At 46.2% G+C, this 72,089-nt stretch overlaps 1 long non-coding RNA gene across 1 annotated transcript; it reads right to left on the bottom strand.

The window, feature by feature from the left end:
• Positions 1-50,401: 50,401 nt before the first annotated feature.
• On the bottom strand, positions 50,402-65,080 carry LOC115472706. Its single transcript, XR_003942540.1, has 3 exons — positions 65,068-65,080; positions 64,299-64,307; positions 50,402-50,492 (listed from the first exon to the last, which is right to left on the bottom strand). It is a non-coding gene; the product is annotated as an uncharacterized LOC115472706 (long non-coding RNA).
• Positions 65,081-72,089: the final 7,009 nt, after the last annotated feature.

Below are 72,089 nucleotides of genomic sequence, written 5' to 3'. Positions count from 1 at the left end.
AATATTCAAGCACCTTTCTGACCTCGTCCCTTGTTTTTATTTTATTTATTGCATTTGTATCCCACATTTTCCCACCTATTTGCAGGCTCAATGTGGCTTACAGAGTTTTGTTATGACATAGTCATTCCAGGTTATCAGATACAATTGGCAATGTACAAGGTTTAAGTAAGGGCAGAAAGAAGGAGGATAAGTACATAAGTAATGCCATACTGGGAAAAGACCAAGGGTCCATCGAGCCCAGCATCCTGTCCACGACAGCGGCCAATCCAGGCCAAGGGCACCTGGCAAGCTTCCCAAACGTACAAACATTCTATACATGTTATTCCTGGAATTTTGGAGTTTTCCAAGTCCGTTTAGTAGCGGTTTATGGACTTGTCGTTTAGGAAACCGTCCAACCCCTTTTTAAACTCTGCTAAGCTAACCGCCTTCACCACTTTCTCCGGCAACGAATTCCAGAGTTTAATTACATGTTGCGTGAAGAAAAATTTTCTCCGATTTGTTTTAAATTTACTACACTGTAGTTTCATCGCATGCCCCCTAGTCCTAGTATTTTTGGAAAGCGTGAACAGACGCTTCACATCCACCTGTTCCACTCCACTCATTATTTTATATACCTCTAGGATGTTATGCAGGATAGTATAGAAGTTGGACTATAATACTGGCTGGGTTGGTGAGGTAGTTTTGTAAGGCTATGGGTTAGGCCTTGTTGAAGAGATGTGTCTTCAGAGATTTGCGAAAGTTGGTTATTTCGTCAATAGTTTCCAGGGCTGTAGGTAGTGCATTCCACAACTGCGTGCTCATGTAAGAGAAGGTGGTGGCGTGTATCAGCTTGTATTTCAGTGCAGATTGCGAAATTTGCGGGCTGATCTTATGGCGTTTCTGGGAGGCAGGTCCACAAGGTTTAGCATGTACATTGGGGTGTCTGCGTGAATGATTTTGTGTACAATCGTGCAGATCTTGAACGCAATGCGTTCCTTGAGTGGGAGCCAGTGAAGTTTCTCTCTTATCTTACTCTTGTTACTCATCTTATCTATATATTCAATCTTTACTTACACCCTACGTTGTCTATTAAAATGTTTTATTTAGTATTGTGTTGACATTGTAATGTAGTATACTATGCTTTACGTTGTATTGTTTGAATTTTTTACTGCTATAAATGTCTGTACTTTATGTTTGACTTATTCTTACTGTAAACCGCCTTGAGTGAATTTCTTCAAAAAGGTGGTAAATAAATCCTAATAAATAAATAAATAAATAAATAAAGGGACAGATCCTGTAAGTGGTGTCTAAAATATAGAGGCGTCCAAAAAAGGTGCTTAGCGCTATTTTATAAACCGTGCGTAAAGTTAGGCGCGGTTTATAGAATAGTGTATAGGGCCGGGAAACGTGCCTACATTTAGGCGCTGCCATTTACACAGAAAAAAACACAAAAATAGGGGGCGACCGCTGATGTTGGAACTCGGGGATATTTATTAACAAATAAAAAAAAACATAAAATAAACACCCCAGTTCTGCATTTCGGCGCTGGAAGCACCTGCTTCAAGAGTCTAAAATTTCAAGGGTGAATCAATGCACCAACCTGAATGGGTGTCAGGATACAGCAAAGTATGCAATAATCAGCATCTAAGAGAAAGAAATTGCGCTATCAGCTGACACAAAAAGCGTCAAACCAAGAGGCAAACAATATGACAAAAGTCAAAAAAGGTGATCTGCTGAAACGCACTTCGCAAAAGCCATTGAACACATGGTGTAAATAGCCACACTTAAATGTAGACAAGTTCCCTTGAATTCTTTAACCACATGCGTGAGAAACGCCCAAACTCCTCCCGTGGCCACGCACTCTTTCCAGCCACACACATTAGAATTCACGCGTGTTTCTTCTTAGAATACGTCTAACTTCTAATTATTGCCAATTAGTGCTGACAATTGTCTGTTACTGGTCAACTATCATCGCTACTGAATTAAGATGTGCGTCCAATTTAACGTTGCGCATCTCACTGCGCCTTCTATAGAATCTGGGGGATAGCGGCAGCTTTGATTTTGCTAAACTACACATTGTAAAGAGAACGCCATCACAGTACAGACACACGTCTCTGTGTATGAGCGAAGCAGATTACAGAGTCGAGTAACATAACTGTTTTCTGTGATTTTTTTGATGTGCTGTGAGACGCTACAGATGTTAAGTACAATTGCCTCTTGAGTCACTGGTAGAGACACAGGTTCAAATGAGCAGGTAGCTGGCACTTAAGCCTGGCTTGGAGTAGGTACAAATGCTGTACAACTGTTTTAAAATGACCTCCTGAATAACTCGAATCATTATCAGTGTAAGTGGACCAATTTAATGTAATCAATCCCCATAGAGAGGAAACATCTGGCAAAGGAGAAAAACAGCAAGAGAGGGAGAGAGAGACAGAGAACGAGAAAGAGGAATCCGAGGGAGGTAAAAAAGTTGAGATTGTGCTGTACCTGGTCGCAGGTGTGCAGAGCCGCCAGTAGCATTGCTGCTCCTGTGGAAGCTCGGTAGATATCCCGACTCGTAGAGTATAAAACTGATGAAAAAAGAATCCTGAAATCCAAAAGCAAAACTGTTTACTCTGCTGAACCCTCTGAAAGAGAACATAAGACATACTGGGCCAAACCAAAGATCCATCAAGCCCAACTGAAGCAATTAAAGTAGAGAGATTCCATATGCCCTTGTTTGGCAGCTTAACTCCCAGCAGTAGTACTGTGAGACAACCACTAGGGGTCAAATGGTGCTATTTTGAACCCAGTGGACCAGGAATAATGGGGATCACTTCTGCCTTGGCTGGTAGACTCTAGGGAAACCCAGGGAGATCTTCATGGGTGAGGGGTCTAGGGGTACCTTCAGGGGGGTCTTAGTCTTGTGAGGTCTTCCAGTAGGGTGTCTTCAGTGGGCGTAAGGGTGTCTGGTCTGGTGGGAGGAGAGGGGTCCACATAGCAGTTCTTTAACCACCAGCCCATTATTTCTTGCAGTGTTCAATTAAGTTGTGGAATTTCACATTTCATCTTTATTTGATACCCTGTGTAAAACACGTGCGGATTGTGAAAAATTTCAGGAAGTTCTTAGGAAACTGGAAGACTGGACATCCAAATAGCAGATGAGATTTAACGTGGATAAGCACGAAGTGATGCACATTGGGAAAAATAATCCAAATCATAGTTATTTCATGCTGGGTTCCAGCCTAGGAGTCAGCACCCAAGAAAAAGATGTAGGTATCACTGTGAACAATACACCTCCATCCAACAAACGCAGGGTCAAATCTCTTCATCGGCATAAAAAACCCTTTCATACAAAACACTGTTAAAACTCCACAGAGTATTCAGTTTCAATGGATCTACCCAAAAACGTGGCAAACATAAGAAAAAAGCAAGCACTTAGCTTTGATCTTAACTGAAGATTCAAAAGTGTATCTAAAGTCAGTCACACCCACTGTGGTCAGTTTCGCTATAATCAGCTGTCTCGAGGCATGAACCAACCAACCAGTTCAGTAGAGCACAAACCGTTTTCATGCCACTGGTCTTTGGCTGATGTAAAGGTTAAATGCCTAACGTAACTTATGGGATTCTGTAAGTTGCCCGGGGAAACATTTTATTCATTTATTTGTTGCTTTTGTACCCCACATTTTCCCACCTATTTGCAGGCTCAGTGTGGCTTACATAGTACCGGTGGCATTCGCCAAGACCGCTTGAGAAGCAAGTACAATGTGATGTTGTGGTCAAGTAAGGTTTGTGCGTTTCAGGCACGATTGGGGTCGAAGAGAGGAGGGGTTAGGTAATGTCCATAATGAGCTTTGGTTTTGCTGTGTTGCAGAGTTCAGGCATTTATGTTGGGTCAGTAGGGTATGCCTATGCTCTGCCCATACTCCTCCCATGGGAATACCTCCTTGCATTTGTGCACACACAGGCAGATGATCAAAAGCAAATGCCGGTGCTAGAGGCTGTTAGCGCCATACTAGCGCCGGAGTTTGTTACCGCCCCATGATCAGACCCCTCGAGCACATGAAACAATGCGATCGAGGGCTCTTAGCGCAAGTAGCCTGCAAATGCATGCTAATCAGCGCTTAACGTATTCATCCCCAATGATCAGCGTCCAGCGTGCCAAAGATTGGGTTGCTGGCCGTGACAAACCCTACGCCAGCTCCGAGCTGGCGTTAGGGTTTGCAGATCATTGGGGAGGAATGGTGAGCCCTGTCCAGCAGGCCCCCATTCCCCCCTACAGCAAACCTGCCAGCGAGGGCATTTGAGGACATCCAAAATTTGGACGTTTCTATGACGGGGCAGTTGAGGACATCCAAATTTTGGACATTCCGGCAATGGGCAGTTAAGGACGTCCAAAATTGGATTTTTCTATGAGAAAGACGTCTTTCTCCTACCTCCGACATCCCTTTGAAATTTGGCCGTCCCTGCAACAGGGCAGTTGAGGACGTCTATCTTTCAATTTAAAGATGGGCGTCCTTCTCCTTTCATTGGTCTCCAGCCCAGACCTGTCAAACAAGTGCGGGAGGATTGTGCTGAACGCACGGTCAGGCACAATTCTCCCGCACGTCTACCCCATAATCAGAGATAATTGCACTGCTTAAATTTGCATGCATTATCTCTGATCATAGGTCTAATAGCGCCCCGCACTGTTCCAGCGCTATTTTAGAGCGCTGTTTGGAACAGCGCAGGGCTTTTGATCATCTGCCTGACAGATTTAGCATAGCGCCGCTTCTGTTTACACGTGAAAGTGCCCAGTTACCCCTTGAGTCACTCTTCAACGGAATTAATCAATGGCATTTCCCTGATTCCCCCTCCCCATAGAGCACATAGCTAAGTTATTACTCGATATGTTCTCTACTACACTGTGAACTGTTCCCCCCTCCCCCCCACAATTTACTAAGCCGTCCTAGCGACTGCTGTGTGCTAATGCCGACACAGCCCATTCACGTTGAGGGAGCTTTGTTACAATAACTCTCAACTTCTGCTGATTGTAAACTCTGTGTTACAATGTAACTGTTAGTTGGTAGATTTGCCTGTAAACATGATGGTTGATTGCAGTTCTCTCTAACTGTTACATAGCAAACTCCTTGGTTTAGTACAGTGATGGGCAACCTTTTGAGCTTGGTGTGTCAAAATTCACCAAAAAAACGAGCATAACTCGGGTGGTGTGTCACTTTGAGAAAAATCACTGCTACTAGGACCGCCCCCGGGCCCCCCCCTACCCGAGATTGCTGCCCACCCGAGGTCGCTGGGCCCCCCCTCCACCCGCTACTGGGCCCAGAACTAACCTTAAAGCCTCCTTTCACGTCGCAGCAAGCAGCAGCAGGGCAGACCTCTCCTCCTTCCTTCTGTGCTCCGCCCTCGCGGACGTTACGTCAGGCGAGGGCGGGACACGGAAGGAAAGAGTGGCCTGCCCTGCTGCTGCTTGCTGCGACGTGAAAGGAGGCTATAAGGTTAGTTTCCGGGAGCGAGGAGGGAGGGCAGACCACACTGTGGTGGTGCCGCATGTCATCGAAAATGGCTACGCGTGTCAGTGCTGACACTCGTGTCATAGGTTCGCCATCAGGGGTTTAGTAGGTTCCCTGTTACCCTGTTAACATGATGATTGCAGCTCTCTATAATAAGTCCTTGGTTACGCTGTTAACCCGTTGACTATTATTACAACGTAAACCACGCATAACGGATCCTGTTACACTGTAAGCCACGTAGAAGCAAACTTTTGATTTGGATAATGAGGGATATAAGACTAAATAAACGGAAATGGATGACAGCATTCTATAAAGTTAAACGTACTTAGGTGACCTGTCATAGAATTAGGGGTATATACTCAATGAGTCAATTTCCAAAAGCCATTCATCTAGGTTACCGGCTGCTTAAAATGTACCCGTGGCAGCCAGTCTTTGTCGCTCCCTAGAAGCTGCTATTCTAGACAACTGCCTAGTCTGCCTCATGGTTAAGCTAGCCTGGGGGGGGGGATATAGCAGGGGGGGGGGGGGAACAGAAGGCAGCTTCACCTGTTCCTAAGGTAGCGCATGAAATCTGGATGCAACATCTTGAATTGCTCCGTTCTCGGATTCTCACCAAAGAAATCAGTCGGGCTGGAGGAGGAAAAAGAAGCAGGATCGTAAGTCACATTGCACAACCAGAGCTGAAAACAATTTAATAAACTACTACTACTATTTAGCATTTCTATAGCGCTACAAGGCATACGCAGCGCTGCACAAACATAGAAGAAAGACAGTCCCTGCTCAAAGAGCTATGTAATAAAAGTGAGCCAAGTATAGGACAATCAAGCCATTGTGACATCACTGATGAGGTTGGCTCTTATTGGTGGACTGAGGCATTATGACATCACACTATTAGCTCTGGTTACAAGAGACTACTACTACTACTATTTAGCATTTCTATAGCGCTACAAGGCGTACGCAGCGCTGCACAAACATAGAAGAAAGACAGTCCCTGCTCAAAGAGCTATGTAATAAAAGTGAGCCAAGTATAGGACAATCAAGCCATTGTGACATCACTGATGAGGTTGGCTCTTATTGGTGGACTGAGGCATTATGACATCACACTATTAGCTCTGGTTACAAGAGACTACTACTACTACTATTTAGCATTTCTATAGCGCTACAAGGCGTACGCAGCGCTGCACAAACATAGAAGAAAGACAGTCCCTGCTCAAAGAGCTATGTAATAAAAGTGAGCCAAGTATAGGACAATCAAGCCATTGTGACATCACTGATGAGGTTGGCTCTTATTGGTGGACTGAGGCATTATGACATCACACTATTAGCTCTGGTTACAAGAGACTACTACTACTACTATTTAGCATTTCTATAGCGCTACAAGGCGTACGCAGCGCTGCACAAACATAGAAGAAAGACAGTCCCTGCTCAAAGAGCTTACAATCTAATAGACAAAAAATAAAGTAAGCAAAACAAATCAATTAATGTGAACGGGAAGGAAGAGAGGAGGGTAGGTGGAGGCGAGTGGTTACAAGTGGTTACGAGTCAAAAGCAATGTTAAAGAGGTGGGCTTTCAGTCTAGATTTAAAGGTTGCCAAGGATGGGGCAAGACGTAGGGGCTCAGGAAGTTTATTCCAGGTGTAGGGTGCAGCGAGACAGAAGGCGCGAAGCCTGGAGTTGGCAGTAGTGGAGAAGGGAACAGATAAGAAGGATTTATCCATGGAGCGGAGTGCACGGGAAGGGGTGTAGGGAAGGACGAGTGTGGAGAGATACTGGGGAGCAGCAGAGTGAATACATTTATAGGTTAGTAGAAGAAGTTTGAACAGGATGCGAAAACGGATAGGGAGCCAGTGAAGGGTCTTGAGGAGAGGGGTAGTATGAGTAAAGCGACCCTGGCGGAAGATGAGATGGGCAGCAGAGTTTTGAACCGACTGGAGAGGGGAGAGGTGACTAAGTGGGAGGCCAGCAAGAAGCAGATTGCAGTAGTCTAAACGAGAGGTGACAAGGGTGTGGATGAGGGTTTTGGTAGAGTGCTCGGAAAGAAAGGGGTGGATTTTACGGATGTTGTAAAGAAAGAAACGACAGGTCTTGGCAATCAGAGCCATATCAATAAGAACTGAAACAGACTCTTAAATTCCCTGGAAAAATAATAAGACTGCAGCCTCTTTCCAGAAATTCCCTTAATTGGCCCTGAGTATTTATTTTTTAATTTTTGTTACATTTGTACCCCGCGTTTTTCCATTCATGGCAGGCTCAATGCGGCTTACATGGGGCAATGGAGGGTTAAGTGACTTGCCCAGAGTCACAAGGAGCTGCCTGTGCCTGAAGTGGGAATCCAACTCAGTTCCTCAGTTCCCCAGGACCAAAGTCCACCACCCTAACCACTAGGCCACTCCTCCACTGTTGCTACTATTTGAGATTCTACATGGAATGTTGCTATTCCACTAGAAGTCGGCCCTTGCAGATCATCAATGTGGACGTGCAGGGCCGTGCAAGCTTCTGCTTCTGTGAGTCTGACGTCACACTCACAGAAACAGAAGCCTGCGCAGCCTTCTACATGGAATGTTGCTAGTGGAATAGCAACATTCTATGTAGAATCTCCAACAGTAGCAACATTCCATGTAGAATCTCCAATAGTATCTATTTTATTTTTGTTACATTTGTACCCTGCGCTTTCCCACTCATGGCAGGCTCAATGCGGCTTACATGGGGCAATGGAGGGTTAAGTGACTTGCCCAGAGTCACAAGGAGCTGCCTGTACCTGAAGTGGGAATCGAACTCAGTTCCTCAGTTCCCCAGGACCAAAGTCCACCACCCTAACCACTAGGCCACTCCTCCACTCATTACCCGGGCCTGGCCTCCCAGGGGGGCCCGGTGCCTAGGTTTTCCTCTTTCCTGCTCCTGTGTGTCGGAACCCAGGTGATTGCATTAATGTGGTAACCCGGGTCCTGCATACAGGAGCAGCGAGAGTGACAGACTGAGGGAGGAGAAGAGAAGATGCAGGAAGGTAAGGCGGTGGGGGGCGGCGGCTGCCTGAGGGGGGGGAGAGGGGGCAGCAGCGGCCAGAGGGGCAGGGCGGCGGTCCTGTCCCAGGTCCGGCTCTGTCTCTCGGCGGCCCTGTATCCATCCAGCCTGCCTGAGCAGTATCTGGATAGTGCTGTGTAGTGCATGGAGAGAGCAGCAGGTATCCAGAGAACAGTGATATTCACTCTCTATATAAAAGAACAGCAAAAAAAAAAATGTCCTAACTTTACCTGAAAAGCAGGCTGAATATTGCCGTTGTTCAGACATTGACTGTGGAGCCCGCTTTACCTGGACAATCAGAACTGCTCGCTGTCTGCATAGCAGTGATGAATATCCATGTTTTATTTTACTGCCGCAGCTGGTGTTTAAAAAAACCCCGATGAGCGTAGTAGCTGAAGATTGAGTCGTGTATTTTTACACATTGCCCATAGGTATAACCACAGCATTTGGTCCGGTATTGAGCTTTACAATAAGCAACACGTTATAATTAAGGCTTCTGAAGTGTTTAAAAATTGTAAATGTAACTATTTATTTGCCAGCTGACATCTTTAATGTGTAGAACCCATGTTTCAGATCCACAGAAAAGTGGCTTTAAAATGTAAAAAAAAAAAAAAAAAAAATCGGCATTTATCAGTATTTTCATGCAGATTGTTCTGTTCTTCTTCCGGTGGAATCAAACATGTACATGAAAAAGACAGATACAAATCAAGGGGCCGGTGGTTGGGAGGCAGGGATAGTGCTGGGCAGATTTATACGGTCTGTGCCAGAGCCGGTGGTGAGAGGCGGGACTGGTGGTTGGGAGGCAGGGATAGTGCTGGGCAGATTTATACGGTCTATGCCAGAGCCAGTGGTGGGAGGCGGGGCTGGTGGTTGGGAGGCGGGGATAGTGTTGGGCAGACTTATACGGTCTGTGCCAGAGCCAGTGGTGGGAGGCGGGGCTGGTGGTTGGGAGGCAGGGATAGTGCTGGGCAGACTTATACGGTCTGTGCCAGAGCCGGTGGTGGGAGGCGGGGCTGGTGGTTGGGAGGCGGGGATAGTGCTGGGCAGACTTATACGGTCTGTGCCAGAGCCGGTGGTGGGAGGCGGGGCTGGTGGTTGGGAGGCGGGGATAGTGCTGGGCAGATTTATACGGTCTGTACCAGAGCTGGTGGTGGGAGGCGGGGCTGATGGTTGGGAGGCGGGGCTAGTGCTGGGCAGACTTATACAGTCTGTGCCCGGAAAAGGACAGGTACAAATCAAGGTATGGTATACACATATGAGTTTATCTTGTTGGGCAGACTGGATGGACCGTGCAGTTCTTTTTCTGCCATCATCTACTATGTTACTATGTATTTGCGTCACTCTGGAGGAGACGGTGCAGAAAGGCACCAAAACTAAAAGTGGGGGAAGGGTAAGAGAGGACTGAGGAAATGGTGGTTTTCCAGCGCTTACCCAATAAACCAGACGGCTGGATCAAGGGACAGCACTAGATGTGGAGAACTTAGACAGGGTTCACCATAGACAACTTATGAATGTATTGATTTAAGTAAAGTTCAAAAAAGTCATAAAAGACAAATAATCACAAACAATAGATTCAAGAAAGGAACTGAAATTACATTAATACAACAATTTTAAATACATAATAAAAACACCTTATTTACCAGTAAACAATCAAAACTTAACAACATGGGAACAAGTAAGTTTTAAGGACCTTCCTAAAACACAACAAACTATTACATTGTGTCAAGTCCAATTGTAATAAATAAACAAACAAACTGAGCACCTTTGGTATCGGCTGTAAAATGAGTGACTGGGGCAGGGAGGGGGCCAGAGCCCGAGGTTGGGGGCACATTTTGAGTGCCGCCCCCCCCCCCCACCGCCATTACTCACCTCGCCTCCCCCCACCTTCTCGTCTCACCCCCCCCTTGCCGCCTCCCAAACAAATACCTTTGCTGGCAGGAGTCCCCAACCCCGCCAGCCGAAACCTTCTTCAGCGCCGGTCTCCAGCGCAGCCGCGTTCGCTGTCCTGCTCCTCTTTCTTCTTGTTCCTCCTGTGCACGCTGATGCAAGAAGAAAGATGAGCAGGGCAGCGAACGTGGCTGCGCTAGAGACCGGCGCTGAAGAAGACTTCGGCTGGCAGGGTTGGGGAACCCCGCCAGCCTAACCAGGGGTCCAGCCGAAATTTGCGGGGGCCCAGGCCCCCGTGGCCTCCCATAGCTACGCCCCTGGACTGGGGTAGAGACAGAACAGAGTACTTCCGTCCTGCCACATCCAAACAGCCTCTTTGGACGCGGCAGGAAGGACGGAAGGACTCTGCTCTGTGGCGCTGCCGCGCCCAGGAACAAAAGAGCAATGCTAGCGCTGGGCCCTGGAGAATTTTGCTGCGCACAGTGACAGGAGCAGGAAAAGTAAGTGGGGCGGGCCCAGAGGGGGTGTTTGCCCCGAGGCTGGCTTTGTCTCTCGGAAGCCCTGCTGGTCAACGACACTTAAACAGCAATAAGTTACCACATAAAGAAAGGACTGACTTTTATGGGATCTTATTTATGCCTTTAACCTTGCCAGTTTCATGTTAAATATTATCAATAGAAATCAAAGAAAATAAAACATGGAAAAGAAAATAAGATGATACCTTTTTTATTGGACATAACTTAATACATTTCTTGATTAGCTTTCGAAGGTTGCCCTTCTTCCTCAGATCGGAAATAAGCAAATGTGCTAGCTGACAGTGTATATAAGTGAAAACATTCAAGCATTACTATGACAGTAAAATAGATACTATTGGAGGTTCTACATGGAATGTTGCTACTATTGGAGGTTCTACATGGAATGTTGCTACTATTGCAGATTCTACATGGAATGTTGCTATTCCACTAGCAACATTCCATGTAGAAGGCTGCGCAGGCTTCTGTTTCTGTGAGTCTGACGTCCTGCACGTACGTGCAGGACGTCAGACTCACAGAAGCAGAAGCCTGCGCGGCCACATTGGTGATCTACAAGGGCCGACTTCTACATGGAATGTTGCTAGTGGAATAGCAAACGAGTTCACAATATCAATGTCTCTGGTAACATTCAACTGCTAATAAACACAAACCAGGACTCAAAAGCCACCTACTGCGAGTAAGTGTAGTAACAAACAGTTGTTTCACCCGTATGTGATCAATAATTTTTATGTGTAGAGTACCCTCAGATATAAACCACCGTGACTGCAGTCAATAATGCTGCTACAACGTGGCATAGCACTTCTTTCATTGGGTAACTCCTACTGTATTTTTTTGGGTAAAGAGCAACCTCTGCTCATATTTTTTTGCATCCCAATCACCACAGTGCTATAAAATCACTTATTCATTTGTTTAAAAGATTACATATACTAGGTGAAAAAAACTGTACACTTATCTCGTGAGTTCTTGCCTCTCTGGCAGAAGAACTGTGTTGCCTTGCTGAAACAATTAGCAATTGCCTTCCCCTGGATCCGCCCGACTCCGCGGGGTTTCAAAACAATTTCCTCAGGGACAAAGGGTTAAGGCCAGGGGCGTATCTGCGTGGGGCCTCAGGGGCCTGGGCCCCCGCAGATTTCGCCCTGGCCCCCCTACCGCTGCCAACCCTCCCCCTCCGTTGCTCGCCTACCTTCGCTGGCGGGGGACCCCAACCCCCGCCAGCCGAGGTCCGCGTCCTCCTGCCGCTGCCGGCTGCCTTTGGTCCTTTCATTTTTCCATTGAAGCTGGCGCCGCCGCCGCCGAAAAAGTTTCTTTTGAATCTGACGTCGCTGCACGTTGCACGTTGTACGTGCAGGACGTCAGACTCAGAAACAATTTCTGAGTCTGACGTCCTGCACGTACAACGTGCAGCGACGTCAGATTCAAAAGAAACTTTTTCGGCGGCGGCGGCGCCAGCTTCAATGGAAAAATGAAAGGACCAAAGGCAGCCGGCAGCGGCAGGAGGACGCGGACCTCGGCTGGCGGGGGTTGGGGTCCCCTGCCAGCGAAGGTAGGCGAGCAACGGAGGGGGAGGGTTGGCAGCGGTAGGGGGGGCCAGGGCGAAATCTGCGGGGGCCCAGGCCCCTGAGGCCCCACGCAGATACGCCCCTGGCCTTAACCCTTTGTCCCTGAGGAAATTGTTTTGAAACCCCGCGGAGTCGGGCGGATCCAGGGGAAGGCAATTGCTAATTGTTTCAGCAAGGCAACACAGTTCTTCTGCCAGAGAGGCAAGAACTCACGAGATAAGTGTACAGTTTTTTTCACCTAGTATATGTAATCTTTTAAACAAATGAATAAGTGATTTTATAGCACTGTGGTGATTGGGATGCAAAAAAATATGAGCAGAGGTTGCTCTTTACCCAAAAAAATACAGTAGGAGTTACCCAATGAAAGAAGTGCTATGCCACGTTGTAGCAGCATTATTGACTGCAGTCACGGTGGTTTATATCTGAGGGTACTCTACACATAAAAATTATTGATCACATACGGGTGAAACAACTGTTTGTTACTACACTTACTCGCAGTAGGTGGCTTTTGAGTCCTGGTTTGTGTTTATTAGCTAGTGGAATAGCAACATTCCATGTAGAATCTAAAGAAATCAAACATGGAAAAGAAAATAAGATGATACCTTTTTTATTGGACATAACTTAATACATTTCTTGATTAGCTTTCGAAGGTTGCCCTTCTTCGTCAGATCGGAAATAAGCAAATGTGCTAGCTGACAGTGTATATAAGTGAAAACATTCAAGCATTACTATGACAGTAAAATAGATACCATTGGAAATTGTACATGGAATGTTGCTACTATTGGAGATTCTACACGGAATGTTGCTATTCCACTAGCAACATTCCATGTAGAAGGCTGCGCAGGCTTCTGTTTCTGTGAGTCTGACGTCCTGCACGTACGTGCAGGACGTCAGACTCACAGAAGCAGAAGCCTGCGCAGCCACGTTGGTGATCTACAAGGGCCGACTTCTACATGGAATGTTACTAGTGGAATAGCAACATTCCATGTAGAATCTATAGAAATCAAACAAAATAAAACATGGAAAAGAAAATAAGATGATACCTTTTTTATTGGACATAACTTAATACATTTCTTGATTAGCTTTCGAAGGTTGCCCTTCTTCCTCAGATCGGAAATTTTGTTTGATTTCTATTGATAACCTTAAGAGTGGACTAACACGGCTACCACACTCCTCTACTTAAAATGTTAAATATTGGAACTTAACTGGCCAATGTTGACTCTACCCTCAGGACACCCCCAAAATAGCCAGTTCGCAGTTCGGCGCTAACTGGTTATTTTCAGCAGTGAACAGTTAAGAGCCACTGAACATTAACGCTTAGATTTACCCAGCCAGGAGCCATTCGATTCTTGATATACCGCCTTTCTGTGGTGCAGCCACAGTGGTTTACATATTACGTACAGGTGCCTTCTTTGCCCCTAGTGGGCTCACAATCTATGAGGGGTAGGTATGCTGTATGGTCTTTCTCCGAGCACAAGCAGGCTTATAATTCTCACAAGTGGGTGATGCCGACCCGCGAGAAGAATATAAAGCCTGCTGTCCTCGGAGAACACCTGCTACAGGTAAGTACCTGCGCTTTACCTGCCATTGTTTTCTTTGTTTCAACGTATAATTCTGCACCAGGTACAAAGGAAAGCATCCTAGAGTGGGTAATAGGATCAAACTAGCAAGGAAACAGAGCCCCTACTACCCACCCAGAACTCACCGAGCCGACTTATCCCTGCCTCGGTCAACCAGCGCACGAGTGAGTGCAGCTCTCACCAGCAGGTAGTCTCGGTCATGGTCTGGCAGGAAGATGTATCGTGTTTCCTGCAGAAGATGACAAAACTCTGTAAGAATTGCTTCTATGGGGTCTGAAGCTCAGTGTCTAGAAGGGGAGACAGCAAGGAGGAGTAGCCTAGTGGTTAGGGTGGTGGACTTTGGTCCTGAGGAACTGAGTTCGATTCCCACTTCAGGCACAGGCAGCTCCTTGTGACTCTGGGCAAGTCACTTAACCCTCCATTGCCCCATGTAAGACGCATTGAGCCTGCCATGAGTGGGAAAGTGCAGGGTACAAATGTAACAAAAATAAAATAGATACTATTGGAGATTCTACATGGAATGTTGCTACTATTGGAGATTCTACATGGACGTCAGACTCACAGAAGCCTGCGCGGCCACACTGGTGATCTGCAAGGGCCGACTTCTAGTGGAATAGCAACATTCCATGTAGAATCTCAAATAGTAGCAACAGTGGAGGAGTGGCCTAGTGGTTAGGGTGGTGGACTTTGGTCCTGAGGAACTGAGTTCGATTCCCACTTCAGGCACAGGCAGCTCCTTGTGACTCTGGGCAAGTCACTTAACCCTCCATTGCCCCAGGTACAAATAAGTACCTAAGCCGCATTGAGCCTGCCATGAGTGGGAAAGCGCGGGGTACAAAAAAAATTATCTATTTATTTTCAGCACTTGATCCCTGAGGAGACTATGCAGGTTACAGTTTCTGTTACAGGTACTTTGCACTGTCTCTAATGGGCTCACGATCTAAGTTATATATTGTACCTGGGGCAATGGAGGGCTAAGTGACTTGACCAGGGTCACACAGAGCTGCAGAGGGACTTGAACCTGGTTCCCCAGGATCTCAACCCACTGCTGACTGTCAGGCAGCAGCGGAAATTGAGCCCGGTTCCCCAGGTCCGCCCTAACCATTAAGCCACTCCTCCATTTGAACACACAGAAATAAAGGTTCCCATATAAAACCCAAGCAAAAGGGAATATCAGGTCGTTATATCTTGCAGGAGATTCCTCCATTCTTCAAATTTGAACAGAGCGGGAATGTTGCTACCATTTGGGTTTCTGCCATGCCAGGTACTTGTGACCTGGATTGGCCACTGTTGGAAACAGGACACTGGGCTAGATGGACCATTGGCCTGACCCAGTATGGCTGTTCTTATGTTCAGACTTATTATTTGTTTATTGATAAAACATTTGATAAGGAGAAATAAGTCCCTCCTTCCAGCACACAGTGGAAGAGTATGAAATTGTCAGTAACGGGGGGGGGGGGGGGGGGGGGGGGGGGGGGGGAGAAGGGTTGGAAGTGTAAGATTCAGGTGGTAAAATTAGGTAATATGCAGCGTCTCAACAGAGAAAAGATTTTATTCCCCTCTGTGCTCAAGAATTCTGCTCCTTGACTGGGATACATGATTGTCTACACACACCCTGCTACTTCATGGAACACAGAGGTCCAGAGCCTCTTCCCGACCCAGTGAGCAGGTACAAGACACTTTACCTGGGACTGGGGAGGTCTCCTGAATCCATTGTTCCTATAGGCATATAAAGAATTCCTCATAGTGTTAGTGGAAAAAGTGTAGAAGGAGGTGCGATTCCCAACATCTTCTTCAAATCCTTCCAGAATGGCCCCATTGGCCCTGCGAGAGAGAACAATCTTTGAAAGCAACATTGTGGAAGGCTGTCAAGTAAGGTTCGACTCTTTGCGGATGATCGGACATCTGCAGTAGGGCAGACACCCTGGAAAGTGTAGACAACAAGAGGAGGAATCTAGCAAACCTTGAAGATTCAACTAGAAATTGGCAGCTAAGATTTCAGGCAAAAAGGCAGATTCATGTTTTTGAGCAGCAAAAACCCAAGAGAGTGGTACAGTATAGCAAGTGAAGTACTTCTGTGCATGAAAGAGGAGTAGGACTTGAGTATGATCATATCTGATGACATTGAGGTGTTCAAACGGGTCGAAAAAAATGCCAACAGCAAAAGTCAGAAGGATGCTTGATGACATAGGGAGAGGAATGGCCAGTAGGAAAAAGGAGGTGATGGCGCCTCTGTATAAGACTCTGGTGAGACCTCATTTAGAATATTGTGTATAATTCTGGAGACTAGTGGTTAGGGTGGTGGACTTTGGTCCTGGGGAACTGAGGAACTGAGTTGGATTCCCACTTCAGGCACAGGCAGCTCCTTGTGACTCTGGGCAAGTCACTTAACCCTCCATTGCCCCATGTAAGCCGCATTGAGCCTGCCATGAGTGGGAAAGCGCAGGGTACAAATGTAACAAAAATAAAATAGATACTATTGGAGATTCTACATGGAATGTTGCTACTATTGGAGATTCTACATGGAATGTTGCTATTCCACTAGCAACATTCCATGTAGAAGGCTGCGCAGGCTTCTGTTTCTGTGAGTCTGACGTCCTGCACGTACGTGCAGGACGTCAGACTCACAGAAGCAGAAGCCTGCGCGGCCACATTGGTGATCTGCAAGGGCCAACTTCTACATGGAATGTTGCTAGTGGAATAGCAACATTCCATGTAGAATCTGAAATAGTAGCAACAGTGGAGGAGTAGCCTAGTGGTTAGGGTGGTGGACTTTGGTCCTGGGGAACTGAGAAACTGAGTTTGATTCCCACTTCAGGCACAGGCAGCTCCTTGTGACTCTGGGCAAGTCACTTAACCCTCCATTGCCCCATGTAAGCCGCATTGAGCCTGCCATGAGTGGGAAAGCGCAGGGTACAAATGTAACAAAAATAAATAAAAAAAGATATAAACAAGATGGAGTCGGCCCAGAGGGTGGCTACTAAAATGGGCAGTGGTCTTTGTCAAAGTGTATGGGGACAGACTTAAAGATCTCAATATGTAGACTTTGGAAGAAAGGCAGGAGGTATGATAGAGACATTTAAATACCTACACAGCAGAAATGCACAGGGGGCGAGTCTCTTTCAACTGAAAGGAAGCTCTAGAATGAGGGGGGCATAGGATGAAGGTGAAAGGGGACAGACTCAGGAGTAACCTGAGGAAATACTTCTTCATGGAAAGAGTGGTGGAGATGAGGACAATATCCGAATTGTGTGTATGCGAGCACACTAATTATATTTACAGACAGATAACCCTCACAATAGGGATAGAAACATGATTTTGTGTAGAGGTAAGATTGACCTTCCCCAACTATGGTCAGCAGTAGGTGATGGACTGTCTAAACCAGTGGCATCCTCTTCAGATATTTTATTCGAAATGATTCCTTTCAGATCACTTTAGACAGAGCGCCCAACCCTCTCCCCTTAGATGGCTTCCACAATCAAGATCAATTATAGCCTCTTGGTATACGATAGAAGCTTAGGCAGAAAAAGAAGGAATGCAGAAAATTGCAGACAGCCTGGATTCTTGCACCAACTGGAGAACTTAAACAACAGTGGAGACAGCAGATTTATCAGTATAAAATAGAAATTCAACCTCAAAAAAGCTCTATTATTCTAGGAAGAAAACTGAGTTGTTAACTCATCAAACAAACTCTTTTATATAGTCAATAACTTATCTCCAACATCAACTAGACAAGTCTAAAATCTAGGAATCAATCAGAATGATATTGCATTATATCTTCAAGATCTAGAAAATAAGGAGATTCACAACATAGAGCCCATTATAAACCATAAAGCTGTATGTCTCTGTTGATCACCCTCCCCTCACCTATCCACACCCACCCTGTTAGAATATCAATGATATGCTTTGATGTCCCCATGCATACCTCCTACCCACCCCATCCTCCCACCCTGTCAGACTGTCTTGAATGTTTTCACTTATATACACTGTCAGCTAGCACATTTGCTTATTTCCGATCTGACGAAGAAGGGCAACCTTCGAAAGCTAATCAAGAAATGTATTAAGTTATGTCCAATAAAAAAGGTATCATCTTATTTTCTTTTCCATGTTTTATTTTGTTTGATTTCTATTGACAACATAGAGCACAAATGCGTCTAAGCAATATATTAGTTTTTAAGAGGAAAGGCCTCAAGAAACCCCCAGCTTAAGTATTAACTACGGGGGGGGGGGGGGGGGGGGGGGGCTGGACTTCTTCATCATTGGCCAAAACCTCTTGGGCTCTGTTGAACCTAATCTGGCAAACTTCTGGGATCTCAAGCACCAAACTGTTAATAACAAAACACTTCTGCTCAGGCCGCCTTGCTCCTTTGTGCCTGCCCCGGGGTGTTAGCAGCACATCCCCTCCAGGTCTCTCTCAGCCAATCACAGCGCGTTTAGCTGTCACTGGTGTTAGGTTTGCTGGACTCACTAATACAAAGATTGCAAGTAGTGGAGCATGAGGCTGCCCAATTGATCTTGAGGGTGAAGATATACCGATCAGGCTACTTTGGATGTAGTTAAGTTACATTGGCTTCCTGTAAAAGTTAGAATACATTTTAATTGTTTTAAAGATTCTGTATGGCCTATTCCTGTTTTATCTCTGCGATTCAGTTTCATTCTATTCTGTTCTAAGACCGCTATGCTCTGCACAAGAAATTAGATTAACAATCCCTTCAAATTCAGTCTGCCAAAAATCTACAGCTAGAAAGAAATTATTGTAGGCAGTGGTCTGGACTGTGGAACAAACCTACTGCATCACCGAAGAGAGATGGAAAGTTATCACACATTTCGGAGATAAATTAATGTTAAGATATTTTTAATCAATCACAGTACATGGACTGTTATAAGTGATCTATTTATAAATCAGTAATATAAGATTAGATTCAGTAAATGGCACTCAGAAAATCAAACTCAGCGCTCGACAATCAAGTTCAGCACTCATTAAAGAATAGCATTATATAAGTATATAAGTATCACTATACTGGGACAGACTGAAGGTCCATCAAGCCCAGCATCCTGTTTCCAACAGTGGCAAGATCCCAAAACAGTACAATACATTTTATGTTGCTTATCCTAGAAATTTTATTTATTAGGATTTATTAGCAGTGGATTTCCCCACGTCTATTTTAATAATGGTCTATGAACTTTTCCTTTAGGAAGCTGCCCAAACCTTTTTTTTAAACCCTGCTAAGCTAACAGCCTTTAACACACTCTCTGGCAATGAATTCCCGAGTTTAATTACACACTGAGTGAAGAAAAACTTTCTCCAATTCATTTTAAATTTACTACTTTGTAGCTTCATCGCATGCTCCCTAGTCCTAGTATTTTTGGAAAGCGTAAACAAGTGATTCACGTCTACCCGTTCCACTCCACTCATTATTTTATAGACCTCTATCATATTTCCCCTCAGCCATCTTTTCTCCAAGCTGAAGAGCCCTAGCCGCTTTAGCCTTTCCTCATAGGGAAGTCGTCCCCTCCCCTTTAACATTTTCGTCACCCTTCTCTGTACCTTTTCTAATTCCACTCTACCTTTTTTGAGATGCGGTGACCAGAACTGAACACAATATTCAAGAGAATGGCCCAAATTTCTTCTTATTCTTTTTTAATCCACCTTGATCTCTTCTTGGGTTAAATGGAATAGAAGTGATCATATTAAATTAGAAGCTAAAGATCATCCTTCTCCTTACTCCATTTGCTACTTAGTGTTTGACCTTCATCCTGTCACTTAACCTCTCTGTACTCAAACTTAGGGCCTGATTTACTAACACGCATTAACGCAATTTAATGAGCATTAAATGACACAAACACCATTATTCAACATAGAATCCATTTACTAACTCTGTGCTTACTTAAATTAATGCAGGTAAAGTGCATGAACTCACATTAGTAAATGAGTCCCTGAATCTATAAACTAGGACACACACTGCGAAAGATCTTGAAAAGCACTGTGTATTGTGTTGGTAATTATTAATACACAACTATATCCTAATGTTTTCAGTGCAGATTAAAATGTGTATGTTTGTTCACTTACCTGAAGACATAGTCGTGCTGGTCTATTTCAGCTCCTACCTTGGAGCCATTGAGAATCCCCCCATTCCCCACCACGGCACAGCGGATACAGGAGGAGTCCGCTGGGCGCCTCTGCTGCCAGTCGTCAAACAAGTAGCCATTGGCCGAGGAGTTCAGGAGATTCAAAGTTTCATTCAAGACTGAAAACCCAAGTAAGACACAGAGAGAGGATGAGCTGCCAGGCACAGGCTGCCAGGAGACACAGAGACAGTGCAACACTGGCAAAAGACAGAGAGTCAGAGCCAGGCATTACCAGCACTGCCAGGAGACACAGAGACACTGCAGCACTGCCAAAAGACAGAGACCCAGAGCCAGACACAGAGAGAGGATGAGCTGCCAGACACAGGCTGCCAGGAGACACATAACCAGGCATTACCAGCACTGCCAGGAGACACAGAGACACTGCAACACTGGCAAAATCAGAGAGCCAGAGCCAGGCATTACCAGCACTGCCAGGAGACACAGAGACACTGCAAAACTGCCAAAAGACTGCGAGCCAGAGCCCAGCATTACCAGCACTGCCAGGAGACAGAGAGCTAGAGCCAGGCATTACCAGCACTGCCAGGAGACACAGAAGCACTGCAACACTGGCAAAAGACAGAGAGCCAGTGCCAGGCATTACCAGCACTGCCAGGAGACACAGAGACACTGCAACACTGGCAAAAGACAGAGAGCCAGAGCCAGACACAGGCTGCCAGGAGACACAGAGACACTGCAACACTGCCAAAAGACTGCGAGCCAGAACCCGGCATTACCAGCACTGCCAGGAGACAGAGAGCTAGAGCCAGGCATTACCAGCACTGCAAGGAGACACAGAGACACTGCAGCACTGGCAAAAGACAGAGAGCCAGAGCCAGGCATTACCAGCACTGCCAGGAGACACAGAGACACTGCAGCACTGCCAAAAGACAGAGACCCAGAGCCAGACACAGAGAGAGGATGAGCTGCCAGACACAGGCTGCCAGGAGACACATAACTAGGCATTACCAGCACTGCCAGGAGACACAGAGACACTGCAACACTGGCAAAAGACAGAGAGCCAGAGCCAGGCATTACCAGCACTGCCAGGAGACACAGAGACACTGCAACACTGCCAAAAGACTGCGAGCCAGAGCCCGGCATTACCAGCACTGCCAGGAGACAGAGAGCTAGAGCCAGGCATTACCAGCACTGCCAGGAGACACAGAAGCACTGCAACACTGGCAAAAGACAGAGAGCCAGTGCCAGGCATTAGCAGCACTGCCAGGAGACACAGAGAAACTGCAACACTGGCAAAAGACAGAGAGCCAGAGCCAGGCATTACCAGCACTGCCAGGAGACACAGAGACACTGCAGCACTGCCAAAAGACAGAGACCCAGAGCCAGACACAGAGAGAGGATGAGCTGCCAGACACAGGCTGCCAGGAGACACATACCCAGGCATTACCAGCACTGCCAGGAGACACAGAAGCACTGCAACACTGGCAAAAGACAGAGAGCCAGTGCCAGGCATTAGCAGCACTGCCAGGAGACACAGAGAAACTGCAACACTGGCAAAAGACAGAGAGTCAGAGCCAGGCATTACCAGCACTGCCAGGAGACACAGAGACACTGCAGCACTGCCAAAAGACAGAGACCCAGAGCCAGACACAGAGAGAGGATGAGCTGCCAGACGCAGGCTGCCAGGAGACACAGAGACAGTGCAACACTGGCAAAAGACAGAGAGTCAGAGCCAGGCATTACCAGCACTGCCAGGAGACACAGAGACACTGCAGCACTGCCAAAAGACAGAGACCCAGAGCCAGATACAGAGAGAGGATGAGCTGCCAGACGCAGGCTGCCAGGAGACACAGAGCCAGGCATTACCAGCACTGCCAGGAGACACAGAAGCACTGCAACACTGCCAAAAGACAGAGAGCCAGAGCCAGGCATTACCAGCACTGCCAGGAGACACGGAAGCACTGCAGCACTGTCAAAAGACAGAGAGCCAGAGCCAGGCATTACCAGCACTGCCAGGAGTCAGAGAGCCAGAGCCAGGCATTACCAGCACTGCAAGGAGACACAGAGACACCGCAGCACTGCCAAAAGACAGAGAGCCAGAGCCAGGCATTACCAGCACTGCCAGGAGACACGGAAGCACTGCAACACTGGCAAAAGACAGAGAGCCAGAGCCAGACATTACCAGTACTGCCAGGAGACACAGAGACACTGCAACACTGGCAAAAGGCAGAGAGCCAGAGCCAGGCATTACCAGCACTGCCAGGAGACACAGAGACACTGCAACACTGGCAAAAGACAGAGAGCCAGAGCCAGGCATTACCAGCACTGCCAGGAGACAGAGAGCCAGAGCCAGGCATTACCAGCACTGCGAGGAGACACAGAGACACTGCAGCACTGCCAAAAGACAGAGAGCCAGAGCCAGGCATTACCAGCACTGCCAGGAGACACGGAAGCACTGCAGCACTGTCAAAAGACAGAGAGCCAGAGCCAGGCATTACCAGCACTGCCAGGAGACACAGAAGCACTGCAACACTGCCAAAAGACAGAGAGCCAGAGCCAGGCATTACCAGCACTGCAAGGAGACACAGAGACACTGCAACACTGCCAAAAGACAGAGAGCCAGAGCCAGGCATTACCAACACTGCCAGGAAACAGAGAGCCAGAGCCAGGCATTACCAGCACTGCAAGGAGACACAGAGACACTGCAGCACTGCCAAAAGACAGAGAGCCAGAGCCAGGCATTACCAGCACTGCCAGGAGACACAGAAGCACTGCAACACTGCCAAAAGACAGAGAGCCAGAGCTAGGTTTTGCCAGCAATGCCAGGAGACATAAGAACATAACCTCGTTAATGGCATTTATAGTAAATGCACACTGTTGTTTCTCAGCTAATGTTTCAGCTGTTCACCACCTTGGGTGAATCTATTTATAAAGGTGGTTAATAAATCCAAATAAATAAATAAATAAATAAATAAATAAATAAATAGAGAGAGAGATAAGTGTTAACATACTTGGACTGACTGATGGTCCATCAAGCCCAGTATCCTGTTTTCAACGGTGGCCATTCCAGGCCACAAGTACCTGGCAAGATCCCAAAAGAATAAAACAGATTTTATGCTGCTTATCCTAGAAATAAGCAGTAGGTTTTCCCAGGTCAACCTTAATAATGGCTTATGGATTTTTCTTTTAGGAAATTAGTCAAACCTTTTTTAAACCCTGCTAAGCTAACTGCTTTTACCACATTCTCTGGCAACGAATTCCACAGATTAATTACAGATTGAGTGAAGAAATATTTTCTCCAGTTTGCTTTAAATTTACTACTTTGTAGCTTCATTGTGCGCCCCCTAGTCCTAGTATTTTTGGAAAGAGTAAACAAGCAATTCACACCTACCCGTTCCACTACATTCAGTATTTTATAGACCTCTATCACATCGCCCCTCAACCGTCTCTTCTGAAAGCAGAAGAGCGCTACCTACTTTAGCCTTTCCTCATAGGGAAGTTGTCCAATCCCCTTTAAACATTTTTGATGCCTTTCTCTGTACCTTTTCTAATTCTGCTGTATCAATAAAAGACTTGTATACCATTTTGTCCCATTTTTGGTTCAACGCAGTTCACAAAGTATCTAAATAACTGGTAGAAATAAAAATAAGTCAGTACAATCCCCAGACATGCCCATCTCTATCTCATTTATCAACTGGAAAAGTTTTTAACTTCTTTTGAAAAATCGAATTGCATACAGAATTTGAGGTGTGATGACACCATGGAGCAACTTTTTTTTCCATTCCTTTTCTATTCATTTCTAATATTCTATTTGCTTTCTTAGTCGCTGCTGCACACTGAGCAGAAGGTTTCAACATATCATCAACGATGACACCTAGATCCTCTACCTGGGTGGTGACCCTTAATGTGGAACCCTGCATCACGAAGCTATAGTTTGGGTTCCTCTTTCCCACATGCATCACTTTGCACTTGCTCATATTAAACGTCATCTGCCATTTAGACGGCCAGTCTCATAAGGTCCTCTTGTAAATTTTCACAATCCTCTTGCAATTTAACAACTTTGAATAACTTTGTGTTGTCAGCAAATGTAATTACCTCACTAGTTACTCCCATCTCTAGATCATTTATAAATATGTGAAAAAGCAGCGGTCCCAGCACAGACCCCTGGGGAACCCCAATATCTATCCTTCTCCATTGAGAATTCTGACCATTTAACCCTACTCTCTGTTTTCTATCTTTTAACCAGTTTTTAATCCACAATAGAACACTACCTCCTATCCCATGACTTTCCAATTTCCTCTGGAGTCTTTCATGAGGTACTTTGTCAAACACCTTTTGAAAATACAGATATACAATATCGACCAGCTCACCTTTATCCACGTTTATTCACCCCTTCAAAGAAATGCAGCAGATTGGTGAGGGCGTTTAACTTTCAGAAAGGAGGCTATGATAAAATGAGTAGAGCAGTCAAAAAAAAAAGAGGAGCAGCTGCGAAGATCAAAAATTTACATCAGGCGAGGATGCTGTTCAAAAGGAGGAAGGATGGGCAAACAACAACTGGCATGGTGTAAGGTGAAGGAAGCTATTAGAGCTAAAAGAAAATCCTTCACAAAATGAAAGAGGGATCTGACTGAAAGTAATAGGAAACAGCATAAGGAACGGCAAATCAAAAGCAAAGCGCTGATAAGGAAGGCAAAGAGAGACTTTGAAAAGAAGATTGCGTTGGAGGTAAAAACATAGAATAATAACTTTTTTAGGTATATTAGAAGCAAGAAGCTGGCAAAGAATTGGTTGGACAGCTAGATGACCGAGGGATAGAAGGAACGATCAGGGAAGACAAGGCCATAGCTGAGAGATTAAACAAATTCTTTGCTTCAGTGTTTACTGAAGAAGATGTGGGAGAGACACTAGTGCCAGAAACGGCATTCAATGCTGACGAGTCAGAGAAACTGAAACAAATCTCTATAAACATGGAAGACGTAATGGAGCAATTTGACAAATTGAAGAGTAGCAAATCACCTGGACCAGATGGTATACTTCCCAGAGTACTGATAGAATTGAAAAAGTGAACTTGCAGAGCTATTATTAGGAATGTGTAATTTATCTTTAAAATCAAGCTTGGTACCAGAAGATTGGAGGGTGGCCAATGTAATGCCGATTTTTAAAAAGGGTTCCAGAGGTGATCTGGGAAATTATAGACCAGTCGGTGCCAGGTGAAATGGTAGAGACTACTATAAAGAACAAAATTACAGAGCATATTCAAAAGCATGGATTAATGAGACAAAGCCAACATGGATTTAGTCAAGGGAAATTTTGCCTCACCAATCTACTACACTTCTTTGAAGTGGTGAATAAGCATGTGGATAAAGGTGAACCAGTCGATATTGTGTATCTGGATTGTCATAAGGCATTTGACAATGTACCTCATGAAAGATTCTTGTGGAAAATAGAAAGTCATGGGATAGGAGGTAGTGTCCTATTGTGGATTAAAAACTGGTTAAAAGAGAAAACAGAGAGTAGGGTTAAATGGTCTGTATTCTCAGTGGAGAAGGGTAGATAGTGGGGTTCCCCAGGGGTCTGTGCTCAGACTGCTGCTTTTTAACATATTTATAAATGACCTAGAGATGGGAGTAACTAGTGAGGTAATTAAATTTGCTGTTGACATGAAGTTATTCAAAGTTGTTAAATCACAAGAGGACTGTGAAAAATTGCAAGAGAACCTTACGAGACTAGGCAACTGGGCATCCAAATGGCAGATTAAGTTTAATGTGAGCAAGTCAAAATGTTGCATGTAGGAAAGAGGAACCCAAACTGTAGTTACATGATGCAAGGTTTCACATTAGGAGTCACTGCTCAGGAAAAAGATCTAGGTGTCATCGTTGATGAATCATTCATGATACATTGAAACCCTCTGCTCAATGTGCAGTAGAGCAGCTGAGAAAGCAAATCGAATATTAGGAATTATTAGGAAAGAAATGGAAAACAAAACTGAGAATGTTATAATGCCTTTGTATCGCTCCATGGTGCGACTGCATCTCGAATACTGTAAGCAATTCTGGTCACCGCATCTCAAAAAAGATATTGTAGAGTTAGAAAAGGTACAGAGAAGGGTGACGAAAATGATAAAGGGGATGGGATGACTTCACTGAGGAAAGGCTAAAGTGGCTAGGGCTCTTCAACTTGGAGAAGAGATGGCTGAGGGGAGATATGATAAAATAATGAGTGGAGTGTAACGGGTAGACGTGTATTGTTTACTCTTTCCAAATATACTAGGACTAGGGGGGCATGCAAAGAAGCTACTAAGTAGTAAATTTAAAATGAATCAGAGAAAATATTTCTTCACTCAACAAGTAATTAAGCTCTGGAATTTGTTGCCAAAGAATACGGTAAAAGCAGTTATCTTAGCAGGGTTTAAAAAAGGTCTGGATACTTTCCTTTAAAAAAGTCCAAAAACCATTATTAAGATGGACTTGGGAAAATCCACTGCATATTCTGGGATAAGCAGCATAAAATCTTTTTTGCTGTTCTGGGATCTTGCCAGGTATTTATGACCTGGAACTTGTAACCTGGATTGGCCACGGTTGGAAACAGGATACTGGGCATGATGGAACTTCGCACTGTCCCAGTATGGCAGTGTTTATGTTCTTAAGATTTCTCTTGACTAACTCCACGTTGGCTTTGTCTGATTAATCCATGCTTATGTATATGCTCAATAATTTTGTCCTTTATAATAGTCTCTATCATTTTGTCTGGCACCGGCATCAGGCTCACTCGTCTATAATTGGAACCCTCTGCTTTTAGCTCTGTAAGTTCAGTTTTCAATCCAATCAGTACTCTGGGATGTATACCATCTGGTCTAGGCGATTTACTACTCTTCAGTTTGTCAGATTACCTATTACATCTTCCAGGTTTACGGAGATTTGTTTCACTTTTTCTGACTCATCAGTATTGAATACCATTTCTGGTATCTCTCCCACATCTTCCTCAGTGAAAGACCGAAGCAAAGAATTCATTTAATGTCTCTTCTATGTCTTTGTCTTCCCTGAGTGCCTCTTTTACCCACTGTTCCCTCTAAGCTGAGCGGGAGTCTCCAACTGCAGTGCTGCCGGGGGGGGGGGGGGGTGATGTTCAATGTTGTGTTTTCAATCGCTAGAGACTGGCATGTTCCCTGGAGTTCTGCTGAGCTTGTTGCCTGCCTCACTATTGAAAATTTGATAATGAAACAGCACCCTCCAGTGTCAGGAGCATAGGTGGAGGACTCCCGCTCAGTTTAGAGAGAACAGTGCTTTTACCCCTCGGTCATCTAGCGGTCCAACTGATTTTCTTTCTGGTTTCTTGCTTCTAATATACCTAAAACAGTTCTTACTATGTTTTGGGGCTGGCTGGGTTCACATCAGGCTCTGCAACTTAGACTAAATAACTACAGGTTCCGCTTATTTACAACCCAAACGTTTACTGACTTCTGCTCAGTCTGTGTTGAGGTACCAGTCCTCAATTTTACTCGGAACTTCTTCCATTTATTTTTGGCTGGAGAAAGGAAATTTTATCTCCCCTAAATAACTCTCCTCATGCTCTGAGATTGGAGCTGGATCCTTATTTACATCTATCCTTCCTCTGGAACAATAAAGAAAAAGCCTACAGCAACCTGCATCGATTGGACCATCCAAGGATATCAGAACCAGAAACTCTAAAGTTCATACCTGCAATCTGTGAGTTAAAAAATGTATTTTAACCACATAATCTACTTCTATAACTCTGAATCTTTTAGATTCCGTAAAATCTAAAAGAAACCTATGCACTATCTCCAAGAATTTCACGCAGAAGTGCTAAGTACAGCCATTTGTTTCTCTATTTGATGGAAGACTTTGATCTCACAGGTCTAGTCTGAATTTACAACTTTAAAAGGTCTGTTCTTTCAGCTATTAAAGCCTTAACCCTGCATTGCCAACCAGGGGCGTAGTTACGTGGGGCCATGGGGGGCATGGGCCCCCACAGATTAAGCCCTGCTGGCCCCCTCTACAATTAACCCCCCCAGCCGCCGCATGAGGTACCTTGTTTGCTGATGGGGGTTGAACAGTCTTCTTCAGTGCTGATCGACTCCGGCGCCTTCGTTGTGTGATAATCTGTTTCTGACGCCTTACGTCCTGCATGGGGCTACTACATACAGGACATGCATGGTGCAGGACATCAGGAGTTCAAAACAGATCATCACACAGTGAAGGCGCCAGAGTCAACCGGCGCTGAAGAAGACTCTTCGGCTGGTGGGGGTTGGGGACCCCTGCCAGCAAATAAGGAACCTGGCGGCGACGGGGGAGGGTTTTTGCGGTTGCGGCGGCAGAGGGGTCCAAAGTGGCGGGGGGTGGTCAGTGGCAGGGGGAGGCAGCTAAACAGTGCCCCCCCACCTCAGGCTCTGGCCCCCCTCCCGCCGAGGTATGGCTATGCCCCCCCCAGCAACGGTGCAATTCAACCAAACCGCGACTTCAGCTTTCCCTCCTCCCAGCCACCTGCCGGCACGCTGCAGGTTTTGTTCCCTCCCCTGTCATCCCCGTCCGGCAGTAGCAGAGCCGCGCAGCGCCAGGGCCGTCTGCACGCTGCTACGAGTGCTTCCTCTGCGCTGGCCCCGCCTCTTCAGAAAGTATCAGAGAGGTGAGGCCGGCCAGATGGAAGCAGTCATGAAGCAGCAGCGTGCTGACGGACGCGACACCATGCGGCTCCACTGCGGACGTCCGGCAGGGATGGAAGGGAAGGGAGGGCCTGCGGCGCACCGGCGGGTGCTTGGAGGTGGGAGAAAACAAAAACCGTGGCGGCGGCAGCGGGGGAGAGGGGAAAAGGTGCAGCATGTCAGTGGGTGGCTGGAGGGGGAGGGGGAAAAAGGTGCAGCATGCTGGTAGGTGGCTTGAGGGGTCAGGGAGAGAGGGAGAGAGAGGAGCACTGTTGGGATGAGGGAGTGAGACAGGGTAGTGCTAGGTGGGGTGGAGGAATGGACAGATGCTGCAAGGGGAACGAGAGGGAGAACTGTTGGATATGGGTGGGGTGGGAGGGAAAGGCTGCAGAGGAGTGGTAAACGACCAGAGAGAAAACAAAGTGTTGGACATGGAAGTGGAAGGAAAGGAGGGAGAGATGAGAGGGGAAATGTTGTGGCATTGAGGTGAGGGGAAGGAAGGATGGATGGAGAGATGCTGTGTGTGTGTGGGGGGGGGGGGGGCTCAAGGCAGGGAGAGGGAGAAAAGTTGGACATGAAGGTGGAGGAGAGGAGAGGAAAGGAGAGATGCACAAGCGGGGGAGGGGAGAAAGAGGGAATATGGATCCAGGGAGAGAAGATGGACAATGGATGGTAGGGAAGAGAAAGAGAAAAATGCTGAACAATGGGGGAGGGGAGAGAGATGGGACAGGAAGATGCTGGTGGTGGGAGGTAAAAGGGATAGGGAGCTATCAGGCTAGAGGGTGAGGATGGGAGAAAGAGGGAACAGATGCTGAGCTGGAAGGGAGGAGGGAGGGAGACACTGGGAATGGTGGAAAGCATGGGGGAGAGGCCCAGGGAGTGGAGATGACAAGGAAATAAATGAGAGAACAGTGATTACAGGGGTAGAAATATGGTAATGGTGCGTAGATTGAAGATGGAAAGGAATGATAGGCTGGGAAAGAGAGAGAGATGGGGAATAGGAGAGCTAGTGGGTGAAAGGAAATGGAAATGTGATAGACATCTGAAAAGTAAAAAGAAGGAAAAGATTTAGAAAGAGGATGAAATTTGAGTGTACAGAGGCAGAAAAGAAAGAAAGGAAAGAGCTAAAATGGAAAGATCAATATTTCAGAGGCAGGTGTAGTGAGGAAATGAAACGACAGGAGAAAAAAGACAAATGGACAGCCGCTTGAAGAATTAGCAGAAGACAGACAGGAAAGCGGGAAAGAGAAATTGGAACCAACATGATGGAAAAATAAAATGTCCAGACAATAAAGGTAGGAAAATCATTTTATTTTGAATGTTTTAAATGGAATATGTATGTTTTATAGACTCCTGATACAGGCCTGACGGCCGAAACACAACAGTAGTGTCGAGTCTTTTCATCAATAAACAAGCTTTTTAAGATTCTTGTCTCCAGGATTTGAATTTCCGTGGTCAAACATCCCACTCTCACTTAGCTTTGGGAATTGTGCATAGTGGATGTCTTTTTATTGTGTTAAGTAGAAAAGGAAATGCGCTTTTGTTTTGTTTTTTTTCTCCAGTGTTGCAGTGCATGCTGAGGTTCCCAGTTCAATTTTGTCTACATATTTTTATTTCTAATTTGTGATCCCTTGTTCTCTAATTTGTGAGGGTCTGTCAGTGTGACTGTAATGGCAGATGAAGAGATTGGAGAGGAGAGGGAATTGGGGGAGGGGCTTCTTTATTTTCTGCCCTGGTCACCAGCATGGTTAACAGCAGCCCTGAACTTTGCTGTGGCTAGTACGGATCCCCAAGCCCTGCCAGCTGGGGATCTCTTTCGGGGCTGGCCAGAGCTGCCTTCCGCTGAGCTTGGCAGATGGGGGCAACATCCTGGAGCCACTGACAACTAAGCATGTATGGGGTGCTGGCATCAGTGGCTCGAGGAGTTGCTACTGCCTGCTGGGCTTGGCAGGGAGGAGTTCTGGCCACCTCTGGTGGAGGTCCCCAGCTGAAGGAGATTGGGGATCCTCATCAGCTAAAGTATTTATATTTTGAGTTGGGAAGTGCTGGGGGAGAGAGAGAAAATTTTGTGCCCACCCACTTTGTGCTCAGGCCCACCCAAAATTGGTTGTCTGGCTACGCCACTGGAGCCATGCACTGCTAATACTTGAGAGAGAGAGAGAGAGAGATGCAGTCACTACCAATACAACCAGGACAAAGATCATTAGGAAACGCAAAGCCAAGCACTTCCAGCACTACTGAGGGAGAGAGAGAACCAGGGATTATTAGGGGGGAGAGAGAGAGAGAACCAGAGATTATTAGGGGAGAGAAAGAGAGAGAGAGAGAGCCAGGGATTATTAGGGGAGAGAACCAGGGATTATTAAGGGGGAGATAGAGAACCAGGGATTATTAGGGGAGAGAACCAGGGATTATTAAGGGGGAGATAGAGAACCAGGGATTATTAGGGGAGAGAAAGAGAGAGAGAGAGCCAGGGATTATTAGGGGAGAGAACCAGGGATTATCCTGGGGGGGGGGGGGGAGAGAGAATCAAGGATTATTAGGGGGGAGGGGAAGAGAGAGAGAGGGATTACTAGGAGACAGAGAGAGAGGCACTCTTGGGAGAGTAAAGATCAGGAGCTGCTCCACCCACTGTCAGTGCAAACTACACAGGAAGACAGAAGGCACAAAGACAGACAGATCCACCAGACAGCAGTAGTATAAACTTTCCGCTTAATGGAAAGTCGGTTACTCACTGTGCCAGTCAACTTCCATCCAGCCTTGGGCCCCTTTGTACCTGCGGAGCCTCTCACGTTCTTCCTGGGTGGCGTGTTTCTTCCACTGCAGGACTGGAATTGTGAATAGGAAGAAACTCTGCAGTTCAGTCCCTGCAATTCTCTTCCTGATGCTGTGGGGACAAGTCTGAAACAGGGAATGACTAAGTATCATCACTGAGCATTGCATTGTCCTGGCCATTGCACCCCGACACCAGCTGGAATTAGCACTCGGAACCCTCAGCCTAAGGAAGCAACTCATTTCTCAGCTGCTCTTGCTGTTGTGTAAAGTAACATCTGTAAAAATTAGCAGCTAGAATAAAGCAGACTCCTCCCTTTCTTCTTCAATTTTCTAGTCCGTTCATAGATTGTATAAAGTTATAGGAAACCCCCTGCTATCTAAAGCCTTCCTCTAAACATTAGTAGTGTCACTGTGCTGTTTGTCATCTGCACTAATGTCAACTAAGCACATCCAAGATCAGCAGAGATATTATGATCTCCAAGAATTGGGCTGTTAAAATAGAATGGGCTAACCATTTTTATTAATTGCTGTTGTAATGCTCAAAACATTGCCGCAACAAACCATAGGATTCTGCGAGTCAGCAGCTTCTCTGGAAAAGGGGTGGGGGTGGGGGGGGGGATTTGTCTACAGCTCCATGTGGTATGTATAGAGACTACTGGTAAGCATTGGGACCCCAAGCCATGAGAAAGGGTGACTCCTGACACTCACAGAATTCATGGCAGAGGTATCTTCGCCATACTGGTCCCCAAGCTCAGGTGGCAGGGTCGTTGCGTTGCTTTTGGCTTTGGTGGTTCTGGCAGGTCTCACACTCACAGGCTCTGGCAGTTTTGGAAGTTTCATCACATTTGTGGTCACCGTGGCCTCCGATTCTTTCCTCGTTATCTTTACTACTGATGTCGCTGTCGCTTTCTGTGGCTTGTCTGCTGATTCTTGGGTTGCCTCCTTCAATTCACGGCTGACAAAATAAGACTCACCAGTTAATTTGTCCTGTAGGATCAAACCCTTTCCTCTTGGCAGTGATGGCCATAGCTCAACAAACCCCCTGGAAAATGCCACTCCTGACCTGGATACTTTTTTCTATGTCCCTGTGACTGGGGGCAGAGGATAAAGGTGGGGTATTCGCCATCACAGCGAGAACCTCTTGCCAAGGCTACTGCTGCCCCTGTGTCTTCTCTTATCCCAAACAGTGCCCCAATGTAACAGAGGCAAATGCAGGCAGCCATACAGAGACCCCCTCCAAACATGTACATAGAGAATGCCAGCACTGTGCGTATGTGGGGGGGGGGGGGGAGATATGGATTTGAAAGGGCACAGACATGAGATGAATAAAAAAACATGGGTCCCCAACCCCACCCCAGGCACGTACATAGAGAATACCAACACTGTGACACAAGATGGGTAAGAAATGTGGTTCCCTCCCCCCCCCCCCCCCCCCCCAGCTAAGCCAGCGGTGACACAATGCTATAATGTCTTGGAAACAAAAGATCTTGTGTCCTTAAAGATGAGCCCCTTCCCATTTTAGCACCTTCTATTTTCCAAATAAGGTGATAATCTAAGTCAGTGGCATAGCCAAGGGTGGACCCGAGTGGGCCCAGGCCCACCCACTTTAGGCTCAGGCCCACCCAGTAGCAGCACACCTATGATGTGGCTGGCAGGGATCCCCAAGCCCCACCAGCCGAAAACTCCCAACAATTGTCTCTCCTGCATACCTTGTAAATAGTAGATCTTCACCTGCAGCGACTGACACATACTGGTCACACCGGCCCCACAGCCTTCCCTCTGATGTAGTCCCGCCTATGCAGAAACAGGAAGTTGCATCAGAGGAAAGGCTGTGGGGCTAACATGAGCAGTGTGTGTTAGCTGCTGCTCGCTGCCGATGAAAATCTGATATTTAGAAGGTATATGCAGGAGGGGGGATGTTTGAGAGACTTTATGGCATGCATGCAGGCGGGAGAGGGAGAGACCAAATCACTTGTGGGACAAGGCAGAGTTCTTCTGCCCACCCAAAATTGGGTGTCTGGCTACGCCCCTGATGTAAGCTGGAACCAAATGAAGGATTCAGAAAGGAAGTCTAATTACATACAATTCCCTACGAGGACAGTCATACCTGTCATTTCTCTCTGAATCTCTTTCCTCCCTTATCCTCTCTCTTAACACACTGATTTCAGGTTTAAAATATCATTTCATAAAGATTCATTTTAACTTAATGAATATACTGATAAAATTATTCTATTTGGTTCCGTGCTTGTGGCTGTCCCTGACTATATGCCAATAGAGAGAGCAGATCAAAAGAGCACCAGCACCCAAGTTATAAAAAAACATATCGTTTATTACAAAGCCTGGAGTCAAAACATTAAAACAGCCCAATGTGGCCATGTTTCGCCTATATAAGGCTGTGACAGGGGCAGACTAAGGAGGCTAGGGCTTTTCAGCTTGGAGAAGAGATGGCTGAGGGGAGACATGATAGAGGTATATAAAATAATGAGTGGAGTGGAACAGGTGGATGTGAAGCATCTGTTCACGCTTTCCAAAAATACTAGGACTAGGGGGCATGCGATGAAACTACAGTGTAGTAAATTTAAAACAAATCAGAGAAAATGTTTCTTCACCCAATGCGTAATTAAACTCTGGAATTCGTTGCCGGAGAACGTGGTGAAGGCGGTTAGCTTGGCAGAGTTTAAAACGGGGTTAGACGGTTTCCTAAAGGACAAGTCCATAAACCGCTACTAAATGGACTTGGGAAAAATCCACAATTCCAGAAATAACATGTATAGAATGTTTGTACATTTGGGAAGCTCGCCAGGTGCCCTTGGCCTGGATTGGCCGCTGTCGTGGACAGGATGCTGGGCTCGATGGACCCTTGGTCTTTTCCCAGTGTGGCATTACTTATGTACTTAGGTACTAAATTAAATTCAAAACAACTCATAGTAACTTCTGTGTTAAATCATAAATACATATTAATTTAAGATGTTACTATTCCATAATTAAAACAATTAAACTTACAGTTCCTTATTAAAACACATATAGAAACAAACTGAAAACATGCATTTGGGTCATTGAAAAGGTTTTGCAAGGGAGGTGTTTCAAATTCTTGAAAGAAACAGTGTGAAAACATTCCTTTAACAATTTACTTTACTTTTTACCAGGTGTTTATATTCCAGTCATATCTCAAGAGGTTGAAAGCGGATTACAGAGTAAAGAGAATTCAACAAGATTGTATTGGGAAGACAAGTTTCATAGCACATCCGGTAACGGTAACGGAATTCAAACATGCGTGGGATAAACATAAAGGAATTCTGCTCAGAAGGAATGGATCCTAAGGAGCTTAGATGAGATTGGGTGGCAAAGCCAGTGGCGGGAGACGGAGATGGTGCTGGGCAGACTTATACGGTCTGTGCCAGAGCCGATGGTGGGAGGCGGGACTGGTGGTTGGGAGGCGGGGATAGTCCTGGGCAGACTTATACGGTCTGTGCCAGAACCGGTGGTGGGAGGCGGAGCTGGTGGTTGGGAGGCGGGGATAGTGCTGGGCAGACTTATACGGTCTGTGTCCGGAAAAGGACAGGTACAAATCAAGGTAAGGTATACACAAAAAGTAGCACATGTGAGTTTATCTTGTTGGGCAGACTGGATGGACCGCACAGGTCATTTTCTGCCGTCATCTACTATGTTATTATAGAGCGGGTTAGCAGGTAGATAAGTCAGTCTAATACATAGATGCAGTGAAAGGACTTCAGTTTGACGATAGACGTATTGAAAAAGTCATGTTTGAGAACTAGTTTAACGAGGAGTTTGGTAAGATGTATTTCTTCAATAGAACGGATTTTAAGGCTTTACGGAATTGAGTGTAGCAGTTGATGTTGAGCATTGGTGTTGTAGAGCGTTCCAGAATTTGGTGGCTTGGGAAGAGAATAGGCTTGAGAAAAGTCTCTTGAGTCGAAATTCCTTGAAGGTTGGGAAGGATAATTTTAGAAAGTTTCTTGAGCAGAGTTGTGATTAAAGAGATCATGTATTGGGGAGCACAGCCCTGAAAGAGTTTAAAGACAAAACAAAAGAATTTAAAGATAATTCTGGCCTCTACCAGTAGCCAGTGTAGCTGGGCATAGAGTTGAGAGACCCTGTCAAATTTTTTTCAAACCAAACATTAGTCTTATGGCTGTGTTTTGTATTGTCTGTAGTTTGCGTATTAAGGTTTTAGGGCAGTTTAAGTAGATTACATTGCAGTAGTCTAGCTTAGTTAGAACAGGCGCCTGTACCATGAGTATGAAACGTTCAAGGGAAAATATTTCTGTATTCGTCTGAGGTTGTGCAGTAGGAAGAAGCAAGATGACTGTCCTATTTACCTGTGTTTCCCAGGATAATTTTTGGTCTATTGTAATGCCTAGGATTTTGAGGGAGGTTCTAGTTTGTAGGGTAAACCATACACTATGAAGGAACTGCTTTGTTCTATGGTTATGTTATGGCCTGTCAGTAGGAATTTTGTTTTATCACAGTTTAGATTTAATTGGTCCACTGCCCTCCAGTTCGTGATTAGAGTGATGCAGTGATGTTCCTCTGCATATATAAATGTTCTGAAGCCCACTGTTTTGAGGGCATATCCCAGGGAGAGCATAAAGACCTTGAATTGAATGGGAGAGAGTGGTGAGCCCTGGGGGATGCCACTATCTGCAGGCCATATTTCCGAGTATGTTCCATTCATCCTAACTAGTGAATTTATTCTGTGTGAATCAATTTATGACCCATACCTGGAGGGGATCATCTATGCACACCTTCCTCTAAAGCTAACAAGGCACTTATGTAACAAAAACTCAATGACTATAAACAAGCAATGGATGTCAGTTGCTTCCAAAAAACTTTAAGAAGTGTAAAAAGAGAGTTTACTTACTGCCACAGTAATTCCGTCTCCAGACCTCTCAATAACAATCAGACAAGCTTGAACAGAGTCAAGAAGGAGATTCCCGGAAGAGCTGCAGGAAGAAGATTCCCAAATGAAGCACTGTAATATCAACTTCCAGGAAGAAAATTACATCCAGGAAGCTTATTCCCCAAAGAGATGTAATATCAGCTTCATAGAAGAAGATTCCTGAAAGAAGCGCTGCAGTATCAGCCTCCTGGAAGAAGATTCCCAAGAGAGCTGCAATATCAACCTCCTGGAAGAAGATTCCCAAAAGAACTGCCATATCAGCCTCAAGAAGAAAATTACTGAACGAAGGCTGCAAAATCAACCTCCAGGAAGAAGATTCCCAAAAGAGCTGCATTATCAGCCTCCTGGAAGAAGATTCCCAAAAGAACTGCAATATCAGCCTCCTGGAAGAAGATTCCCAAGAGAGCTGCAATATCAACCTCCAGAAAGAAGATTCCCAAGAGAGCTGCAATATCAGCCTTCTGGAAGAAGATTCCCAAAAGAACTGCAATATCAACCTCATGGAAGAAGATTCTCGAAAGAGCTGCACAATCAACCTCCAGGAAGAAGATTCCCAAAAGAGCTGCAATATCAGCCTCCTGGATGAAAATTCCTGAACGAAGGCTGCAATATCAACCTCCAGGAAGAAGATTCCCAAAAGAACTGCAATATCAGCCTCCTTGAAGAAGATTCCCAAAAGAGCTGCAAAATCAACCTCCAGGAAGAAGATTCCCAAGAGCTGCAATATCTGCCTCCTGGAAGAAGATTCCCAAAAGAGCTGCACAATCAGCCTCCAGGAAGAAGATTCCCAAAAGAGCTGCAAAATCAACCTCCAGGAAGAAGATTCCCAAAAGAACTGCAATATCAGCCTCCTTGAAGAAGATTCCCAAAAGAGCTGCAAAATCAACCTCCAGGAAGAAGATTCCCAAGAGCTGCAATATCTGCCTCCTGGAAGAAGACTCCCAAAAGAGCTGCACAATCAGCCTCCAGGAAGAAGATTCCCAAGAGAGCTGCAAAATCAACCTCCAGGAAGAAGATTCCCAAGAGAGCTGCAAAATCAACCTCCAGGAAGAAGATTCCCAAAAGAACTGCAATATCAGCCTCCTTGAAGAAGATTCCCAAAAGAGCTGCAAAATCAACCTCCAGGAAGAAGATTCCCAAGAGCTGCAATATCTGCCTCCTGGAAGAAGACTCCCAAAAGAGCTGCACAATCAGCCTCCTGGAAGAAATTTCCTGAACAAAGGCTGCACAATCAACCTCCAGGAAGAAGATTCCCAAAAGAACTGCAATATCAACCTCCTGGAAGAAAATTCTTGAACAAAGGCTGCAAAATCAACCTCCAGGAAGATGATTCCCGAAAGAGCTGCACAATCAACCTCCAGGAAGAAGATTCCTAAGAGAGCTGCAATATCAACCTTCTGGAAGAAGATTCCCGAAAGAGCTGCACAATCAACCTCCAGGAAGAAGATTCCCAAAAGAACTGCAATATCAACCTCATGGAAGAAGATTCTCGAAAGAGCTGCACAATCAACCTCCAGGAAGAAGATTCCCAAGAGAGCTGCAATATCAACCTCCTGGAAGAAGATTCCCAAAAGAACTGCCATATCAGCCTCAGGAAGAAAATTACTGAACGAAGGCTGCAAAATCAACCTCCAGGAAGAAGATTCCCAAAAGAGCTGCAATATCAGCCTCCTGGAAGAAGATTCCCAAAAGAACTGCAATATCAGCCTCCTGGAAGAAGATTCCCAAGAGAGCTGCAATATCAACCTCATGGAAGAAGATTCCCAAAAGAGCTGCACAATCAACCTCCAGGAAGAAGATTCCCAAGAGAGCTGCAATATCAGCCTTCTGGAAGAAGATTCCCAAAAGAACTGCAATATCAACCTCATGGAAGAAGATTCTCGAAAGAGCTGCACAATCAACCTCCAGGAAGAAGATTCCCAAGAGAGCTGCAATATCAGCCTCCTGGAAGAAGATTCCCAAGAGAGCTGCAATATCAGCCTCCTGGATGAAAATTCCTGAACGAAGGCTGCAATATCAACCTCCAGGAAGAAGATTCCCAAAAGAACTGCAATATCAGCCTCCTTGAAGAAGATTCCCAAAAGAGCTGCAAAATCAACCTCCAGGAAGAAGATTCCCAAGAGCTGCAATATCTGCCTCCTGGAAGAAGACTCCCAAAAGAGCTGCGAAATCAACCTCCAGGAAGAAGATTCCCAAGAGCTGCAATATCTGCCTCCTGGAAGAAGACTCCCAAAAGAGCTGCACAATCAGCCTCCAGGAAGAAGATTCCCAAGAGAGCTGCAAAATCAACCTCCAGGAAGAAGATTCCACAGAGAGCTGCAATATCAACCTCCTGGAAGAAGATTCCCAAAAGAACTGCCATATCAGCCTCAGGAAGAAAATTACTGAACGAAGGCTGCAAAATCAACCTCCAGGAAGAAGATTCCCAAAAAAGCTGCAATATCAGCCTCCTGGAAGAAGATTCCCAAGAGAGCTGCAATATCAACCTCTCCTACTCTCCTCCGCTCTCTTTTACTCCTTCTCTTACTCTCAGCTGGTGACATCAATCCCAATCCTGGCCCTCCTCACCAACTATTATCCAAACTCTACAGATCTCACCGTGACCTCTCTAACCTCATCTCTATTCCTCTACTCCCCTCCTCTTCTCTGCCCTTCTCTTGCGCCCTATGGAATGCCCGCTCTATCTGTAACAAACTCCCCTATATCCAGGACCTCTTTATCTCGCGTCACCTCCATCTGCTCGCCATAACAGAAACCTGGCTCTGCCCTGATGACTCTGCTTCAGTCGCAGCCCTGTGCCATGGCGGTTATCTATTTTCACATACTCCTCGCCCTGCTGGCCGTGGGGGCGGTGTTGGACTACTTCTCTCTCCCTCCTCCAGATTTCAACCCCTTCTTCCACCTCAATCTCACTGTTTTTCCTCCTTTGAAGTCCACTCTATCCGCCTTTTCTCTCCTCTGCCTCTTTGAATAGCGGTCATTTATCGTCCCCCTGATAAGTCCCTTTCATCCTTTCTCAGTGACTTTGATGCCTGGCTTGCCTTCTTCCATGATCCTTCCTCCCCCTCTCTCATCCTTGGTGACTTTAATATTCCTGCTAATGATCCTTCCAACTCTTATATTTCCAAGTTACTCGCTTTAACGTCGTCCTTTAATCTCCAACTATGCTCCACCTCCCCCACTCATCAAAATGGTCACTGTCTTGATCTCATCTTCTCCTCCAACTGTTCACCCTCTAGTTTCCTTGCCTCCGATCTTCCCCTCTCTGATCACCATCTTATAACTTTCACACTTAAATCTCCTCCCTCCCAGTCCCGTCCTATCCTATCTAATTTATCTAGGAATCTTCACGACATTGACCCTTCATCTCTATCCTCCCATGTTTCAAACCTCCTCTCTACTGTGGCACCATCCACGTCTGTCAACGAGGCTGTTTCTTCTTACAACAATACTCTATCCTCTGTCTTAGACACTCTTGCACCTTTGATGACCCGCCCTGTAAGGCGTACAAAACCCCAACCTTGGCTGACTTCTAATATCCGCTACCTACGTTCCTGTACCCGCTCCGCCGAACGCCTCTGGCGGAAATCTCGAGCCCTTGCTGATTTCTTACACTTTAAGTTCATGCTGACCTCCTTCCAATCTGCTCTTTTACGTGCCAAACAGGATTATTATATCCAACTGACCAACTCTCTTGGCTCTAATCCTCGACTTCTCTTCACCACATTGAACTCTCTCCTCAAGGTGCCCCCTCCCCCAACTCCCCCTTCATTATCTCCTCAGACCCTTGCTGAATTCTTTCACAACAAGGTTCAAAAGATAAACCTTGCTTTCTCTACCTCACCAGCTCTCCCTCCACTAGTCCGTTCCCCTCTCTCTCCTTCCCCTCATTCCCTTTCCTCCTTTCCTGAAGTTACTATTGAGGAAACTACACTTCTCCTTTCTTCCTCAAAATGTACCACCTGTTCCTCTGATCCCATTCCCACCCACCTTCTTAATGCCATCTCTCCTACTCTTATTCCTTTTATCTGTCACATTCTCAACCTCTCACTTTCCACTGCGACTGTCCCTGCTGCCTTTAAACATGCTGTGGTCACACCTCTCCTTAAGAAGCCTTCACTTGACCCTACTTGTCCCTTTAATTACCGACCCATCTCCCTCCTTCCTTTTCTCTCCAAATTACTTGAGCGTGCTGTTCACCGCCGCTGCCTTGATTTTCTCTCCTCACATGCTATTCTTGACCCATTACAATCTGGTTTTTGCCCTCTCCACTCAACCGAAACTGCGCTTACTAAAGTCTCCAATGACCTATTACTGGCTAAATCCAGAGGTCAATATTCCATCCTCATTCTTCTTGATCTTTCCGCTGCTTTTGACACTGTCAATCACAGCATACTTCTCGATACCCTGTCCTCACTTGGATTCCAGGGCTCTGTCCTTTCCTGGTTCTCTTCCTACCTCTCCCTCCGCACCTTTAGTGTTCACTCTGGTGGATCCTCTTCTACTTCTATCCCTCTGCCTGTCGGCGTACCTCAGGGTTCTGTTCTTGGTCCCCTCCTCTTTTCTATCTACATTTCTTCCCTTGGTTCATTAATCTCATCCCATGGCTTTTCCTACCACCTCTATGCTGATGACTCCCAAATCTACCTTTCTACCCCTGATATCTCACCTTGCATCCAAACCAAAGTTTCAGCGTGCTTGTCTGACATTGCTGCCTGGATGTCTCAACGCCACCTGAAACTAAATATGACCAAAACCGAGCTTCTCATTTTCCCCCCCAAACCCACCTCCCCGCTCCCCCCGTTTTCTATTTCTGTTGATGGCTCTCTCATTCTCCCTGTCTCCTCAGCTCGAAACCTTGGGGTCATCTTTGACTCTTCTCTCTCCTTCTCTGCTCATATCCAGCAGACCGCCAAGACCTGTCGTTTCTTTCTTTACAACATCCGTAAAATCCGCCCCTTTCTTTCCGAGCACTCTACCAAAACCCTCATCCACACCCTTGTCACCTCTCGTTTAGACTACTGCAATCTGCTTCTTGCTGGCCTCCCACTTAGTCACCTCTCCCCTCTCCAGTCAGTTCAAAACTCTGCTGCCCGTCTCATCTTCCGCCAGGGTCGCTTTACTCATACTACCCCTCTCCTCAAGACCCTTCACTGGCTCCCTATCCGTTTTCGCATCCTGTTCAAACTTCTTCTACTAACCTATAAATGTACTCACTCTGCTGCTCCCCAGTATCTCTCCACACTCGTCCTTCCCTACACCCCTTCCCGTGCACTCCGCTCCATGGATAAATCCTTCTTATCTGTTCCCTTCTCCACTACTGCCAACTCCAGACTTCGCGCCTTCTGTCTCGCTGCACCCTACGCCTGGAATAAACTTCCTGAGCCCCTACGTCTTGCCCCATCCTTGGCCACCTTTAAATCTAGACTGAAAACCCACCTCTTTAACATTGCTTTTGACTCGTAACCACTTGTAACCACTCGCCTCCACCTACCCTCCTCTCTTCCTTCCCGTTCACATTAATTGATTTGATTTGCTTACTTTATTTATTTTTTGTCTATTAGATTGTAAGCTCTTTGAGCAGGGACTGTCTTTCTTCTATGTTTGTACAGCGCTGCGTTAGCCTTGTAGCGCTATAGAAATGCTAAATAGTAGTAGTAGTAGTAGTAGAAAGAGCTGCACAATCAACCTCCAGGAAGAAGATTCCCAAGAGAGCTGCAATATCAGCCTTCTGGAAGAAGATCCCCAAAAGAACTGCAATATCAACCTCATGGAAGAAGATTCTCGAAAGAGCTGCACAATCAACCTCCAGGAAGAAGATTCCCAAGAGAGCTGCAATATCAGCCTCCTGGAAGAAGATTCCCAAGAGAGCTGCAATATCAGCCTCCTGGAAGAAGATTCCCAAGAGAGCTGCAATATCAGCCTCCTTGAAGAAGATTCCCAAAAGAGCTGCAAAATCAACCTCCAGGAAGAAGATTCCCAAGAGCTGCAATATCTGCCTCCTGGAAGAAGACTCCCAAAAGAGCTGCACAATCAGCCTCCAGGAAGAAGATTCCCAAGAGAGCTGCAAAATCAACCTCCAGGAAGAAGATTCCCAAGAGAGCTGCAAAATCAACCTCCAGGAAGAAGATTCCCAAAAGAACTGCAATATCAGCCTCCTTGAAGAAGATTCCCAAAAGAGCTGCAAAATCAACCTCCAGGAAGAAGATTCCCAAGAGCTGCAATATCTGCCTCCTGGAAGAAGACTCCCAAAAGAGCTGCACAATCAGCCTCCTGGAAGAAATTTCCTGAACAAAGGCTGCACAATCAACCTCCAGGAAGAAGATTCCCAAAAGAACTGCAATATCAACCTCCTGGAAGAAAATTCTTGAACAAAGGTTGCAAAATCAACCTCCAGGAAGATGATTCCCGAAAGAGCTGCACAATCAACCTCCAGGAAGAAGATTCCTAAGAGAGCTGCAATATCAACCTTCTGGAAGAAGATTCCCGAAAGAGCTGCACAATCAACCTCCAGGAAGAAGATTCCCAAAAGAACTGCAATATCAGCATCCTGGAAGAAGATTCCCAAGAGAGCTGCAATATCAACCTCCTGGAAGAAGATTCCTGAAAGAGCTGCCATATCAGCCTCAGGAAGAAAATTCCTGAACGAAAGCTGCAAAATCAACCTCCCGGAAGAAGATTCCCAAGAGAGCTGCAATATCAGTCTCCCGGAAGAAGATTCCCAAGACAGCTGCAATATCAGCCTCCTGGAAGAAGATTCCCAAGACAGCTGCAATACCAGCTTCCTGGAAGATTCCCAAAAGAAGAGCTGCAATATCAGCCTCCTGGAAAAAGAGATGCAAGCTTAGCACAAAATGGCCCTATGGTGATCCATAATGCAGTTGGAACAGGTGCCAGGAGGGATGTGATGTATTCAAAAAAGGTTAAATAAGCAATTCAATCAACCCTTAGTATTTTTCCAGGTTTCTCAGATAGTTTTCAGAGCAGAGAGGTGTTCGCTAAACAATCCAAGCAGCAGATGTGCTTAGTCTGGAGAAGCAAAAATACTAAAGGCTGCTTTGCCACTCTATGGATTAATCAATCTATTGATGTTTGAGGCTTTTCAATACTTTCCCCCACCACCAGCTTTAAGAATGTGACAAAGTTCTCTTTTGTCCTCTGTGGTGACTCACAAGAGCATGAGCATTGCCATACTGGGACAGACTGAAGGTCCATGAAGCCCAGTATCATGCGTCCAACAGTGGCCAATCCAGGTCACAAGTACCTGGCAAGATTCCAAAACAGATTCTATGGTGCTTATCCTAGAAATATCAAAATATGAAAAGGAAGGTATCTCACAATACTGTAGTAGCTTAAAGGAGGTGGAGTCTCATATCATTAGACACTGCTACTATTCACATCACTCCCGTGGTGAATCCATATGTGTGTGTCAAGATATAATCATTGACTCTATCCTCCACCTACCTAAATCTACAACTTAGTGTTTTCTTTTATACTGTGTCAACATGTAAAACACTTAACAAACTGGTGCGTGATTTCACAGGTGTGCCTATCTGTCCCAACAGGTGCCTGTTTCGCAACGCTTCTTCAAAAGGGGGACTTTCACACCATTGGACTATTCGGTGTCTTATCTTAACTCTCAGCAGATGTGCACTAAGTGGTAAAGAAAACACTAAGTTGTAGATTTAGGTAGGTGGAGGATAGAGTCAATGATAATATCTTGACACGCACATATGGATTCACCAGGGGAGTGATGTGAATAGTAGCAGTGTCTAATGATATGAGACCCCACCTCCTTTAAGCTACTACAGTATTGTGAGATACCTTCCTTTTCATATTTTGATATTGATTTAGTTATTTGAAGGAGGTTATATTAACCAAAATTATTTTTGACAAGTATCCTAGAAATAAGCAGTGGATTTTCCCATCTTAATAATGGCTTATGGACTTTTCTTATAGGAACTTGTTCAAACCTTTTTTTTTAACCCCTTCTAAGCTAACTGCTTTTACCACATTCTCTGGCTATGAATTCCAGAGTTTAATTACACATTGAGTGAAGGAATATTTTCTCCAATTTGTTTTAAATTTATTACTTAGTAGCTTCGTTGTGTGCCCCCCTATATTTGGAAAGAGTAAGCAAGTCGTGTATAGCCATTCCACTCCACTCATATTTTATAGACGTGGAGGGGCATAATCGAACAGAAACGCCTATCTCCATGGGCGTTTATCTCCGAGAACGGGTCCGTGAAGGGGCGGACCAAATCGTATTTTCGAAAAAACATGGACGTTTATCTTTTTTTGAGCTGGGCGTTTTTGTTTTTCAGCGATAATGGAAACCGAAAACGCCCAGCTCAAAAACGAATAACTCCAAGACATTTATTCGTGGGAGGGGCCAGGATTCGTACTGCACCGGTCCACCTCACATGCCAGGACACCAACCGGGCACCCTAGGGGGCACTTTTACAAAAAAAAAAAAAGGTAAAACAGCTCCCAGGTGCATAGCACCCTTCCCTTGGGTGTTGAGCCCCCAAAATCCCCCTCAAAACCCACTGCCCACAAGTCTACACCATTACTATAGCCCTAAGGGGTGAAGGGGGGCACCTACACGTGGATACAGTGGGTTTGGGGGGCGGTTTGGAGGGCTCCCATTTACCAGCACAAGTGTAACAGGTGGGGGGGGGGGGGGAGGATGAGCCTGGGTCCACCTGCCTGAAGTCCACTGCTCCAGTGACCTGCATACTGCTGCCAGGGAGGTGGGTATGACATTTGAGGGTGAAAATAAAAAGTTGTGAAACGGCATGTTTTGTGGTGGGAGGGGGTTCATGACCACTGGGGGAGTCAGGGGAGGTCATCCCCGATTCCCTCCAGTGGTCATCTGGTCATTTAGGGCACTTTTTGGGGCCTTATTCGTGGAAAAACAGGGTCCAGGAAAAGTGCCCTAAATTCTCGCTAAAAACGCATATTTTTTTTCCATTATCGGCGAAAGGCGCCCATCTCTGATCGGCAGATAACCATGTCCCAGTTCCGCCTTCACCACGCCTTCGACACGCCCCCATCAACGTTGTCCGCATCCGCGATGGAGTGCAGTTGAAAACGTCCAAATTCGGCTTTTGATTATACCGCTTTATTCGTTTTTGGGAGATAAACGTCTATCTCCCGATTTGGGTCACAATATAGGCGTTTTTCTCTTTCGATTATAAGCAGGATAGTAACATAGTAGATGACGGCAGAAAAAGACCTGCGCGGTCCATCCAGTCTGCCCAACAAGATAAACTCACATGTGCTACTTTTTGTGTATACCTTACCTTGATTTGTACCTGTCTTTTTCCGGGCACAGACCGTATAAGTCTGCCCAGCACTATCCCCGCCTCCCAACCACCAGCCCCGCCTCCCACCACCGGTTCTGGCACAGACCGTATAAGTCTGCCCAGCACTATCCCCGCCTCCAAACTACCAGTCCCGCCTCCCACCATTGGCTCTGGCACAGACCGTATAAGTCTGCCCAGCACTATCCCCACCTCCCAACCACCAGCCCCGCCTCCCACCACCGGCTCTGGCACAGACCGTATAAGTCTGCCCAGCACTATCCCCGCCTCCCAACCACCAGCCCCGCCTCCCACCACCGGTTCTGGCACAGACCGTATAAGTCTGCCCAGCACTATCCCCGCCTCCAAACTACCAGTCCCGCCTCCCACCATCGGCTCTGGCACAGACCGTATAAGTCTGCCCAGCACCATCACCTCTTTCATATCTCTCCTCACCCATCTCTTTTCCAAGCTGAAGAGCCCTAGCTTTTTTAGCTTTTCCTCATAGGGAAGTCATCCTATTTTTTTTAAATCATTTTGTCACCCTTCTCTCTGTACCATTTCTAATTCCGCTATATCTTTTTTGAGATGTGGTGACCAAAATTGCACTCAATATTCAAGGTGCAGTTGCACCATGGAATGATACAAAGGCATTATAATATCCTCAGTTTTGCTCTCCATCCCCTTCTTAATTCCTAACATTCTATTTGCTTTCTTAGCCTTCACTGCACACAGAGCAGAGGGTTTCCTAATGCAGAACATTGCATCACGTACCTATAGTTTGGGTTCTTCTTCCCTACGTGCCTCACTTTGCACTTGCTTACATTAGGAACCCTTTTTTAAAAAAAATGGTGTTACACTGGCCACCTTCCAACCCTCCTGAACCACACTTTATTGTTTTTTTAATCATCTTTATTAAATTTCTAAAACAAAGTACAAATGCAAAGGATCATCAAAGCATAATTAACCAAAGAAGAGGAAACAACTCCCTCCCTTCCCCCATTAGCAATAAACTGTGAGAGCTGAAAAATTAGTGAGCATTATAACATCAGAAAAGGAAGCGTAGTAAACCACACTTGTTTTTAAAGATAAATTATATATATTACTAATAATAGTTGCACAAGTTTATTTTTTTAGCTCTGTCAGTACTCTGGGACGAATGCCATCTGGTCCAGGCAATTTGCTACTCTTTAATTTGTCAAATTGCCCAGTTACATCTTCCAGGTTTACAGAGATTTGTTTCAGTTCTTCCAACTCATCACTATTAAATACCATTTCTGGCATGGGTTTCTTCCTCACATCTTCCTCAGCAAAGACCAAAGCAAAGAATTCATTTAGGGGCTCATTTTCAAAAAAAGAAAAGTCCAAAAAATGTCATAAGGTGGTAAATGGACATTTTTTTCTCTCAAGAATGTCCAAGGTACAATGTTTGATACTCCAATTTTAGACATTTCTCTCCACACTTTGTCTAAATTTCAAGGGGACGTGTTGGGGGGTGGGAGGGAGGGTGTTTTGGGCGGCACCAAAAAACAGATGTTTTCCTCCAATGTAATTCACTTTGATTCTGCCTGTTAACTGTAAGCCACTTTCAACCAAAACCTGTTTTTTGATAATAGTGGGATACAAGAACGAATAAATAAATAATGAAACATGATGGAAAAAAAAATCTAGGGCCATAATTAAGACATTTTTGGCTACATCTGTTTCAATCACAAATAGGACCAAAAAGTGACCCTAAATGACCACTGTAGGGATTAAGGCACTGATGGCGAACCTATGGCACGCGTGCCAGAGAGGGCACGCAGAGCCCTCTCTGTTGGCACGCGTGCCGTCGCCTAAGCCAGTTCCAGCCCCCCCCCCCCCCCGCCCTCCGAGCACCAGGGCCCACCTCCGAATAAAAGTCATACCTGGTCAGGGTTAAGGCGGCGTCGGCGCCAGCAGCAGTAGTGAAAAGCCTTCCCTTCTGTCTCTCAAGCTCTGGTCCCACCCTCATTTCCTGTTTCCGCAAGGGCAGGACCACAGAGCTTGAGAGACAGAAGGGAAGGCTGAAGGCACGCCGAGTCAGCACGCTTTTCACTACTGCTGCTGCTGCTGCTGCCGCCAACGCCACCTTAACCCCGACCAGGTATGACTTTTAAATTTCGGAGTGGGGCCCTGGTACTCAGATGGAGGGAGGGTGGGCTGCTCTGGAAAAGCTTTTGTCTTTGACGCCATTGGTTTTCCTTCTCAGACCAGCCTCCATGTAGGGTTGCTGGTGTGTTTTCACTATGACAGCACTGCAGGATTAAATAAAACACCGTTCCGTTTGTGGGGCACAAAGATTGGCTACCACAGTAGTAGGAAAATGCTGATAGGAGAGAGTCATTGAATGAGCAGCATTCTGGTTCCTCCCACGACAACCCTGAGGGAGGGAGAGGGGAGGGGAGGGGGAACCCTGGCCCTGGAACTGGGAGGGAGAGGGGAGGGGGGACCCTGGCCCTGTGGGGGGGGACCCTGTGGAATTCGGAGGGGGGATCCTGTTGAACTGGGAGGGAGGGGGACCCTGGAACTCGGGGGGAGAGGGAGGGGGATGAGAGGGGGAGGGGGAATGACACTTTGCGATAAATAATTAGATTTTGGGTTGCTGTTTGGGCACTGGGTCTCTGAAAGGTTCGCCATCATTGGATTAAGGCATAACACCCCCTTATTCCCTCAGTAGTCATAGACCCCCTCCCATCCCAGGCTCTAGGACAGCTTCAGATATGATGGCCATTCTTGTTAGAGCAGCAAGCAGGTCCCTGGAGAAGCCTAGTGGTTGGTGCAGTGAATATTGAGCAGTAGGTAAGAGGCTTTGTTTTAGGATAGCTGTGTGTTCTGCAGCATTGAGTTCGTGGTGGGGAAACTGTAGATGAAAACTGCAAAGCTCCTCACGTCCATTGGATTAATTCCTTGCGACCCTCTAGCTACTTGGGCTTACCTTAAATTTGTATCTAGGGGAGCCTCTGTGGCTAGCCATGTTTTCTTGACTTCTGTATTCATGGTTTCTCTTTCTTATCTGTTCCCTTCTCCACTACTGCCAACTCCAGACTTCACGCCTTCTGTCTCGCTGCACCCTACGCCTGGAATAAACTTCCTGAGCCCCTACGTCTTGCCCCATCCTTGGCCACCTTTAAATCTAGACTGAAAGCCCACCTCCTTAACATTGCTTTTGACTCGTAACCACTTGTAACCACCTGCCTCCACCTACCCTCATCCTTCCTGTACACAATAATTGACTTGATTTGCTTACTTTATTTTTTGTCTATTAGATTGTAAGCTCTTTGAGCAGGGACTGTCTTTCTTCTATGCTTGTGCAGCGCTGCGTACGCCTTGTAGCGCTATAGAAATGCTAAATAGTAGTAGTAACTGTAGAGAAGGGATCCAGGCCCATATCCCACTCTAACTCGTACAACTTGTGGTGGAACATGTGAGCCCTCCAAAAGCCACTACATACCTATTGTACCTATATACCATACATGTATTTATCCCAACTGACTCTACCATGTATCCTGTTCCCATCTATATATCTGCATTTGGCACCTCAGCTATATGGTAAACATTAGTATCATATCTATGGTATCTGAATATTCTAATTGCGTACTTTTTATACATTCCATCGCTATTATGCTTACATTGTATTATATCTATGTTACTTGAATTTCAGTGCTGTTAAACATATATATTTTTGATCCTGTTTTAGTCTTATTAGGTTTCAATTTGCCATTTTCAAGTTTTCCTCTATCATTGTATTGATGTACATTTTACTATTGTTATGCTGTTAACAAAATTGTAAGTTTGATGTTAAACTGTACCTACTGAACACCTGCTTGGGTGAATCTCTTCATAGAGGCGCTTAATAAATCCAAATAAATAAATAGAATATAGTTAATGTCTGCAAGCTTGAGGGCTATTGTACATGTGTACAGTGAGGTATAATAGGTTTTTCTCTGTTCCTGGGGGCTACGGTGAGATGTGTACCTGCGACCTTTTATGTGAAGTCCACTGCAGTGGCCTCCTAGGCTGCCCCACTGCTCTGCTGGGATGTCTGTGTGGCCAGTCTACTAAGAATGATGGCCACTGGAGTCAGCTAAATGCGCTGTGATTGCCTGAGAGAGACCTGGGTCTCCCTCGGATCTTTGCTCTCTCTCTCTCTACCTCTGCGTACAAGGGGGAAAGTTCTCTCTCTTTCCAAGGTCCCGCTCTCTCTCCCTCTGCTGCGCAATTATGCATTTTTCTGTGTGACTGCTGAAAAAGCAGGAGCTTCCGGGCCACTCTCAAGCCCAGCAAAACCAAAGTATAATCTGGTAGACGATGGCCATCGGGAGGAGCAAGAACTGGCAGATCAACAACTTCCTTGCACCAGCAACAGCTCACGGCAGCCCCAAAACAGGCATTAACGAGAGGTGCAGGCCTCCCCGTTAGGTTTTCCACGGTAAAGGTAGGGACTGCATGAGGTCGGAAAACGGCTTTGCATCGCCTTGCATGCACATTAAAATACTAATTAGCTCATTATAATAGCTTTTCGATCATTTGCATTCCATTTTCGTTAGCTGCTACCGTGTCAGGAAAATGGCTCCGAGGACCCTTTTGTGCATGTCATGTTTTACTACTTGCTCACTAAACCGGCTAGAACAGGTTTAAATACCACGTTGGTGGCTCGTTAGATTTAGTGCATCGGGCTCACAATACCCTGATTAGTGTATAAGATGCCTCTGTCATTGTCCCTTGCACCCGAGTTCACGTCACCCCAGCCTCTGATCATGACCTCAGGTTTTCAACAGCAGAAGATTATCAATAGAAATCAAACAAAATAAAACATGGAAAAGAAAATAAGATGATACCTTTTTTATTAGACATAACTTAATACATTTCTTGATTAGCTTTCGAAGGTTGCCCTTCTTCCTCAGATCGGAAATAAGCAAATGTGCTAGCTGACAGTGTATATAAGTGAAAACATTCAAGCATTACTATGACAGTCTGACAGGGTGGGAGGATGGGGGTGGGTAGGAGGTATGCATGGGGACATCAAAGCATATCATTGATATTCTAACAGGATGGGTGTGGATAGGTGAGGGGTGGGGTGATCAACAGAGACATACAGCTTTATGGTTTATAATGGGCTAGGAACCCCAGATCCTTGTTAAGTCCTTTCTGTTGGGTGTTAAAATATTCAATCATTCTGACTTCAAAGGTCTTACGTTCTTGTACCCACCCCCATCCTCCCACCCTGTCAGACTGTCATAGTAATGCTTGAATGTTTTCACTTATATACACTGTCAGCTAGCACATTTGCTTATTTCCGATCTGAGGAAGAAGGGCGACCTTCGAAAGCTAATCAAGAAATGTATTAAGTTATGTCCAATAAAAAAAGGTATCATCTTATTTTCTTTTCCATGTTTTATTTTGTTTGATTTCTATTGATAACCTTAAGAGTGGACTAACACGGCTACCACACTCCTCAACAGCAGAAGGAAACCTGTTACGCTGCATTGCCTACAGTGTCAATTCTAAGCAGTTTGCACCAGAAGAAAAGAATTCTATGAGATCAAAAAGGGCTTCAAGGAGTGAGCAAAGGTTTGTGATATTCCAGCCCTTCCTTCCTCTCTCCCCTAAACTTAGCTCAGTCCACTTTCCACTAGTGCCTCAGACTTTCCTTCCAAGCTTGCACACTATCTTGTCACTCGTTTCTTATCTGTCACTACTTTTTTTCTCTTAGATTGTAAGCTCTTCTGGATAGGAACCGACAGCCCCCACCCCATCTGCTTTCTTCTCAGGGTTGAAAATCAATTTTTTTTTTTTAATGCAAACACTTTTCTTGTTCTGCTTTTTAAAATTTTCTTCCCTATGGCCTTTCCCGGTTTTGCTGTTAATAAAGAGAAGTTGGTTTTTCTGTGCATGAAATCAATCAGTGCCAAACAATTACAGATAATAACCAACCCTACAGTATACAGATGATCCCTGGGTGTGAGGGTCCTTTCACACATTCAGGCATTCTTTATCTATTCCTAGTTATCTCTCTTTCTTGCCTTTTTGTGCCTGGCATGCAGATAAACCGTTTCTCTAGTCCTGGAAGAAGCTTACCTGCGGAATGCTCTTTCCAGTATCTGCCCATTGTACCTAACAAGCAACAGAACCAGCATGCAGAAAACCAGTAGAGCTCCCAATTTCAGCTTTTGGGCTCGCACCCTGACACAGAGCTTCATCCTTAGCAGTTAGCGTCATATGATGTCCTGAGGCTTGCAGGGTCTTCCAGGCAGCTAGCACTTCTTGAATAATTCACCCCAGCACTGAGTGCCTGACTATTATCTGAGAATGACACACCCAAAATAGGTTCTTTACCTCTGTTGTCTGTGGCACGCCTCCTGAACACTGGTATCAGCTATCCTGGAGAAAATATTCCACTTCTATAAGACAGAGAAAGGTTGGTGCCCTCACTGGCTTGACAGCTCAAGGCAGAAAAGTGTCAAGGAGATGTTGGTAGCACAGACTTCCATGTAAGATATTATAGAAACAGGCCAGGGCTTTGGGGGTCTCTGTCTGGCTGGTTATTTCAAAAGCCCTTAGTCAGATTTTGGATGGGCAATCAATTAGATGTGCATATTGCATAAACGTCTAAATCCAGATTCTAGAAAGCTTGAATACACACTTCTAAAATGTGGATACTTGTATATTATAAGGGGGTGTGGTCTGGCATGTTAGACTCATGCATTCTCTGTGTCAGTGGGGGAAATACATGTTTATGTTCCCCCAGATCAACATGGGGGTTTATCCCAGGGACATCTACATTATATATACTGGAGGGATTAAGGGAGGTCACTCCCTAAATTCCCCAGTGTTTTTTTGTCCCAATATTGGCAAATAATATAGGGCTGTGTAACAGCTCGGGGAAACAAAGATGTTAATATTTCTAAAATGGCTAACATGCACATGCATGTTCTAAATAGCAACATACATGTATATATGTTGCTTTATTAACCCTGTTGATATCTAGATGTTGACAATTGTAAAATGGATGGAGCAGGGCATATTACACATCCATTCGGAGCACAGGAGCCGACTCTGTGGGTGCTTGAGCACCCCCAATATAGAGAATATTCATTGAATGTGTCCAGGGAGGGGTTATTTCCACTGGGCTTAGCACCCCCAATAATTTTGAAACGTTGGCTCCTATGATTCAGAGAACAGACCCTTCCTGTTTGTGTGTCTCAATTCTGATGTGTCTCTTTTCTGAAATCCCGTGTGTGCCAAGGGACCTCTGCTGGGGGCTGCTGACGACAAGGTTTCCTTAGTAAAAAAAAAAAAAAAAGTTTTAAAAATGTAAAGGGTCCATCCCTGTGATTAGAATTGTTTTAAAAAAGAAAATCTATGTTTTCAAATCATTAAAAAAAAATGTGAAATATTTACTATAGTCTTTTCATGGCAGTTTATTTTTATGACTTTTAACTTCGGGCAAAAAGGAAAGATTACTGCATGTTTCTTTGCAGCATCTGAAAAAATGTCACAAAAAAATAGGAAAAGCACCTAAATGTAATTGTAGCCTTGTGTTTCTCTTTAGATAGGTTCCACTTCCGTTCACTAGGGATCAAGCACACCTTGCAAATGTCAAGCACAGACAAGATTTACCTGTTTCTTATCAATCAAAATTATTTGCCTTGGCTTGGGATGACAGTTGTCTGAAAATCTCAAGGTGATGAAACAATGGGACAAGGCCACGGGCCGTGGCCAGAAGGATGCTAGGCTGCATAGAGAGGGGCAGAACCAGCAGAAGAAAGGAGGTGCTGATGCCCCACTTGGAGTATTGTGTTCAGTTTTGGAGGCCGTACCTTGCTAAGGATGTAAAAAAAAAATGGAAGCAGTGCAAAGAAAAGCTAGGAGAATGGTATGCAGTTTGCATAGCAAGATGAATGAGGAGAGACTTGCTGACCTGAACATGTATACCCTGGAGGAAAGGGGAACCAGACGTTCAAACACTTGAAAGGTATTAATCCACAAACAAACCTTTTCCAGAAACGGAAAGGTGGTAGAACTACAGGATATGAATTGAAGGGAGGTCAACTCAGGAATAATGTCAGCAAGTATTTTTTCACCGAGAGGGTGGTGGATACTTGGAATGCCCTCCCGTGGCAGGTGGTGGAGATGAAAACTGTAACAGAATTCAAAAATGTGTGAGATAAACACATAATAATCCTGTTTAGAAGGAATCAATCCAAAGAAGCTTAGCAGAGACTAGGTGGCAACACTGGTAATTGGGAAGCAAAGCCAGTAATGGGTGGACTTCTACAGTCTGTGCCCCCGATCATGGCTGGATAGATTTGGATGGGCTGGAATGGAGCTTATCAAGGACTTCAATAATAACTTCAAACGTTTTTGAACAAGGACACTGCCAGGCAGACTTCTACAGTTTATGCCCTGAAAATGATTTGACCGAGATCTCTAATGAAATCGATCACTGTCTAAATACAATGGTACTTTTGGGCAACTTCTTTCCAACTAAAACTGAATGCTGACAAAACGCACTGCCTTATTCTATCATCTCAACACAACAAGTACAAACCTTCAACCTTAATCACCCCCACCCTTAACCTTCCCATCTTAGAACGCTTAAAAATATTGGGAGTCACCCTTGACCACAACCTTTCCCTAGAAAGCCAAATAAACTCCACCACAAGGAAGATGTTCTACTCGCTGTGGAAACTAAAACGAATAAAAACTTTTTTCCCCAAGAGAGGTATTTCGTCACCTAATACAGTCCATCGTTTTATGTCACCTGGATTATTGTAACGGAATATACACAGGATGTAAAGAGCAACTCATTAAGAAACTGCAGATGGCCCAAAACACAGCAGCCAGATTAATTTATGGAAAATCCAAATGTGAAACTGCAAAGCCCCGCCAAGAGAAATTACATTGGCTTCCTGTCAAGGATTAAATCACCTTTAAAATCTGCTCCCTAGTTCACAAAATTCTATATGGTGAAGTCCCTGGCTACATGATTAATCCAATCACCCTACCGCCCAGGAATGCATTAAGACTATCCCGTTCATACCTAAACCTTCAAATTGCACCGGACTTAAGTACAAATCCACATATGCTTCATCCTTCTCTTTCATCAGTGCGCAACTATGGAATTCTTTGCCAAAAACTATAAAAACCATCCACAACCATCTAAATTTCGGGAAATCTCTTAAGACCATGCTATTTGGACAAGCATATCCCAAGGACTCAGCATGTGTCTCCTCTGCTTGATACACATCAATCTAGTGACAATTTTGGACACATCCACCCTTCCCTCCTCTCCCCTGGTTTCCCTGCTCCTTCCATCCCTTCCCCATCCTCCCCATTATTTCTTATGTAGGTTTTCTGTTGTATTATCTTAATTTTACTGCACTGGCGTCTGCCTCTGCGGTGCGCTGTAAGCCACATTGAGCCTGACGCTGTTGGGAAAATGTGGGGTATAAATGAGATAATAAATAAATAAATAAATAAAATGGCAAGGACAAATCAAGATACATATGATGTATCATCGCATACCTTACGTAATGAGTTTATCTTCTCAGGCAGACTAAATGGGCCATGCAGGTCTTTATCCGCCGTCATCTACTATGTCACTTTGAGGCGTATTTTCAAAGCACTTAGACTTACAAAGTTACATAATAGTAACCTATGGAACTTTATAAGTCTAAGCACTTCCAACATGAGCCCCTATGTGACCAGAGATCAAGGACTTAAAAACTAAGCATATGAAACACCTCCTTCCCGGCGCTTCCTCAGATCCGGGGTTTGAGCGGGCGGGGAGCCTGCTCGACGGGCAGACTCCCTTGGATCCTTTCACTTCTCAGTTGACGCAGTGCTTCCACCTGGGGAAAAGAAGTGGTTAGTGGGTTCAAAGACCCTCTTCTCCTCCCAGGAACTCAGTCTGTGCTCCAAATCTCCTGTGAGATGCAAGATGGCAATTAGTTAGAATGGCCCCTGAGAGCCCTTGGCACGTTCCAGGATTAAATCACTCCACAGCCTAACAGTTTATATGAAAATGAACTGGAACTTTTATTAACCTCTGCAAATTGTTGATTTAAATCTTGAACTGATAATAATAATTATTTGTTACATTTGTAGCCCACATTTTCCCACCTATTTGCAGGCTGAATGTGGCTTACATAGTACCGGAGAGGCTTTCGCCATCTCCAGCAGAGAAACAAATACAAAGAGTTATTGTGGTCGTGGTTCACGTGTTATAGACACATTGGGGATTCGTTGAAAGGAAGAGTTATGCAATGTCTATTTTAGGCTTTGGTTTTGTTGTGTTGCAAGGTTTAGGATGTAATAATGAATGTTGGGCAGACTGGATGGACCATGTTATGTTACTATTGTAACCAGTTCAGTTTGTTCAAACCAAGAAAACAGATAACAGTCCAATATAAACTTGACTTGATTTCAGCAGAATATTTACAGGAATGTAGATCAGAAATATATATATCGTGCCTCTCCTTGTCCATCCCTTCCAAACAGCAATCAACCCCACATGGGCTTTGCACCTCTGGTGCTCGGGTTCCGGACTCTGATGTCCCGGTTCTTCTATGAAGTAGATCTCCAGCTCCTGGAAGTGATCCTCTTGATCAACTCTCCAGAGCTCACTGTCCATCTGGACTATGACTTCTCTCCTTCTTCCATCCCACGGGTTGCCAGTTCTTAACCAGGGGACTCCCCCTTGCCCCTTCTCTCTGTACTGATCTAATGGCAGGGGAATCTTGGACCACCAAAAGACCATGTGTAAGCACATAGTAATCTTTTTATCACCCTCTAACCCCTCCCAATATTTCACTCATCCTCTTTGCTGCACCATCTTGAGGCATTTTCTTTCTCACCTGTCCCCAATGGATGGCCTTACTCCACACCTAGAGATCTCCAGGATACTCCTCCCAGTGACCTTCTACCAGGACTCTATCCTCTCAGTAACCCCAAACAACAAGGGGGTTACACATCATACCATTTTCATACCATTTTTTAAACTTTATTTTCATTTTTGAAATTAAACACTGAACATTGTTCTAAGTCCAGTTACAATCAAAAACACACACACACACACAACACACAGAAAAAAAATCCTGTCTTGCTATACTGCTCCTGTCCTTTCAAACCAAACCTTTCACTTAGATTTGCTTCATGGTATATTTTTAACGTCTCAGTGCATTTATAGGTATAGCGACAGGGCATCTCAGACTCCTGATTTGGACATAGTAACATAGTAAGTGATGACAGAAACATAGTAAGTGATGACAGATAAAAACCTGAACGGTCCATCCAGTCTGGCCAACAGTCACATTCATTATCAATTCAAGATTTAAATCATCAGTGAACATGATATTATATACTTGATCAAGGTCTTTCTTTGTTGTTTCTGGGACATAGACTGTAGAAGCCCCCCTGGTTCTGTCCTTATATTCCTACTGGAGTTGCCGTCAAAGCCCACTCCACCTATCCAAATCCGTCTTGTTGTTCGCGAGACAAAGACTGTAAAAGTCTGCCAACACTGTCCTCATATTCCACATCGAAGCTCTGTCCAGCCCATCCTAAGCCGGATTGCTATATGCGGGACTCAGACCCTACAAGCCAGTCCAGCACCGGTCCAAGTTGATACAGCCAGAGTTGTCTTCTAAGTACCACTTGACATGCAAACACATATGCAAACCTTTAACCATTCGTTTTCTAATTAGAGATCCCCTGTGTTCATCCCACGCCTTTTTTTCCCACCTCCCCCCTCGGGAGGTCATTCCAGGCATCTACCACCCTTCTCCGTGAAAAAGAAGTTTCTGACATTACTGATTAAACTCTTTGAAATTAATGATCAAGCAATACCACTTCAAACCTTATGCTGAATAGGGACGCTTTGTAGACGATGACCTAAAGCGAATGCTACATACCTGTAGAAGGTATTCTCCGAGGACAGCAGGCTGATTGTTCTCACTGATGGGTGACGTCCACGGCAGCCCCTCCAATCGGAAACTTCTCTAGCAAAGTCCTTTGCTAATCCTCGCGCGCCCGCGCGCACTGCGCATGCGCGGCCGTCTTCCCGCCCGAAACCGGCTCGAGCCGGCCAGTCCAGTATGTAGCAAGACAATACACTTCAACGGAAGACACAACTCCAAAGGGGAGGCGGGCGGGTTTGTGAGAACAATCAGCCTGCTGTCCTCGGAGAATACCTTCTACAGGTATGTAGCATTCGCTTTCTCCGAGGACAAGCAGGCTGCTTGTTCTCACTGATGGGGTATCCCTAGCCCCCAGGCTCACTCAAAACAACAACCATGGTCAATTGGGCCTCGCAACGGCGAGGACATAACTGAGATTGACCTAAAAAAATTTACCAACTAACTGAGAGTGTAGCCTGGAACAGAACAAACAGGGCCCTCGGGGGGTGGAGTTGGATCCTAAAGCCCAAACAGGTTCTGAAGAACTGACTGCCCGAACCGACTGTCGCGTCGGGTATCCTGCTGCAGGCAGTAATGAGATGTGAATGTGTGGACAGATGACCACGTCGCAGCTTTGCAAATTTCTTCAATAGAGGCTGACTTCAAGTGGGCTACCGACGCAGCCATGGCTCTAACATTATGAGCCGTGACATGACCCTCAAGAGCCAGCCCCGCCTGGGCGTAAGTGAAGGAAATGCAATCTGCTAGCCAATTGGAAATGGTGCGTTTCCCTACAGCCACTCCCCTCCTATTGGGATCAAAAGAAACAAACAATTGGGCGGACTGTCTGTGGGGCTGTGTCCGCTCCAGATAGAAGGCCAATGCTCTTTTGCAGTCCAATGTGTGCAGCTGACGTTCAGCAGGGCAGGAATGAGGACGGGGAAAGAATGTTGGCAAGACAATTGACTGGTTCAGATGGAACTCCGACACAACCTTTGGCAGGAACTTAGGGTGAGTGCGGAGGACTACTCTGTTATGATGAAATTTGGTGTAAGGGGCCTGGGCTACCAGGGCCTGAAGCTCACTGACTCTACGAGCTGAAGTAACTGCCACCAAGAAAATGACCTTCCAGGTCAAGTACTTCAGATGGCAGGAGTCCAGTGGCTCAAAAGGAGGTTTCATCAGCTGGGTGAGAACGACATTGAGATCCCATGACACTGTAGGAGGCTTGACAGGGGGCTTTGACAAAAGCAAGCCTCTCATGAAGCGAACAACTAAAGGCTGTCCCGAGATCGGCTTACCTTCCACACGGTAATGGTATGCACTAATCGCACTAAGGTGAACCCTTACCGAGTTGGTCTTGAGACCAGACTCAGACAAGTGCAGAAGGTATTCAAGCAGGGTCTGTGTAGGACAAGAACGAGGATCTAGGGCCTTGCTGTCACACCAGACGGCAAACCTCCTCCATTGAAAGAAATAACTCCTCTTAGTGGAATCTTTCCTGGACGCAAGCAAGACGCGGGAGACACCTTCTGACAGACCCAAAGAGGCAAAGTCTACGCCCTCAACATCCAGGCCGTGAGAGCCAGAGACTGGAGGTTGGGATGCAGAAGTGCCCCTTCGTCCTGAGTGATGAGGGTCGGAAAACACTCCAATCTCCACGGTTCTTCGGAGGACAACTCCAGAAGAAGAGGGAACCAGATCTGACGCGGCCAAAAGGGAGCAATCAGAATCATGGTGCCTCGGTCTTGCCTGAGTTTCAACAAAGTCTTCCCCACCAGAGGTATGGGAGGATAAGCATACAGCAGACCCTCCCCCCAGTGCAGGAGGAAGGCATCCGATGCCAGTCTGCCGTGGGCCTGAAGCCTGGAACAGAACTGAGGGACTTTGTGGTTCACTCGAGTTGCGAAGAGATCCACCAAGGGGGTGCCCCACACCTGGAAGATCTGTCGCACCACGCGAGAATTGAGCGACCACTCGTGAGGTTGCATAATCCTGCTCAACCTGTCGGCCAGACTGTTGTTTACGCCTGCCAGGTATGTGGCTTGGAGCACCATGCCGTGACGGCGAGCCCAGAGCCACATGCTGACGGCTTCCTGACACAGGGGGCGAGATCCGGTGCCCCCCTGCTTGTTGACGTAATACATGGCAACCTGGTTGTCTGTCTGAATTTGGATAATTTGGTGGGACAGCCGATCTCTGAAAGCCTTCAGAGCGTTCCAGATCGCTCGCAACTCCAGAAGATTGATCTGCAGATCGCGTTCCTGGAGGGACCAACTTCCTTGGGTGTGAAGCCCATCCACATGAGCTCCCCACCCCAGGAGAGACGCATCCGTTGTCAGCACTTTTTGTGGCTGAGGGATTTGGAAAGGACGTCCCAGAGTCAAATTGGACCAGATTGTCCACCAATACAGGGATTCGAGAAAACTCGTGGACAGGTGGATCACGTCTTCTAGACCCCCAGCAGCCTGATACCACTAGGAGGCTAGGGTCCATTGAGCAGATCTCATGTGAAGGCGGGCCATGGGAGTCACATGAACTGTGGAGGCCATGTGGCCCAGCAATCTCAACATCTGCCGAGCTGTGATCTGCTGAGACGCTCGCACCCGCGAGACGAGGGACAACAAGTTGTTGGCTCTCGTCTCTGGGAGGTAGGCGCGAGCCATCCGAGAATCCAGCAGAGCTCCTATGAATTCGAGTTTCTGCACTGGGAGAAGATGGGACTTTGGATAATTTATCACAAACCCCAGTAGCTCCAGGAGGCGAATAGTCATCTGCATGGACTGCAGGGCTCCTGCCTCGGATGTGTTCTTCACCAGCCAATCGTCGAGATATGGGAACACGTGCACCCCCAGCCTGCGAAGTGCCGCTGCTACCACAGCTAGGCACTTTGTGAACACCCTGGGCGCAGAGGCGAGCCCAAAGGGTAGCACACAGTACTGGAAGTGGCGTGTGCCCAACTGAAATCGCAGATACTGTCTGTGAGCTGGCAGTATCGGGATGTGTGTATAGGCATCCTTCAAGTCCAGAGAGCATAGCCAATCGTTTTGCTGAATCATGGGGAGAAGGGTGCCCAGGGAAAGCATCCTGAACTTTTCTTTTACGAGATATTTGTTCAGGGCCCTTAGGTCTAGGATGGGACGCATCCCCCCTGTTTTCTTTTCCACAAGGAAGTACCTGGAATAGAATCCCAGCCCTTCTTGCCCGGATGGCACGGGCTCGACCGCATTGGCGCTGAGAAGGGCGGAGAGTTCCTCTGCAAGTACCTGCTTGTGCTGGAAGCTGTAAGACTGAGCTCCCGGTGGACAATTTGGAGGTTTTGAGGCCAAATTGAGGGTGTATCCTTGCCGGATTATTTGAAGAACCCACTGGTCGGAGGTTATGAGAGGCCACCTTTGGTGAAAAGCTTTCAACCTCCCCCCGACTGGCAGGTCGCCCGGCACTGACACTTGGATGTCGGCTATGCTCTGCTGGAGCCAGTCAAAAGCTCGCCCCTTGCTTTTGCTGGGGAGCCGCGGGGCCTTGCTGAGGCGCACGCTGCTGACGAGAGCGAGCGCGCTGGGGCTTAGCCTGGGCCGCAGGCTGTCAAGAAGGAGGATTGTACCTACGCTTACCAGAAGCATAGGGAACAGTCTTCCTTCCCCCAAAAAATCTTCTACCTGTAGAGGTAGATGCTGAAGGCTGCCGGCGGGAGAACTTGTCGAATGCGGTGTCCCGCTGGTGGAGATGCTCTACCACCTGTTCGACCTTCTCTCCAAAAATGTTATCCGCACGGCAAGGCGAGTCCGCAATCCGCTGCTGGAGTCTATTCTCCAGGTCGGCGGCACGCAGCCATGAGAGCCTGCGCATCACCACACCTTGAGCAGCGGCCCTGGACGCAACATCAAAGGTGTCATACACCCCTCTGGCCAGGAATTTTCTGCACGCCTTCAGCTGCCTGACCACCTCCTGAAAAGGCTTGGCCTGCTCAGGGGGAAGAGCATCAACCAAGCCCGCCAACTGCCGCACATTGTTCCGCATATGTATGCTCGTGTAGAGCTGGTACGACTGAATTTTGGCCACGAGCATAGAAGAATGGTAGGCCTTCCTCCCAAAGGAGTCTAAGGTTCTAGGGTCTTTGCCCGGGGGCGCCGAAGCATGCTCCCTAGAACTCTTAGCCTTCTTTAGGGCCAAATCCACAACTCCAGAGTCATGAGGCAACTGGGTGCGCATCAGCTCTGGGTCCCCATGGATCCGGTACTGGGACTCGATCTTCTTGGGAATGTGGGGGTTACTTAGTGGCTTGGTCCAGTTCGCAAGCAATGTCTTTTTTAGGACATGGTGCAAGGGAACAGTGGACGCTTCCTTAGGTGGAGAAGGATAGTCCAGGAGCTCAAACATTTCAGCCCTGGGCTCGTCCTCCACAACCACCGGGAAGGGGATGGCCGTAGACATCTCCCGGACAAAGGAAGCGAAAGACAGACTCTCAGGAGGAGAAAGCTGCCTTTCAGGAGAGGGAGTAGGATCAGAAGGAAGACCCTCAGACTCCTCGTCCGAGAAATATCTGGGGTCTTCCTCTTCCTCCCACGAGGCCTCACCCTCGGTGTCAGACACAAGTTCACGAACCTGTGTCTGCAACCTCGCCCGGCTCGACTCCGTGGAGCCACGTCCACGATGGGGGCATCGAGAGGTAGACTCCCTCGCCCGCATCGGCGAAGCTCCCTCCGCCGATGTAGTCGGGGAGCCCTCCTGGGAGGTGGCCGCAGTCGGCACCGCACGCGGTACCGACGTCGGGGACCTCACCCCGGGCGATGGGCCAGCCGGCGCCACGCTCGACGGTACCGGAGGCGCAAGCACCGCCGGTACCGGAGGGGTAGGGCGCAACAGCTCTCCCAGAATCTCTGGGAGAACGGCCCGGAGGCTCTCGTTCAGAGCGGCTGCAGAGAAAGGCAAAGAGGTCGATGCAGGCGTCGACGTCAGAACCTGTTCCGGGCGAGGAGGCTGTTCCGGGCTGTCCAGAGTGGAGCGCATCGACACCTCCTGAACAGAGGGTGAGCGGTCCTCTCGGTGCCGATGCCTGCTGGGTGCCGACTCCCTCGGCGACCCAGAGCTCTCGGTGCTGACGCGGGGAGGCGACCGGTGTCGATGCTTCTTCGACTTCTTCCGAAGCATGTCGCCGGAGCTCCCCGGCACCGACGAGGAGGACGTAGAATCCAGCCGTCGCTTCCTCGGGGCCGAGACCGAAGGAGGGTCGGTCTCGGGGGGGCTGTACCGCAGGAGCCCTCAGGGTAGGAGGAGACCCACCCGAAGGCTCACCGCCACCAGCAGGGGAATGGACAGCCCTCACCTGCACTCCTGACGATGCACCACCGTCCGACGACATCAGCAGACGAGGTCCCGGTACCACCGACGTCGATGCAGTCGCCCGATACCTTGGCGCCGATGCAGAGGCCCGATGCCTCGATGCACTCGATGCAGTGGCGGCCGAGGAAGATGGTCTGGACGCTGACGACGTCGATGCACTCGAAGATCCCGGTGCCGATGCCGACGAAGAGCCCGAGAACAACACGTTCCACTGGGCTAATCTCGCTACCTGAGTCCGCCTTTGAAGCAGGGAACACAGACTACAGTTCTGAGGGCGGTGCTCGGCCCCCAGACACTGAAGACACGACGAGTGTCTATCAGTGAGCGAGATTACCCGGGCGCACTGGGTGCACTTCTTGAAGCCGCTGGAAGGCTTCGATGTCATGGGCGGAAAAATCACGCCAGCGAAATCAAAATCCGAAATGACGGAAAAAGAGCACCAAAAATTTTTTAGGGAGAAAATCTCGACCGAGGCCGAAAAGAGGCCTACCCCGACGACGAAAGAAAACTTTTCGGGGCAAAAAGCTGGAAGTACGGGAAGGGGTTGGCCCGAAACCCGGGAGGGGGTTTCCGGAGCACTTCCCGACACTTTTAAAGACTTTTCCGAAGAAAAAGAACATGTCAAAATAAATTTGGACGCGCGAGGTCGACTTTCCGGGGCTCGACACGGCGAAACACGACCGTACCGAGTGCGGACAAAAGAAGACTGGCCGGCTCGAGCCGGTTTCGGGCGGGAAGACGGCCGCGCATGCGCAGTGCGCGCGTGCGCGCGAGGACTAGCAAAGGACTTTGCTAGAGAAGTTTCCGATTGGAGGGACTGCCGTGGACGTCACCCATCAGTGAGAACAAGCAGCCTGCTTGTCCTCGGAGAATGTATGTTACAATCCAATTTATTACTTAGGAACCTTCACGCAATACCATAATTTATTCTTCCTTACCATGTATGTATACACATGATGTATATATACACCATGTTCCATGTTTGTTACCATGTATGTATGCACCTTAACGCAATACTATTTGTAATTCTGTTACCCGGAAATGGCAACCGCCATTACGGCAAATGTAAGCCACATTGAGCCTGCAAATTGGTGGGAAAATCTATGTCTTTAAAACAAAACAAAAATATCAAAACTCGTGCGATTTGCCTCAAGTTTAGCCACCATTTACTTCTCCCAATGCCTTGGTCCTACCCGTCTTGTCCACCTATGTGTGAAACGCACTTGCCTTCCCCCCCACCCCCAGTTGCTTATTAAGATTTTCATTGTATTGTACCGACATTCTAAGCATCATATCTCTATGTTTTTTTAATGTTCTTTCATGATGCCTATTATAATTTGTATTCTGCTGACAGTTACCATATCTCTGTTATATCAATGTTCTACTGTGCTGTTCCCTAATATGTGTGGTTCTGACACAGTTTCACATCATTGACTTCACAGATTGTATCGTAGGTTTGTTCATTGTACTGTTATCATGCCGTTAACACAATGTACATTGGTCATGTCAAGTTACAGCTGTTGCACACCGCTTTGCATGAATTTGTTGACAATGGCTGTGCTGTGTGTAGACATTAAATGCTTTCATTTATTTTCATGCTTCATCATTTTACTATGATTTTTTAATCGCTCTAATTGAAATCTATATATACTGGATCTCAAAATCTGACACTCTCTGACTCCCTCCCCCCTCCCATTGGAGCCGACTCTGTGGGTGCTTGAGCACCCCCAATATTGAGAAAGTTCCTTGTATGTGTCCAGGGAGGGGTTATTTCCATTGGGCTTAGCACCCCCAATAATTTTGAAAAGTTGGCTCCTATGACCATAGCACATATCTTCAGAACCCTTTTCATCAAACAACTAAGCCCTGCAAGTCGTTTTCAGTCTTTGGGGGTTTTGTTTTGTCTAATCTTCCTTCTTTGGTGATTCTGTAATCTATTTTGTCACTAAAGTTTCATAATCTCTGCAAAAAGGTCAACAAGGGACCAACCTCAGCATTCAACTCCGACACATGTTTTTTTTTTTCTCTCTTTCTTTCTTTCCACAGATTTATCATTCTCAGTACTCAACGCCGACTCACATTCCTTTCTTTCTTTGGATTTACCATCCTCAGAAACCAGATTCTGGCTCATATTTCTAATTTCTCCTACTTAGGAACGCAGATGTGGAATGCATTACCGAACTGTGTGAAAACGCTGCACGATCATCAAGTTGTTAGGCGCTCTTTAAAGACCTATCTGGTTTGTAAGGCCAACCCTACTGATGCTACTCAATAGACTCTACATTATATTGCCTCAAAGGACCATTTTATTCCTTATTATTTTGTACCTTATTTTACACATGTACCCCTCCCATACCTGACCCTATTTCTTATTGACTTGTAAGCCACATTGAGCCTGCTTGTGTGTGGGAAAATGTGGGATACAAATGTTGCAAATAAATAAATAAATATTTATTTAAGGTCCCTTTTACTAAGCCGTGTTAAGCAGATAACATGGAGTTTCTGTGTGGTGAGTGCAAAGGCTACCCATTAAATGCAGGGCTGTGCCCTACATTTACCACACAGGGAAGCAGGCTACTGCAGGGGTGTGGCATGGGCAGACAGCGGGCATGGAAGTGTTAGCCAGTGCATTACCATGTGCTAACTGGGCAATGCACTAAGTAACCTACATAAACAATGGATAAAGTTATATAACTGCACTGGCTACCTGTCAAGGATCGTATAACCTTTAAAATTTGCACCCTGGTGCATAAAATCCTCTACGGCGAAGCTCCAGCTTATATGGATAATCTTATCAACTTACAAATCTTCTCATTCGTATTTAAGTCTCCACTACCCCACTTGTACCGGCCTCAAGTATAAAACCACTTAAGCATCTACCTTTCCCTATATCAGTGCTCGACTGTGGAATGGTTTACCAAAATCAGTAAAAGCTACTTACGATCAACCGACTTTCAGAATATCACTGAAGACCACCTTATTTAGAAAAGCTTACGCTAAAGTCCCGCATTGCATGAGTGACTCCTAAATGGACTTGGGGAAAAATCCAAAATTCCAGGAATAACATGTATAGAATGTTTGTACGTTTGGGAATCTCGCCAGGTGCCCTTGACCTGGATTGGCCGCTGTCGTGGACAGGATGCTGGGCTCGATGGACCCTTGGTCTTTTCCCAGTATGGCATTACTTACGTATGTACTTATGAACTGTTACTGTTATACGGACGTATTGTGCTCTTTTGCACCTTTCTCTTTTCTTCCCCTCTGTCATTACTCACCAACTACTTCAACCTAAATGTATCTGATTGTTTGTTACTAGATTGATGTACGCCTTTTTAAACTGATGTAAGCCACATTGAGCCTGCCCATGGGTGGGAAAATGTGGGATATAAATGCTCTAAATAAATAATAAAATGAAACATACAGTATGAACCAAGACCCACAACTATTAAGCATGCATTGAGTTCCTCTGGTGTGACTTCACTTTCTGCTCAGAGGGTAGAGAATTCCATAGAAAAGAGCCTCTCTCAGGGAGGAGCCAATCGATGGAATTTGCAGGGGGGCAAAGGAATATACCACCTTTGCACTGAACACAGGGCTCTCCTGTGCCTATAGTCTTTGAGCTTACATTTAAGATAAAGAAGGTCCAAGCTGATATGGCAAAGCCAAGGCCAATATCGTGAACTCAATTTGTAGATCAGTTGAAAACCAATGAAAAGCTCACAAAAGCTGCATGGTGGTATTCCTCCCGCATCTATGGGTGATCATCCTACCTGCAATGTTCGGAATGAATTTTTAATATATGGCAGTGTTTGGGGGAAGAATAAACAGGGCTGTTTTGTGCCTACCATTACCAGAATGACCCTCACATATAAGGCGGAGGACGAGGAGTAGAGAATGATCCCAATCTCTCACATTCACTTCTAATGCTCCCTCAGGGCTCTAGTGTTCATACAGCGACATATCCAGGCTAGTGGTGCCAAGTGCAATTGGGACACTCTCTATCTAGTCGATATTCAAAATGACTTAACTTACCTCTTTTATTGTTAATTTTCATTCCTCTCACACTTGAAGGGGGGCAGACTCAAGAAAAATGTCAGGAAGTATTTTTTCACGGAGAGAGTAGTGGATGCTTGGAATGCCCTCCCGCGGGAGGTGGTGGAAATGAAAACGGTAACGGAATTCAAACATGCATGGGATAAACATAAAGGAATCCTGTGCAGAAGGAAGGGATCCTCAGGAGCTTAGCCTAGAATGGGTGGCAGAGCTGGTGGATGGGAGGCGGGGCTAGTGCTGGGCAGACATATACCGTCTGTGCTGGGGCTCGTGGTTGGGAGGCGGGACTAGTGCTGGGCAGACTTATACGGTCTGTGCCGGGGCTGGTGGTTGGGAGGCAGGGATAGTGCTGGACAGACTTATACGGTCTGTGCCCTGAAAAGCACAGGTACAAATCAAAGTAGGGTATACACAAAAAGCAGCAAATATGAGTTATCTTGTTGGGCAGACTGGATGGACCGTGCAGGTCTTTTTCTGCCGTCATCTACTATGTTACTATGTTACACTTATACTGCTAGCCCCCACTACTATGGCCCCTTTGACTTCCATATCTACTCACTAGGGTCATAGACCCACTCCCCTCTATACATCCTGAACCCCTCTTGGTAAGATATCTCTGCTTGGTACCATTATCCCAATTCCCCTAGTACCTTTACCTCGGTTACATATCGGTCTCATTAATGCCCCTTCTCTTAAGGGGAAACAGTTCTTAGTAAGGGATTTGATAATGAAGCATAACCTTGATATTTTATGTCCAACAGAAACTTGGTTATCACCTACCTTAAGCAAGCATCGCCTCTTAGTTCTCTTTCCTGTTTCTCAATCGCCCACTCAGGAAAGGCGGTGGTGTAGCAGTTCTTTTTTCCCTCCCATCGCTCTCGATTAGCCACTTCTATCTCTGTTACCTCACCCTTAGAAGCCCTGGTATCCGTTGCCCATCTTCCTCTTCTTGGTTTTTCCCTTCTCTAATACCCCCTCCTTCGGTGGTAGCAGCCCTACAAACTCATTTGTTGCCTTTTCACACCAAATTCTTATTCTCCTGGGAGATCTTAATATTCATCTTGAGAAATACGACTCTGCACCTGGCTCTGATTTCTACTATTTACTGGAGGAGCTCCGTCATAACCAACATGTCACTATCTCTCACCCATGTAGCCGGCATATACTGGACACTATCGTTTCTACTGAACCTATCTCTCATGACCTTACAGTTAGTCCTCCCATTGAGTTACCTTGGACAGATGAGTCTTTTATTCATTTCCACCTCTCTGTCCTTGGGATGCCTTCATCAATAGATCCTACCCATAAAATCACATGGGACCTCACTAGTTTTACGTCAGAAAACGTTATCTCATGCTCAACTCCGAGTCATTCTCTGCACGAATAATCCCTTCTTTGGGATCAAAATCTATTTTTGACAGTTTAGCATCCACCAGAGCTATATCAGCTGGAAACTCAAGGCTCCTTGGTTTGCTCCTGATGTTCTACTATTAAAGATACAGCGTTGTCATTTAAAATGATAATGGCATAAACGGTGCTCCTTCTCAATGCAAATATAAAACTCTTGCAGCTTAACATACATAGTAGATGACGGCAGAAAAAGACCTGCACGGTCCATCCAGTCTGCCCAACAAGATAAACTCATATGTGCTACTTTTTGTGTATACGTTACCTTGATTTGTATCTGTCATTTTCAGGGCACAGACCGTAGAAGTCTGCCCAGCACTAGCCCCGCCTCCCACCATCGGCTCCGCCACCCAATCTCGGCTAAGCTTCTGAGGATCCCTTCATGTTTATCCCACGCATGTTTGAATTCCGTTACCGTTTTCATCTCCACCACCTCCCTTGGGAGGGCATTCCAAGCATCCACCACCCTCTCCATGAAAAAATATGGACATTTTTCCTGAGTCTTCCTGACATTTTTCTTGAGTCTGCCCCCCTTCAATCTCATTTCATGTCCTCTAGTTCTACCGCCTTCCCATCTCCGGAGAAGGTTCATTTGCGGACTAATACCTTTCAAATATTTGAACGTCTGTATCATATCACCCCTGTTTCTCCTTTCCTCCAGGGTATACATGTTCAGGTCAGCAAGTCTCTCCTCATACGTCTTGTATGCAAATCCCATACCATTCTCGTAGCTTTTCTTTGCACCGCTTCAATTCTTTTTACATCCTTAGCAAGATACAGCCTCCAAAACTGAACACAATACTCCAGGTGGGGCCTCACCGACGACTTATACAGGGGCATCAACACCTCCTTTCTTCCGCTGGTCACACCGCTCTCTATACAACCTAGCAACCTTCTCGCTACTGCCACCGCCTTGTCACACTGTTTCGTTGCCTTCAGATCCTCAGATACGAATCGTAGAAACTTTTTCTTCACTCAACATGTAATTAAACTCTGGAATTCGTTGCCAGAGAATGTAGTAGAGGCAGTTAGCTTAGCTGGGTTTAAAAAGGGTCTTGACGGCTTCCTAAAGGAAAAGTCCATAGACCATTATTAAATTGACTTGAGAAAATCCACTGCTTATTTCTGGGATAAGCATCATAAAATGTATTGACTTTTTCAGGGATCTTGTCAGGTATTTGTGACCTGGATTGGCCACTGTTGGAAACAAGATTCTGAGCTTGATAGACCTTTGGTCTGTCCCAGTGTGGCAATACTTATGTACTTATGAGGTGAAATGTGATTAATATATGGTCTGTCTACGATAGCCAGTCTAGCGAGATCATAGAGGGACAGAAAGAGAGAGGGAGAAAATAAAATCTAAAGTATTGCCTCCGGAATGAGTAGGGACAGTGACATGTTGGATGAGACCTAATTGTCTGGCCAGAGAGTGCTGATGTCACAAAGTTATTCAAAGTCGTTAAATCGGAAGAGGATTGTGAAAAATTACAAGAGGACCTTATGAGACTGGAAGACTGGGCATCTAAATGAGCATCAGTAACAGGAAGACTGAAGTCACCTAGAAGAAGTAGACGGAAGTAAAGAACACTAACTTCAGACAACAAAAGAAACCCGGAGAGTTCTGTTGAAGAGGAAGAAGAGGGGATGATATAAACCAGGGCAAGACAGAAGGATCAGGCGACCCTCAGGGGGAGGAATGCTGGCTTCGGCCTAACCCCTGGTAAGCCTTTTCTCAGCTGAGAGGTGCCCACCTCTACCACCGGCTGCCTTTCAGGTGCTGTGGAGGACTTGCAGCTCATCTGCATATCCTTACAGCCTTCTCCGGGGTGACACCCAGGTCCACCCCTATCCACTCAGGGCCTCCGCTCTAGGTGCCGTGCGCCGGGGCATTTTTCTCTTTGTATCTAATCTTTTTCCAGTTGCTAAAGTACCTTAAATCATTTATGGCCCCTATTCACATTCTCTTCCTAGCTCTGTCCCTTCCTAATCTTTTCCCTCACCCCCTACCTCTCTCCACTACAGGAACTCACTTCCCATCCATTGACTTCATCACCTCACCTTCTCTCCTACCCTCTTCCTCCCTCTTGGCTTTTAATCTCCGTCTCTTTCTTCCCTCCATTTTGCCTTCCCCATTCCACCTAAATACCTCTCGCCTTCGACGCCTTCGTGGCCACACCTCTCCTACTCTCCTCCGCTCTCTTTTACTCCTTCTCTTACTCTCAGCTGGTGACATCAATCCCAATCCTGGCCCTCCTCACCAACTATTATCCAAACTCTACAGATCTCACCATGACCTCTCTAAGCTCATCTCTATTCCTCTACTCCCCTCCTCTTCTCTGCCCTTCTCTTGCGCCCTATGGAATGCCCGCTCTATCTGTAACAAACTCCCCTATATCCAGGACCTCTTTATCTCGCGTCACCTCCATCTGCTCGCCATAACAGAAACCTGGCTCTGCCATGATGACTTGCTTCAGGTCGCAGCCCTGTGCCACGGGGTTATCTATTTTCACATACTCCTCGCCCTGCTGGCCGTGGGGCGGTGTTGGACTACTTCTCTCTCCCTCCTCCAGATTTCAACCCCTTCTTCCACCTCAATCTCACTGTTTTCCTCCTTTGAAGTCCACTCTATCTGCCTTTTCTCTCCTCTGCCTCTTCGAATAGCGGTCATTTTATCGTCCCCCTGATAAGTCCCTTTCATCCTTTCTCAGTGACTTGACGCCTGGCTTGCCTTCTTCCATGATCCTTCCTCCCCCTCTCTCATCCTGGGTGACTTAATATCCTGCTAATGATCCTTCCAACTCTTATATTTCCAAGTTACTCGCTTTAACGTCGTCCTTTAATCTCCAACTATGCTCCACCTCCCCCACTCATCAAAATGGTCACTGTCTTGATCTCATCTTCTCCTCCAACTGTTCACCTTCTAGTTTCCTTGCCTCTGATCTTCCTTGCCTCTGATCACCATCTTGTAACTTTCACACTTAAATCTCCTCCCTCCCAGTCCCGTCCTATCCTATCTAATTTATCTAGGAATCTTCACGATATTGACCCTTCATCTCTATCCTCCCATGTTTCAAACCTCCTCTCTACTGTGGCACCATCCACGTCTGTCAACGAGGCTGTTTCTTCTTGCAACCATACTCTATCCTCTGCCTTAGACACTCTTGCACCTTTGATGACCCGCCCTGTAAGGCGTACAAAACCCCAACCTTGGCTGAATTCTAATATCCGCTACCTACGTTCCTGTACCCGCTCCGCCGAACGCCTCTGGCGGAAATCTCGGGCCCTTGCTGATTTCTTACACTTTAAGTTCATGCTGACCTCCTTCCAATCTGCTCTTTTACGCGCCAAACAGGATTATTATATCCAACTGACCAACTCTCTTGGCTCTAATCCTCGACTTCTCTTCACCACATTGAACTCTCTCCTCAAGGTGCCCCCTCCCCCAACTCCCCCTTCATTATCTCCTCAGACCCTTGCTGAATTCTTTCACAACAAGGTTCAAAAGATAAACCTTGCTTTCTCTACCTCACCAGCTCTCCCTCCACTAGTCCGTTCCCCTCTCTCTCCTTC

Source organism: Microcaecilia unicolor, chromosome 6 (genome assembly GCF_901765095.1).
Source record: "Microcaecilia unicolor chromosome 6, aMicUni1.1, whole genome shotgun sequence".
NCBI classification, from domain to species: Eukaryota; Metazoa; Chordata; class Amphibia; order Gymnophiona; family Siphonopidae; genus Microcaecilia; species Microcaecilia unicolor.
The sequence above is the reverse complement of the archived record's forward strand: the minus strand, read 5'-3'. Positions and strand labels throughout refer to the sequence as shown.